Source organism: Dermacentor albipictus, unplaced genomic scaffold (genome assembly GCF_038994185.2).
Source record: "Dermacentor albipictus isolate Rhodes 1998 colony unplaced genomic scaffold, USDA_Dalb.pri_finalv2 scaffold_12, whole genome shotgun sequence".
Classification (NCBI taxonomy): Eukaryota; Metazoa; Arthropoda; class Arachnida; order Ixodida; family Ixodidae; genus Dermacentor; species Dermacentor albipictus.
Genome location: NW_027225566.1, coordinates 14,813,603 through 14,885,691, shown reverse-complemented (window position 1 = coordinate 14,885,691; position 72,089 = coordinate 14,813,603). Strand labels below are relative to the sequence as shown.

Genomic DNA, 72,089 nt, shown 5'->3' with positions numbered 1-72,089 from the left:
AGTGTTCAGGGGTCTCGAGAGTAAAGTGAAATTGGCTGAATATTTCTTTTGAGCAATGGGTGATTGAACGCACTGCTAAAAATATTTCTGGCCCCTGACTAGCAGAAAGTGAAGCGCAAATGTAACATGAAAAGCGGAGGGCTGGCAGATTATCACGTAACAAGCGTGTGCCTCATAAAGATAGCATTTTCCAATGAATATTGGCTGCCTACGTCGTTAATCGATTTCACTTAGCCAACAAGACCCCACGCATAGTCAGACTACTGTGATGCCGTTAGGCAGCGGTAAGTGTGAGCTGCCAGGCGAAAACATTAATAACGAAATTAAGCACAACTTTTAGAACATGATATTTCAAAATAGCGGCTGAGTTTCAGCTGAGAGCGCCGAGAAAGTACTCCGTTCTAACAACGTTTGCATGTACGGCGCCAAGTTATAACATTGATGCTGCGTTTAAACAGTGTTCTGAGCGGTGAAGTCACACAACAGGACATGACCTCCGAGATTTGAGCGCGCTGGCAGGTTTCCCTTCGGTCGTCGCATTCACGCGAAGAGAGCGTAATTTCAGTGGTGGGCTTGACCATAATGTTCATTTGAGGGATCGCCCGACGTTTGCGCGCAGGCGCGAGTAAGAGCGGGCGCGAGAGAGAAAATTTGGGGGCTTTTGCTCCTTGAATATATGACTCTGCCTAGGCACTAAGGAGGAGGTTTCTTAGCGCGTGTTGGATGCGTTTGTCCCTCGGCGTGCCTTGCATAAAGATTAGCGGCTACATGCATTTGAGATTTTTTGACTACTTGCTTCCGCATTCATGATCCTCAATGTACAGTTCGCTACACAAGTTGCCATATGTTTAGTGCATGCAATAAAGCTTTATGGCCAATTCCAATAGTCTGCTTATTGTCACGTAGTTGTGACAGTGAAGCAAGCAGCAAAACTGGGAATGACGAAACTAACGTTTTATTGTGCGAACTTGTGCCCTCAAAAACAGGCTAGACTCTAAGAACGGTGGCAGCGGCGAACACAGGCGGCGTTCGTCGAAAATTTGATCAGCGGGTCAATCACGTCGGCTTTTATACACCAGTCATCGAATGTTCCAGAGTAATCGTTGGTGCCCGCGTGTCTTTCAGAAAGTTCTACACAGTTCGCGTCGTGCATACATGAAATCAGATTACACAAGGTTCGGTGCACACAATTGCGGATAGAACCATCGATAACATTTGAGAAGCTTCCGATACGTGCGGGCTCGTCCCGCGCTTAGCGATAACATTTGTTAGGCAGTGAAAAGCGGTCACCCGAAAACGACAAGCAAGTACACGTGTCATTATTAGGAACGCTCAGTAGCGAGTGTTGATACATAATCGGAATAAAATCTCCGGGCAAAACATAGTTGGCAAGGTGTGGTCCATTTAGCTGGCATAGCGGGTATGCCCCCTATTCTAGCCAAGCTGTGGTCATTGACAATAAAATATTTCAAAAAGAAAACACGGTGCAAGATATACTGTTATACCAAGACAACAGGTCAAATCTCCGACAGCTGAGCACCATAGGTCTTAAAATCGGATCCGTATTTTTTTAGTCTTGTGCTTCGTTGAAGAGCTTCGCTAAATTTATGTTAGCTGGCACACCCTGCATCAACAGTAGTCGAAAAAATGTTTAAGACTAAAGACTACTCGGTGCTTCAAATAACTTGGGCCAAGTGTTAAGACAAGAAACATAGGCGCTACGCGTGTTGAATTGGCGCAGTATTGTTCCAAGCCATATGAAACATGTCGTGATAATATTTTCAACTCCGCCGAGCCGGGTAAATAACAAAGATTACGTAATGAACATTTTTATTGTTACTCAAAATAAAAAGGAACACCACGTCACATGCTCGCTTCCGCGTCGCGGTTGCACTGCTCCCAATCGTTCCGCGCAAAAACGAACATTGCATTTCGCCGAGTGTGCTCCCGCTGAGTCCGCTTATCGGTATCATTAACCGCCTCGAGGGAAGCGCATCGCTGGCGTACATCACACAACCGACGCCTTCGTCACTTTCCTGTCGCCTTTTAAAGCCAGAATACATGGAGCGAAATTTCACGACGAAGTTCGGGCGGCAGAAAATCTGCCGCGGCGCGACGCCATATGTTCGTCGGGCTGCGCTACATGGAGCGAAGATAGGCCGGCCGGCGCCGGCGAGTCGCTGCGTTGTTATCAGTGTGGCTAGACGAGGCAAATGCGCTGTCGTGAAACACATGACAAAAAAAAATCTTTAACGACAATTATTATCGCTTTTGAATTACGGAACACTCTAACAACGCGTAAAATTTTGTTTAGAAATGATTTCTAGTCTTTTTTATGTGTTTGGGACATTCATGTGCCGATGCAGTTTAATGAAAGCGGCGATGCTATGCGTTGTGGCAACACTGGGCGGGTTAACAACTTTCGCCTCCTCGAACACCGCGGCTCTGTTCTGTGGCTCAATGCGCGCGCGACCGAAGCAAGCAGACCTCCAATTTTTTTTTATTTCGTGCGGCATCCGCAATTAGCTGAAAATCACTAATATTGGGCACGGTGGACCACACGGAAAACTGCTCTGCTTATCCATGTTCTGCTGCTTGGCTTCGCCGATAAAAACGACACGTGCTACAAACACACCCGCTTGCCGGTATCAGGTGATACAACTATCACCGATCCCCCTGACCATGACAAAGCAGGGCTCAGCCGTCCCCCTGCCGGCCACTTCGGTTGGGGAGTGACGTCATCCTCAACAACTGGTATAGGAGCAGATCCCCAGTGCTTCGAATTCACTGGGCACGGCGGACCACACGGCAAACTGGCTCTAAGCATGCCTGCCCTTCTGCTTATCCAGGTAGGTTGCTACTCCTCATGCAGAAGCAATAACCGTATGTTGCTGCGCCTGCCGTGCCCACAGCGTTTGATGTGTATTGCATATGAATGCTTAACTGTGTGCCAACTGCTCTTGTGCGGTGATGTAGAAAGCAACCCTGGCCCCCCTGTTCAGGAAATGTTCAAAAAATCGTGGAATTCCAAACCATCATACAGCAGGAAATTTCGGAACTGAAAGCTTTCCAAAGTAAGCTAGATATATCTCTCAGCTCCTTAGCAACTAGACTAGATCGCATAGAAGATCTGTTTGGTGACTTCAAGGCCGGTATTGAACCACTTGCTCCAATCGAACAGCATGTGAATTCGATAAAGCAGTCATTTTCCAAGCAACATCAAAAGCTCACTGCCCTGGAGGCTCGCAGTCGTCGCTGGAATTTGATTATACATGGCATAATGGAAGATACCTCTGAAACTGAAGACGAACATAAAAATAAGGTGACTTCTGAGGTCTTTGAAAAGCACATTGATGTCTCAACGTCATCCATTGCCCGTATTCATAGAATAGGAAAAGCAAATAACAACTCAAACCGACCTGTATTTGCATTCTTCCAAGATTTTAATGAAAAAAAGGCCCTGTATGCAAAAGTTAATAAACTTAATGGTTCGGATTTTTTCATACAAGATGATTATTCTAAGGAGACACTAAGAAAACGAAAATTGCTCTGGGAATCTTGCAAAACCGAAAGGAAGGATGGAAAGAAGGCTTATCTCGCTCTTGACAAGCTCAAAATCGGCAACTGCATGTACGCTTAGAATGATTCAACTGAACAACGGATTAGCCTTTCTCCTCTCTCTGCTAGTAACTCTGATTGAAAGACCACGTTAGATAACCCAGCTCTTCGTGACCATGTTATCTTAAACATAAATGCCCAAAGAAGAGTGAGCGAGGCAAATGCCTTTGAGATCGCTTTGTTTACTCACAGCCCTGATATAGTTGTTATAACCGAGACTTGGCTTCACTGTGATATCACTAATGATTGCATCTTTCCTCCACCATACACTGTATTTAGTCTTTAGAGGGGGTCACGAGGAGGTGACGTAGCCATTTTATTAAAACCGAATGTTTCCGCTATAATTCTAAATTCACCAGAAAACCATGAAAGCCTTGCCCTGCAAATCACGTATCTTGGCTACATTTTCATCTTATGTGCACTGTATAAGCCCCCTAATTCAGACCTGGACTATCTGCATAAGCTACAGGATTTTTTGTTTAACTACAAAAATAAAAATTTGATACTTGCAGGGGATTTCTATCTGCCAGCCATAAACTGGTTTAACGAAAACCTTGGATGTTCTGAAAATGCTGACGCTATCTTTGATATAATGTTGTCCTACAACCTTCAGCAAACAGTCACCGAACCAATTAGAATACATGGTTCTACTGAGTCAATCTTAGATTTAGTATTCATAAAACGCTCTATTTGTGATTACTCAGTATCTGCTCATGACAGGATATCTGATCACAAGTTAGTAGTCGTATCTTTACCTGTAGTCCACGGACGTATAGAAAGAGCAAAGCATAAGAACGTTAAACATTATTCAAAAGCACTGGATTAATCCACCCTTGATTACTTGGAATTGGCTTATGAAAGTTTTGAGGGAACCAGTGTCACACAGTTATAGAGCACGTTCAAGGAACACTGTAAATATTGTATCAATAACTTCATACCCGATAAGAAGAAGCGCTTAAAGAATAAGGCAAATCCCTGGATCAATGGGCACAGTATTCACCTAAAACGAAGGCTTAAACGGCTGAAAAAATCTAACAAACGGCAGTTCTAGTCAGTTAGCTATTTGAGCAGAAGAGCTTTCTTCTAGCATTAAATCAGCAAAAAAACATTACTTTACAGAGAGTCTTCCACAATTTATACGAAATGATCCCCATAAATTTCGGGATCACCTTCGATTTCCCGCAAGCAAATAAATCAAATGACTGTGCATAACAACGTGATTACGTATCTTGAAACAATTGCTACACATTTCAATGCCTACTTTCATTCTGTATTTTCTGAAGAAAGTGCCAATGATCATGCGTTTGACCATCCACCTGAAGGATCAATCATTTATCCTACGACGGCGTTGTTGAATCCCTACTCCGGTTATATACCAAACGTTCGCGTACCAAACGTTCAGATGACATACCAAACGCCTTCTTACGCCATTATGCTGAATCATTCGCTCATTTCTCAACAAAAATTTTGTTTATACTCTGTGGGGATGCACGACCCTCGCGCCTCCCATGATGTTTTTCCCGCATAGCGCGTCTCCTGTAATCCCGCTTCGCCGCGTGGCTTGCGTGACGTCCGCGCGGTCGATGTGGTTCAACCGCAGTCCGAGAGATGGCGCTAGTGTTGCGCTACTGCGGGGTTACTTGGGTGCGGGAGAGACAAGGCGCTCTCTCTTTGGGTTCGAGACAGCAAGCGGGACGGACGTGCCGTGCCGCACGTGCAGCGACCCTCTTTCCCGGCGGGTCGGCAAACAGTGCGGACATATCGCGCGCGCGGCGACCGATGCTTCTGCGAGACCGCCCCGCGTGGCCGCCTTCGAACGCGCCACGATTCGCGTGACCATACACGCGAACAACCAGGCGTTGGGATCCAGCATGGGGCGAACATATTCGCTCACTTCCGGTCCCGGTGAGTCGAACTTCTAGATTTGTGGCGCGCCCATCGGCATGTTTTGTGGATAGCAATTCGGCTAGCAGGCACTGATCGATGAAAGGTGCAATAAATGCCCTTGTGATTGTTTGCACTACTGTGTGTTGTCGTTCCTTTGTCCCAAGAGCACACGGAGGAGAACCCCACACCTCGTCGTCTTTTTCATTGCCCCGCGACTGGCTAACAGCCAGAGTTGTGCCTGTGCATAAAAAAGGGGACCGCGCGTGTTTAAGCAATCACCGTCCGATTTCTTTGACGTGTACCTGCTGCCAACTTATCGAACACATTATCGCTAACCACATACTTGAAATATTAAACTCTAAAGGAGGCTTGTCTCCATTTCAATGCGGCTTGAGGAAAGGTTTTTCAACTGTCACCCAGTTGGTTACTCCTATCCATAACTTTAGTTCCGTATTAGATAAATCTCGACAGCTGGACATAATTTTTTTAGACTTCAGCAAAGCGTTTGATAACGTTCCCCATAATAAACTTCTTGAAAAACTGAAATTACCAGGCGTGCCCTTGACCTTAGTAAACTGGATTGCTTCCTACCTACAAAATCGAACACAGTTTGTGGATATTGGTGGCATCTCTTCCACGTTACTTCCAGTGACATCTAGCGTGCCCCAAGAAAGTGTACAAGGTCCACTGGTATTTTTGGTTTATATAAACGACATTGTGTGTTCCATTGATAGAAATGCTAAAATTGCTTTATTTGCCGGTGACCGCATGCTGTACACCCCAATATGTTCTGTGGCTCACCAAATATTACTGAATGATGCTTTCCGCAAAAATGTGGTCTGGTGTGACAGATCAGGAATGGTCTTTAATTATGATAAGACTGTGCTTTTGCGCATGACAAGAAAAAAACGTTATATCCACTTTAGTTACTCTGCTTACGGCACTACTATCTCGGAAGTCGAAAAATACACATATTTAGGCGTTTAAATAAATTCACAGCCTAACTGGAGCGACCATGTTGATTACGTCTGTTCATCTGCATTTAAAAAACTTGGATTTTTGAAACACAAGCTCAAAGGAGCACCCAGTCACTGTAAGCTATTAGCCTATAACACTATTATTCGGCCCAAACTTGTGTATGCGGCTATAGTGTAGGACCCGTAAACCAAAAAAGATATAACAAAAATAAAAACGTGCAAAGAAGGGCTGTGCGCTTCATTTACAATAAATTGAAGAGAACTGATTCCCCATCTGCTTTAATTGCCTCCAACGAAATTAAACCTCTTCATATAAAACGGAAAATTGCTCGATTAACGTTTCTTCATTCACTCATCCAGGGAAAGTTTGGAATTTCTTCTTCACCTTAGGTTACACCTTCAACTACACGAAAAACCCGTCACCAACATACCCATGCCCTAACAAGATGTTTTGTGAAAAAAACTTGTTTAAATACTCGTTCTTTCCAAGCACAATAAACAATTGGAATGCACTGCCTGAACAGATTGCCTCAAGTGACAGTTTTTAAAGAAATCTTAGCAATGAATTTTGATGTGCGATTGATGTGCAATATATTTCCTTTGTCTTGTTTCGCTCATTTGTGTCATGTGTCAAACCTTTTGTCCATGTTATAACTTTACGGCGTTTGTAAATATGCCGTGTTATGTGCCCTTCCTGCTTGGACCACATGGGGTCTGCAGTGTTATGTAAATAAAGAAAATAAAAAAAGTAATATACAGAAAGTTAGAAACTATTTAATCGGACGTTTTGCAAAGCGGTTTCCAAATTTCTAATTGGAATGTTTTGCCTAAGTTGGTTGCTTCAGATGTTGGTTCATTATTGTTGACGAATTACCTAATTAAGCATATATATATATATATATATATATATATATATATATATATATATATATATATATATACTATTATACTCAGAATATATATATATATATTCTGATGAAGGCCGGACCCCGGCCGAAACGTCAATAAACCGCTTCATACGCGCGTCTACTTCACTGTGCATATTTACCCGGACCCAGAACTGCTTTTTTTCTGGTATATATATATATATATATATATGTATATATATATATATATATATATATATATATACATTTAAAATGAAGAAAGAGAGCACGACGTACGTTAAATTAGCACAGTATGTTTCACTGACGTTTAGGCTAGTGGACCAGCCTTTGTCAGAGCAGAATGCACATGTCTTTGGGCTTCCTTATAAACCAGCGATACATATGATAAAGTGTTGCGCAATAATAACATAAATATAGCGATACCACTGGCGATAACAATACCACACGCGTGGTGCACAGTGCAGAAATGAATCGTTCGTTTACTCAATATTACAATGTAAACCACTTGAAGTCAGCAACACATAAAAAATGATAAAATAAAAAGAAACATGGAGATAATATGGCACCGCGCGACAGTAGATTCAGGGTGCAGGCCAAACGCACTGCTCAGTAGTCGTCATCGCGAGCAGGCTGAATGATCAGGGCTTTTATTGGCATGTGTACGTTGGTATACAATGTCGTCTGGAGACTATGACATTATGTGACAACGAATTGACGCAACAGCGAAAAAAAGGAAAGAATAATAGAGGGTTCTTGAAAGAAAGCTGCGTCTCATGGTATACGTAAGGCGTCACGGCTAATATGAAAGATGCTTAGTAGGCATGCCGGTTAGTGTGCCTGTCAAAAGCGTGGCAGTTTGGGCGAGTTGGTATGTCATGACTTCTGTGGACAGTAACGCACCTCAGAAAGAGCGAAGGGGAAGCTGGAAGGGGCAGTGAAAAGGAATGGAGAACGGAATGAGTGCTCTCTTCTCCGTTCCCTTTCATTACCCCTTCCACCTTCCTTTTTGCTCTTCTGGAGCTGCGCTGCGAGTTAAAAAAGTATTGTGCCTGTGCTTTCGTTAATGCCAGATGACACGGCGCTAAAATTTTAGATTAGGTAAGACTCGTGGACTTCGCGATCGTAATGAGAATGGAAGCCTGCTTCAATAATAGTGGCCCTGAGTTTTCGAAAGACTGCTGTAGTAAGGGAATATGTGTTGATAATGGTAGTTTAGGAAGCGTATTAGCATGCCATCTGCGGTTATTAAAGCGTATTCGAATCGAGATTTATCTTTGACCCATATACTGTTTTCTGCAGATTCTGCAGTCAAGCATGCATACAACATTCCAGGTATCCCAAATAAAATTTTTAATTGCGTTGGAGAGCCTATATGAGGTACCTTATCCATATTTAAACTGCTATGCGACAGTGGGATACTCAATGTGCGAGCCCCCTTCTTCTTGTTGGAAAGAAAGTGACGTAATTATTGTTCCTTAATTCATGCTGGAAGCTGAACTCAGAAGGGGCCCTGCCACACCTCATCTAGTACAGTGCATCGCAGCAGACACATGTAGCATAGATCACCATTTCAGGAATCCGCAGCAAGAGAGCGGAGTCATCGGTAATCAAAAATTACCCATTCATCTTTTCCGGGTGCGACCGAGCCTTCCACACAGTGTGTGCTGGAGACTACAGAGGCAGTGACCTATCCCGCAGTGTTCCACCAAGTAGATACGTCACCGAAACGCGGTGTTTCTATTCATGGGTGAGAATTTCTTGCACATTTATTCTTAGACGAGAAATCTAAATAACACTGCTACATACGGCAAAAGCCAGACGCACGGTAGCGCGGGCGTTCAAGCACTAGCGCGCGTTTCGCTTCGCGAGACTGCGAGGTACAGCCGCGCAAAAGTGGCACGAGAGGATGACGCTCTAACTAAACAATAAAAGAACAAAAAGAAAACTACACTCTATTAGAATGCAGTGTAAGCTTCCTATATTTGACAGTGGACATCGATGGTGCTTGCATAATTTTATTTTCGCATTTATAGGCTCCTTCAGAAAGAACTACACAGTCTGTGCGCTGGAAGGAGCCTCACAAAATGGGGAATTTTACAATTTCAAGGAGTATGGCAGTGCCACGAATAACAATCCTCCAGGCGTCGTCAATGTTTCCGCTGGCACTACAAGGGCCGATGAGCTCTAAGCGCATATGCTGTAAGTACACATGCCCTTAGCGATGGCTACAAGCTAGCTGATTACCCTACGGTTGTGCCATTCCAATCTTCTACCCAACACAATTTCTTTCAAATAGTCGTTTTTGGGGTGCAAACCCACAGTGACACACTTATCCTTTGAATGCCCACACCCTCCGGGTAACACCAAATTAACCCCCCCCCCCACACCCCCTTAGCTTCAAATTCCTCCTTTCATGCTACGTGAATCACCTCAGATCCACAGAAGCAGCGACGACTTATCCAACAGGCACGTGGAATAGCGTGAGCCAATGGGGCAGGGAACTAGTGGTTTCACCCTAAGAGGAAGATGCCCCACGGAGAGAAACATAAATGTTTCTCCCTGTACGGGAATGTCGTTACATCTGCAATAAATTCTCCTAACTGAAGAACGCCGAAAAAGACATTTATATCAATTTTATGTTAAGCTCGTAAACGCATTGATCTTGCTCGAGCAGACAAATTCTGGCCAATCACTGGATCGATTTCGTTTTCTGCCGCTACCACTGTTAACTGCTCGGAACCATAACCTAGAATCAGAAAACATTATCGCCATGATGTCGCAAAAAAACATGTTCTTCCTCGAACCTACCAGGAACACACAGTCGTGTCAACGACATTAACACCTGGTAAACTCGTCGAAATCCTTAAGTTTGTAATCATGAAACAGCGTTTAATGCTATAGCTTACTTGAATAAGGTTTCAAAGGCTACAAGCGAATATAATAAAGTCACATTTATACACGCCCACATGCCAGGAAAAAAGAATGTCAAAACACTGCAAAAGGCTAAGAAAAAATATTTAAGAACAGCGCACTCGTCGGCCGCCTACTGAGGTGAATTTGAGGGGCTTTTCTTTGCAAATAACTTCCACAGCGCGTTCCTGGCTGGTCTGATCTCGTTGCCTTTCGGGGTGCACATCGAACATGTATTCAGGCAAAATGAAAACGAAAAAGCAATGCCTGCGTTATGTGTCGCGGTTGCTTTTTTACTTGAAGAAAGTGTAATTTCTAAAATTGCAATGATCAAATTGTTATTTCCCTTCTGCTTATAGGACATAATTAAGCGCGCAATTCATCGCCAAACACAAACTGTGGATAGGTGCTACAAAACCTCAGGTCAACCACGACAACAAGAATCGCCGAACAAGATGAGTGGTTCTGAGTTTCGAAGAAGCGGGTTTCATCATCTATACTTGAGGTGGATAAAGCTAGCTCCCGAGAACTAACTACATTCAAGTTTCTTTAGAAGACAGATCAAACATTGACTGCGTTGTCTCATTAAAATGCGAATGCTGCAGAGTCTACCCGTCACAACAATATGGATGGCGACGCCGATGATAAAAATCCTGTACAAAAATAAGCTTTAATATCTGAGACTTACTGTAGAAACAACATGTAAGAACCGAAGAAGGCATGTACAAGGCTTCATCAACATCTCGGCAGTAGCAAAAGTAAGAGACAACGTATGCTCTTATTTCTGCTTTCCTTCTCTGACAATTTTAGGTGGCAAGGATGAAGATGGAAAGAAAAAAAAAACGAGAAGCACGAACGCAAAATAAGTGCAACGCCGGCGGGACTTGAACCCGCAATCTTCGGTTTAGATTACCGATGCCTTGTCCATTGGGCTACGGCGGCTCTCACGCTAGGAGCGCAGGTATTAGTTGGCCAATTTTGGGTCGAGCGCACGCCGCCGGTCGGCGCGACCGCGTGAACGCGCTCGTGCCGCTGCTGCCTCCTTCGTCGTCGTCGTCTTCTTCCAACGCGCTCGTGCCGCTGCTGCCTCCTTCGTCGTCATCGTCTTCTTCCGCAGCTGGTTCCGATGCCACTCGCCATGGCAGCGTTCCCATACTGCCCCTCGGTCTGCGAAGGCGCTGACCGCGCTGGCCCACTGTCAGTTGTTGAGCTGCTTTCGGTGTCAAATTCCTTGCCTCAGTAAATCGCGAATCGTAAACACGTATGCAGTTGCGCTGAAAGTTCGCACTAGAGAATATCGTAATCGTCGTAAAAAATTACATCTAAGTCGTTAGCCTCTAGTTGGTCTGCATTTTGCGTGTCCGCGTTCGTCACCAAAAATGTTGGCCGATCCCGTCGGCGGTGCAGTGCCAGGAGCAGTGCTTCGTGCCCCCTTAGGGCAGAATCTTTAATTAGTCAGTTAAGTGAAACGAACCGTGCATGCATTCTTTGGAATCAAGCACACAACATACCGAACAGCGCACGTTTCAAGAAAGAACAAGCACAAAACAATCATCCCAACCACTTAATTATTTATGAGGCGCTCATGACAACAATACGAAGTACGTAGCGCTCCCCGCATACGTTTCCCGGTAAAGATTACTGTTTCGCAAGCTGCCACGCAGACGGCAGCTTTCGACGTGTGCAGGGACGTCCCCAGCCTTTCGTATAAAAGAACCAGCCTACCAACTGATTTCAATGTTGTTGCAGCACTACTGAAGGCGCCAGCGTGCTGGAAAAAAAAAATCATTACTCCCGTTACCACCATCCCCTAAAACAAGAGTTTATACTGTCTATAGTAATCTACAGACTTCTTATAGACGACTTTGCCTTTGTATAGAGTTGTTCTTTTGTTGATGCAAACTCTACAGTTTGTCAATAGGCCAGGGTCGATAAGGTTTCTATTTCTTTTTGCTTGCCCCCATTTTATTAATTTGTTCAGACAATTATATTTATGGATACCGGTATCTTTTACAAGATCTTAACAGGGTGAGAACATACAAGTAGATTCATACAAATATACAGTTCAAGCAATCATGCCGATGCTTGAATTCAACACCCAAAAAGGACAGATTGCATTAAAAAAGAAGCATAGAAACTATGTGCGATGGAGCCAAGATTGATTGTGCGCCTGAAAACTGCATCAAGAATTTAGTCGACTTCATCAGGAAGTTCATTCCAATCAACTGTTGTTCTTGTCAGATAAGAGCGTTTGAAGCAGTTGCTATGCGGTGTTAACGGTTTCCTTGGGTGTTTATGAGGAGTATCATAACCAGTTAAGGGTGTTAAGTTGTGCGAGGTATCAGTATAATAGTGGCCATTCATTAGCTGAAAAAAAGAATTTTAATCGGGAAGCACGAATTTGTTCTCTAATCGAAGAGAAGCCACAGTGATTAAGAAGATCTGTTATAGAAATTTGAGCCCTTCACACCCTCCGCATAACCCCCCCCCCCTAAATCGGTAAATAAATCGGTAAACTTTTTTATTTAATTGTTATTTTTCTACGTTTATTTTTCTGTGGGGGTCCCAAATGATCGATGCATATTCTAAAGTAGAACGAACTATTGTATTTGATGCCAGGAGGCGGACAGCTGGTGACAAGTATTTTAACGTGCATGTTCTGAGGATGAGCAATTCGCGAAGACAATTAGTCATTACCGTTTCAGTGTGTTTTGAGCTGGAAGGATTGCGAAATATTTGTATGGCCGATGTATTTATAGTGAGATACTTCAGAGTTATAAGTGTTCCGGGCAAAAGATGGGAAGAGAATCGCCTTTTCCTTTAGTGTTATTCTCATACAGGCGGTGTTTTCATAGTTAACCGACATTTGCCATTGATGCCGCTAGCCAACTATTTTCCAAAGTTGCTATTTAGCACGATTTGTTCTTCAGATGAGGCAATTTCAGCATATAGTATACAGTCATCCGCGTAAAGCTTAATTTTGACAGATACATTACTGCCAGTGTCATGTATATAAAGGAAGAATAACAGAGGACCCAGCACGAATCTTTGGGGAACACCACAAGCAGCAAGCAATGTGTCGCAGTTATCCTAACTCATTGGGAGCTGTTGGTTAGGTATGCTTCTATCTATTTCAATAGCTTATTATTTGTGAGTAACAAACTTAATTCGCAATTTTTATTAGCTCTTGGTTACTTTGTCGAATGCTTTACTGAAATTCATGAATATAGCTTCACTTTGTTTTGTATTATTTATTGTGTTGCAAAATCGTGAACCGATTCTAGGCCGCCGCAACATCTTTGAGGCCATGTTCAGCCAATACGGCCACTTTTAAGCCTAAACGCCGAGAATATGAGTATGGCTTTCGGAAACGGTGCCAACTCATCACGAATAAATTGCTGTCGAAGCTTCTGGACACACATTTAAACCAACTACAAGCCTTAGTTTGAAAGTTACGCGACACATTGGACCACCATGACTTGAAATGTTCGAGGTGGACGGCCGCCACTTCGGGCGGTGCCGCCATCTTTATTATTCTGGCGCGGTCGTCTGCTCACTCCGTCCGTCGTCTAGATGCGCTTCACAGCCGGACGGGTGGCGGAATTAGCGTCCGCAGAACGGATTGTCGCGGAGTTGTCCGTCATGTGGATCCACCATAAAAGACATCCATTATTAGCCGCGTACGCTTCTTAATAGCCGTACGCTTCTTCACTCCCGTAAGATCGTTGGTGGAGGTACTGCGTAATCACTTGCGCAAGACGGAGCTCCACAGAGAATCTAACCTGGCCGCCATGTCATCCGAAAGAGAGACTTCAACCACGGCCCCGTCGTCGCCTCTGACAGTCATCCCGGCCCAGTCTCGCGACACTGGCATGTTTTTCTCGATTGACAACGTTGACGTCGACGACTGGTTGCAGAATTACGAACGAGTGAGTACAAACAACAGGTGGGATAACATGCTTATGCTGGCTAATATATTCTACCTAAAGAAAACAGCACAAGTCTGGTTCGACACACATGAAGAAGAGATTACACGTTGGGGATAGTGCAAACAGAAGCTAAGAAATTTGTTCGGCCAGCCCGTCGGCCGCCAACCTGCTGCTAAAAAGGACCTTTGGGCCCGTCCACAGACATCCACTGAATCTTACGCAGTGTACTTCTAGGACATCCTGGCTCTTTACCGCAAGGTGGATAATAATATAGCAGAGGAAGACAAAGTTAACCACGTTTTAAAAGGCATCGCCGACGATGCGTTTAAGCTACTTGTTTACAAGAATATAACAACGGTCAATGAGATAATTAACGAATGTTGCCGTTTTGAAGAAGCGAAGAGCTACCGCATAGTTGAAAAGTTTACGGGTCTACCAACTACCATCGCTTCATCGACACGCGAAGACATTTGTCTTCCTAGTGCGCCCACCTCCTCCATGAACGTCGTACGTATCGTCAGGCGAGAAATCGAAGCAGGGTCTCCTACTACCCCAGTGACGCAGTGCTTTGACGATTCTCGGCCAGTAGTGTCTCTCATTCACTCGGTCATTCACCAAAAGCTTGCCAACGTGAGTCTTCCGTCCATCTGCTTCGACAACCATCCTGACTTTGCTTCGTCTGCTGCCTCTGCCGCTGTTAACCGTAGCTAATATGGTCCATATCTGAGCCATCGCAACACTTCCGAACGGCGTGCACATGACGATAGACTCATCTGCTTTTACTGTGGATGTGTGGGCCATATATTTCGCCACTGCCAAATTTCCTGACCAGCCCACTCTCGACCAAGCGTTCCTGCTTACCACCGCTCTACACTAAATCCTCGCCCATCTGCACTCTCCACCGAGGTTCAAGACGCACCGGGAAACGCTTGTGCCACTAGGACTAGCCGCTCGCCATTACCACACAGTCGCCGCTCTTGTTCGCCCCAGCTGCGTCGCTCCCCGTCCACAGCTTGCCGTCGCCGCTCTCCGACGCGAAACCAACTGAGGCTGTTTAAGGAGGTCACGCTGCTCTAGCACCCCGGCCTGAAATTCCTCTGTTGACCCTACCTGCTCATCGGAACCTTCTGGACGTGGACGTGCATGGTTTTCCCGTTACTCCACCCATCGACACGGGAGCGCAAATTTCCATCATGAGTGCGGAGCTTCGAACACGCTTAGAAAGTACTTGGTCCTGCTCCGACTCGACTGCTCCGCACCGCCTACGAAGGAACTCCGGCTGCGCTTGGCTGCTTTTTGTTTAGTGTGATCCTCGATGTGATCCTCGCACTCGACTTTTTGACTGCCCATTCTTCCCTGATTGACTGTTCAGCCGGGGTTGTACTACTTGACCTACCCCTTCCCGTTGACCTTCCTGCTGAAGCTCCTATTCAGATTTGTTCTGAGCATTTTATTCGCCTCCCGTCTCTAGCAGCTAGCAGTAACCTGCATCACTGTTTTATCCTGCCCAATTCTACCTGACAGAGACTATGTCCTTACTCCCGTGACATCAGTCCTGCTTTCCCACAATGGCTCCGCGTTTCGCTTCGCGAGACTGCGAGGTACAGCCGTGCAAAAGTGGCACGAGAGGATGACGCTCTAACTAAACAATAAAAGAACACAAAGAAAACTACACTCTATTAGAATGCAGTGTAAGCTTCCCATATTTGACAGTGGACTTCGATGGTGCTTGCATAATTTTATTTTCGCATTTATATGCTCCTTCAGAAAGAACTACACAGTCTGTGCGCCGGAAGGAGCCTCACAAAATGGGGAATTTTACAATTTCAAGGAGTATGGCAGTGCCACGAATAACAATCCTCCAGGCGTCGTCAATGTTTCCGCTGGCACTGCAAGGGCCGATGAGCTCTAAGCGCATATGCTGTAAGCACACATGCCCTTAGCGATGGCTACAAGCTAGCTGATTACCCTACGGTTGTGCCAGTCCAATCTTCTACCCAACACAATTTCTTTCAAATAGTCGTTTTTGGGGTGCAAACCCACAGTGAAACACTTATCCTTTGAATGCCCACACCCTCCGGGTAACACCAAATTAACCCCCCCCCCCCCCCCCCGTAGCTTCAAATTCCTCCTTTCATGCTACGTGAATCACCTCAGATCCACCGAAGCAGCGACGACTTATCCAACAGGCACGTGGAATAGCGCGAGCCAATGGGGCAGGGAACTAGTGGTTTCACCCTAAGAGGAAGATGCCCCACGGTGAGAGACATAAATGTTTCTCCCTGTACCGGAATGTCGTTGCATCTGCAATAAATTCTGCTAACTCAAGTACGCCGAAAAAGACATTTATATCAATTTTATGTTAAGCTCGTAAACGCATTGATCTTGCTCGAGCAGACAATTTCTGGCCAATCACTGGATCGATTTCGTTTTCTGCCGCTACCACTGTTAACTGCTCGGAACCATAACCTAGAATCAGAAAACATTGTCGCCATGATGTCACAAAAAAACATGTTCTTCCTCGAACCTACCAGGAACACACAGTCGTGTCAACGACATTAACACCTGGTAAACTCGTCGACATCCTTAAGTTTGTAATCATGAAACAGCGTTTAATGCTATAGCTTACTTGAATAAGGTTTCAAAGGCTACAAGCGAATATAATAAAGTCACATTTATACACGCCGACATGCCAGGGAAAAAGAATGTCAAAAAACTGCAAAAGGCTAAGAAAAAATATTTAAGAACAGCGCATTCGTCGGCTGCCTACTGAGGTGAATTTGAGGGGCTTTTCTTTGCAAATAACGTCCACAGCGCGTTCCTGGCTGGTCTGATCTCGTTGCCTTTCGGGGTGCACATCGAACATGTATTCATGCAAAATGAAAACGAAAAAGCAATGCCTGCGTTATGTGTCGCGGTTGCTTTTTTACTTGCAGAAAGTGTAATTTCTAAAATTGCAATGATCAAATTGTTATTTCCCTTCTGCTTATAGACCATAATTAAGCGCGCAATTCATCGCCAAACACAAACTGTGGATAGGTGCCACAAAAACTCAGGTCAACCACGACAACAAGAATCGCCGAACAAGAAGAGTGGTTCTGAGTTTCGAAGAAGCGGGTTTCATCATCTATATTTGAGGTGGATAAAGCTAGCTCCCGAGAACTAACTACATTCAAGTTTCTTTAGAAGACAGATCAAACATTGACTGCGTTGTCTCATTAAAATGCGAATGCTGCAGAGTCTACCCCTCACAACAATACGGATGGCGACGCCGATGATAAAAATCGTGTACAAAAATAAGCTTTAATATCTGAGGCTTACTGTAGAAACAACATGTAAGAACCGAAGAAGGCATGTACAAGGCTTCATCAACATCTCGGCAGTAGCAAAAGTAAGAGACGACGTATGCTCTTATTTGTGCTTTCCTTCACTGACAATTTTAGGTGGCACAGATGAAGATGTAAAGAAAAAAACGAGAAGCACGAACGCAAAATAAGTGCAACGCCGGCGGGACTTGAACCCGCAATCTTCGGTTTAGAATACCGATGCCTTGTCCATTGGGCTACGGCGGCTTTTTTTTTTTTCTTTATTCACCAAATGGCATACATAAAAACACGTTGGACTACTTGGACCAACGTGACAAGCTAAAATTTCTTGAAATTCACTAATTCATCAAGATTACCCAACCAGTCAGGCGGATCTGCCTGTACACGATATATCTCACGTATGAAAATAATGCTTTCAACAAAATTTTCTCGCGCTGGGCGCGCATTCACATCGGCGTGCGTTACCGCCATCCGTGTCTTCCAAAGACTATGGAGGCCCAGGAGCATTATCATGTCATACGGAAAGCCCTGATGGCTGTCTACCGGCAGGAAACGTATACCCTGTGCTGTTATCGGCAGTTCCTTTTTAAGAGTTCTTTGCAAGACATCCCAATAAAAAATTGCATCCCAGCACTCAATGAAAGCGTGCTCAATGGTCTCCGGCTTGTTACATAGCGCACAGTTGGTCGTCCATGGTACAGATATTCCTTTGTCGGCTATCCATGTTTTGACCGGAAGGGTAGATGTATGCAATTTAAAGAAGAACGACTTTACGCTTGCTCTCACTGGCATCTTTTTAACTCTTTTTAAAACATCTTGTCCTGGGCCTCCATAGTATTTCATTCGGTACAATGGCACTGGCATCATAACGTCAACTAAATCCTTGTAAAGTTTCTTTCTTGTTACTGTGCTCAGGTACTGAAGGGAAAACCGAGCTTTTAATATTCGAAGGGAGTCGACTACCTCTCGCAAGTAGCCTTTAAGCCGGTAGTGTACAGGCTGTGCACTAGACACAATAAATTCAGGCAAAACGCTTTTCAAACGGATCTGGATCATCGTACGCAAGAATGAATCACTTTGATCTCGTAAGAAGACAAAACGAGAAACAATCTGTCGTAAGAACAAGTGCGACAATCCAAGACCACCATGTCGAACAGGACGAAACAAGTTGGTACGGCTGACCCTTTCCCAAGTGGAACCCCAGATAAAAACAGCAAAGACTCTGTGTATTTTCTGTACATTCACACGGGTCATCGACAAAAATTGGAGGACATACCACACTTTGGCAATTAAAAACAAATTACAAACAGTTGCCCTTGCAAACATTGACAAATCACGACCCTGCCATCCTCCGGTTTTCTCTTTTACGCGTGACGTCTCATCCTCCCAGTACTGCGCGGCACTCTCGTAGTGCTCAAGCGGCACCCCCAAATATTTCGGAGGAGACACGGTCCATTGTAACTCCGCAAAGACAGACGGTGTGTTGTCCCAACTTCCATGCCAAAATCCGATGCTCTTGTTCCAATTGATCTCGCATCCGGTTTGCCTGCAATATCTTTTAGCACCGCTTATCGCCTCTAGTACACTTTGGCGATCTGTACAAAAGATTGCGACGTCGTCAGCATATGCAAGCACTTTAACATGGGACGATTCAAGCTTATAACCATTGATTTTTTCGTTACTTATTAGAGATAAACAGAAAGGCTCTAAATAAATTGCAAAGAGCAGCGGTGACAATGGACAACCTTGCCTCACTGATGATCTGAGTTTAATGTTCTCAGTTAGTGTCTTATTCAGCACGATGTTTACTATGCAGTCATTGTATATCATTTTTAGACCATCGAGTATAACTGTGCCTATGTTAACGTGTTCAAGGATACAAAAAAGAGCTTCATGCGACACACGGTCAAATGCCTTTGCTAAGTCCAGCTGCAACATAGCGACCCGTCCGCCAAAAATGTCACAGCACTCAAGAATACTACGGGCTACATGCACATTTGTAGAGATAGAGCGACCTTTTATGCCACATGTCTGGTGTGGTCCGACTAGAAATGTGATGACACTCTGCAGTCGTTTTGCTAGCACTTTCGTATAAACTTTGTAGTCGGTGTTCGTGAGCGTTATCGGACGGTACGCGCCCACAGATAGCAGCGTAGCATGGTCGTCGGTTTTAGGAATCAGCACCACGTGAGCAGCACGGAAAGAGAGCGGCATTTCTCTCGTTTCGTACGCCTCCGTGATGACTGCGTGTAAAATGGGCGCTAGTTCATCGGCATAAGCTTTGTAGAATGCGGCACCGAGGCCGTCTGGCCCAGGTGTCTTCCCCAGCGGTAGTTCAGTTATCGCCTGTTTTATTTCGTCTACGCTAATGGGTTTCTCCAAAAGGACTCGAGTATCACCATCTAACCGTGGCATTAAATCAAGAGTATCCTGTGTCAGCGGAATGCTCCCACTTCTTTGTACTTCTTCTTCTCTCACGCTTCTTCTCTTCTCTCACGCTAGGAGCGCAGGTATTAGTTGGCCAATTTTGCTCCGAGCGCACGCCGCCCCTCGGCGCGACCGCGTGAACGCGCTCGTGCCGCTGCTGCCTCCTTCGTCGTCGTCGTCTTCTTCCGCAGCTGGTTCCGATGCGGCTCGTCTTGCCATCGTTTCCATGCTGCCCCTCGGTCTGCGAAGGCGCTGACGCGCTGGCCCACTGTCAGTTGTTGAGGTGCTTTCGGTCTCAAATTCCTTGCCTCAGTTTATCGCGAATCGAAAACACGTATGCAGTTGCGCTGAAAGTTCGCACTAGAGAATATCGTAATCGTCGTACAAAATTACATCTAAGTCGTTAGCCTCTGGTTGGTCTGCATTTTGCGTGTCCGCGTCCGTCACTAAAAATGTTGGCCGATCCCGGCGGTGGTGCAGTGCCAGGAGCAGTGCTTCGTGCCCCCTTAGGGCAGAATTGAGTGGGCACGGAGGAGCAGCCAAAATGCGCTCGCCGCTCAATGTCTCCTTCTTCTATGTGCAGATTTTCTTCTTTGGCGGATTGCTAGGCTCGGTACCACAAGCTGCTGATTACCAGATATCGTCAGCACGAGTGCTTCCATCTTCGACATCAGCCGAGCAGTGTGGGTTCTGCTGTCGTCATCGCCATGAGACCTGCCACGCCTCCCTCTTCAACACGTCACACGCAACGTCACAACGGTGCCACTACTTAAAGGACTGGCACGGCCTAGCCGCCTTCAGTGGGCACGGAGGAGCAGCCAAAATGCGCTCGCCGCTCAATGTCTCCTTCTTCTATGTGCAGATTTTCTTCTTTGGCGGATTGCTAGGCTCGGTACCACAAGCTGCTGATTACCAGATATCGTCAGCACGAGTGCTTCCATCTTCGACATCAGCCGAGCAGTGTGGGTTCTGCTGTCGTCATCGCCATGAGACCTGCCACGCCTCCCTCTTCAACACGTCACACGCAACGTCACAACGGTGCCACTACTTAAAGGACTGGCACGGCCTAGCCGCCTTCAGTGGGCACGGAGGAGCAGCCAAAATGCGCTCGCCGCTCAATGTCTCCTTCTTCTATGTGCAGGTTAGTGGCAGTCCGTCACTGCATTGCAAGCGTTCAAATAACGTCTTTTTGCTGCTCCTGCCGTGCCCGAGTGTGTTATATACCACTTTTTGTGATTGTGTGCACGTTTCTAAACTGCTCGTTCTCTGCGGGGATGTAGAGATGAATCCTGGGCCTGATGATGTAACTAGCCCAGTCCTTGCTGCCATTGCTGCTTTATCCGCTTTAGCTGAGTCCCGTCATGAAGACGTGATGCGTTCCTTTTCGGAACTTAAAGCAACCCAAGAAGCCCTCACTCACAAAGTGTCGGACCTGTCAACCAGATTGCTAACCCTTGAAACAGTTGTGGAAACACTTCAATCTTCCACGCCTCCCACGGACATATCCAAAATAGTTACTACTGCCATTAGTACCGAAAACTCTGAATTAAAATCAAGGCTTGACGACTTAGAGGATCGATCCCGGAGGGACAACCTTTTGTTCTATGGGGTTGTTGATAACGCTTCGGAAACATGGGCACAAACTGAAATCCTCGTGCGCGATCTTATTAAAAACCATCTAAAATTAGAAATATCTGATGAAGCGATTGCTAGGGCACATCGTCTTGGCTCTTTTGTGGTCGGCAAGACTCGCCCCATAATTATCAAGTTTTCATCATTCAAAACAAGAGAAAAGATCCTGTCACTGAAAGGCCTACTAAAGGCCACAAAAATATCGGTGGGAGAAGATTTCTGCAGGGCTACACGCCAATCTCGAAAGAAACTAATTGAATTCGGAAAAGCTAGCGGGCAATCGTTTTCTTTGCGGACAAATAAATTAGTCATGAACAAGAAAACCTATGTGTATTCTTCTGTCACCGATACTATCTGCGAACTCCATTCTTCCGATTTCGCCACTGAAGTAAATAACGATGCCACAGGTCCTATAAATCCTTCCTCTCAGTCTGCATAGCTATCTTCGAGTCGACCTTGTCAAAATAGCGTGTCTGTTCTTTTCACTAATGTGCGTAGCGTTTCCAATAAGCGAACAGCTTTATCTTCAACTATCGATTCTTGCTCCGCTGACGTCATTGTCCTTACTGAAACTTGGCTTTCCGCGAAAATAAAGAACAGTGAAATATTCGACTGCGAAAGTGCTTATAACATCTATAGGTGTGACCGCGATATCCGGTCAGGAGGGGGCGTTTTGATTGCCATCAAAGACAACCTAAATTCATCTGTTATTGACATTACATCACCCCTAGAATTAGTCTGTGTGCGCGTGAGCATTTCAGACCGTCCCTTTATATTCTGTGCATGTTATAGACCACCAACTTCGTCCTCTACATTTTCTGCAGATTTCCATGATGTCCTTAACAAACTGATTGTTCGGTTTCCCAACTCTCCGTTATTCATTTTGGGGGACTTTAATTTTCCAGATATAATATGGGAGACTGACTGTGTTAATTTTAAACGTACTTCAACCGAGTCCATTGCATTCTTAAATTTGTGCTTTGACTTCAACTTAACACAGCTGGTCCACAAACCAACCCGAGTCACTCCAACATCTTCTAACACACTTGACCTAGTGCTGTCTACTACCCCCGACCTAGTTTCCTCCTTAACTTATCTTCCTGGGATAAGTGATCATTCATTGCTGCAGTTTGATTTAAAAACACGCATTTCTTACACAAAGAAGGTCAAGACAATTCGCGATTATTCCAAAGCTGATATTCCCGCAATTACGCAAGAAATGGAGCATTTTATGGATGCAGTGATGCCCGATTTCGACCAACGAACACTTGAAGAAAGCTGGTCCCTTTATAAATGCAAACTGTTATTCCTAATTCGAAAATATGTTCCGCAACGAAAAGTACACTGTAATCCCCAGTCACCTTGGTTTACGGCCGCCTTGCGCCGTCTTCGGAACAAGAAAAAACGGTTATTTCGTTCCGCAAAAAACTCTAACAACCCGATTCGTTGGTCCGAATATCACCGCATCAACAATGAATATTGTAGCGCCATTTCCCAAGCTAAGCAAACCTTTTTCAGCATTACATTACCATCATACTTACATGTCAACCCACGTAAATTCTGGAATGTTGTTCGTGGTAATACACCAGCCGCAATACAATTGTCCCAGTCTAATACCCCTGTTCAAAGTGATCAGTGTTGCACAATTTTTAACAATATCTTTGCTTCCTTTTTTCATGACGCTGCACCTATGCTTTTGCCACCTTCTACGACAGTTTATGATACCCCAATGGATTCAATTCTTATAGACTGGGTGGGCATTAGAAAACTAATCGGTAATTTGAAGATATCTTCTTCGGCGGGTTCAGATGAAATTAATTCAAAAATACTAAAGTGTACTGAACTGTATTCATCAATTATTCTTTCTAGGATATTCCAACAATCATTACACTGCTCATCACTACCAAGCGACTGGAAGGTGGGGAAGGTGGTTCCTGTTCACAAATCAGGTAACACACATTGTCCCGAAAACTACCGTCCCATATCACTAACCAGCATTCCCTGTAAGATTCTGGAGCACATAATATATTCCCACATAGTTGATTTTCTTGAGACGAACTCTTTTTTTAACAACAGTCAGCATGGCTTTAGGAAATCCTTCTCCTGCGAAACGCAACTAGCTTGCTTTACTAACGACCTCTTTTCTAACATCGACTTAGGATTTGACACCGATTGCATCTTTATCGATTTTGCTAAAGCCTTCGATACCGTATCCCATAACCTACTAATCTATAAACTTAGCCTTCTTAACATTGACCCGCTAGTACTGGACTGGATTAAAAACTTTCTTGCTGATAGAACACAATACGTAATCGCTAACAATTCGTCGTCTGCGCCCCTCGCGGTAACGTCAGGCGTGCCGCAAGGGTCGGTTCTCGGTCCTCTACTTTTTCTAATCTATATTAATGATCTTGCTTCCTGTGTGAAATTTTCAACTATTAGACTTTTTGCTGATGACTGCGTTATATATAATAAAATTACTAACCTCAATGATTATCGTAAACTGCAAGACGACATTAATAACGTTCTGTTATGGTGTAACAAGTGGTCTATGAAGCTTAACCTAAGCAAATGTAAATGCATGCGGGTATCACAGCGTACTAATACTACTAATCTGCATACATATTTCTTGAATAATAGCCCTCTCTCAGTTGTCTCGTCGTACAAATACCTTGGACTAAACATCACCAGCAACCTTTCCTGGCACATGCATGTCGACATTATATGTAGCAATGCCAATCGCATGTTGGGCTATTTGCGCCGAAACTTCTCATCCGCACCATCGTCACTGAAACTAACTCTGTACAAAACATTAGTTCGCTCCAAACTAGAATACGCATGCGCCATTTGGGACCCAGCTAACATTACACTCATAAACAGCATAGAAGCCATTCAAAATCGTGCAGCACGTTTCATCTTATCAAACTACTCCCGACATGCTAGCGTTACCTCAATGAAGATAACACTTAACTTGCCAGAACTTTCTTTCCGTCGTAGATGCTTCCGCCTTTCGCTATTCCATAAAATATACCACCACAACCCTTTGTTGAAAGAACAGCTCATCACCCAACCGTCATACATATCATCTCGCTCTGACCATAGTTTCAAAGTTGGTGTGCCGTCTTCACGTACTAAACTTTGCAGTAGTGCATTCATCCCTAGCACAAGCAAAGATTGGAACCACCTTCCCGCCACCGTTGCAGCCATCCTGGATACCGACACCTTCAAAACCAGCATTCATGAAACGCCACATTGAACCTGTCTTTGTATATTGCACAAATGTTTTGTTATGTTCACCCACTCCTTTCTGTAATGCCTTCGGGCCCTGAAAGTATCATAAATAAATAAATAAATAAATCTTTAATTAGTCAGCTAAGTGAAACGAACCGTGCATGCATTCTTTGGAATCAAGCACATAACATACCGAACAGCGCACGTTTCAAGAAAGAACAAGTACAGAACAATCATCCCAACCACTTAATTAATTATGAGGCTCTAATGACAACAATACGAAGTACGTAGCGCTCCCCGCATACGTTTCCCGGTAAAGATTACTGTTTCGCAAGCTGCTACGCAGACGGCAGCTTTCGACGTGTTGAGAGACGTCCCCAGCCTTTCGGATAAAAGAACCAGCCTACCAACTGATTTCAATGTTCGTGTAGCACTACTATGGGCACCAGCGTGCTGTAAAAAAACCATTACTCCCATTGCTACCATCCCTTAAGAAATGCGTTTAGGTTGTCTATACAAGTCTACAGACTTCTTATAGACGACTTTGCCTTTCTATACATTGTTCTTTCGTTGATACAAAGCGTAACTTCTGTCTGCGGACGAGAGTCGATAAGGTTTCAACTTCTTTCTGCCTGCTCGGATTCTATTTAATTATTTATTCATATAATTTAATTTAGAGATTCTGCAATCTTTTAGAATATCTCAACAGGGTGGGAACGTACAAGTACATTCATACAAACATACAGTTCAAGCAATCATACCGATGCTTGAATTAAACAATAAAAAAGAACAGACTGCCTGGAAAAAAGCAGCAAATAAACTACGTGCGATTGAGCCAAGAATGCAGGTGCGCCTGAAAACGGGATGAAGAATTTGGTGTAACGACTTCATCGGGAAGTTTACTCCAATCAACTATTGTTCTTCTAAAATAAGAGCATTTGGAGCAATTATTATGCCGTGTTTACGGGTTTACTACTAGGGAGTCTTTATGACGTCTAGCATAAGCAGTTAAGTTTGTTAAGATGTGCGGGGTATCAATACAATGGTTGCCAGTCATTAAATGAAAAAACAATTTTATTCGGGAAAACAAGCTTTTGTTCCGTAATCGAAGAGAAGCCACAATGTTTAGCGATCTCTGTCATAGAAATTCGACCGTAAGAATTGTAGATAAATCGGAAGGCTTCTTTTCAATTTTTTCTAATTTTTATATTTATATTTTGTAGCAGTCCCAAATGATCATTGCTTATTATAAAGTAGGACGAACTGTTGTATTATATACCAGGAGGCGGACAGCTGGTGGCGAGTGTGTTAACCACCTTCTGAGGGGGAACAATAAGCGAAGACAATTATCCATTACAGTGTCAGTATGTTTTCAAAAGGAAAGATTGTGAGATATGTGTATGGCCGAGATATTTACACTGAGAAAAACTTAGAAATATAAGTGTTCCGAGCAAAATAGTGGAAGAAAAAGAGCTTTTCCTTTAGTGCTATTATCATACAGACGGTGTTTTCATAGTTAACAGACATTTGCCATTGATGGCACCTTCCAACTATTTTTCCGAAGTCGTATTTAGCCTAATTTGATCTTCGGGTGAATCAATTTCGCCATATAGTATACAGTCATCCGCGTAAAGTTCTATTTGACAGATAGATTACTGCCAGTGCGATTGATATCGAGCAAGAATAATAGAGGACCCAGCACGGATCCCTGAATGCCGCAAGAACAGATAATGTTAAGGAGGAAGCCTGGTGTTTCCTTACGAATTGCGAATGGTTCGTTAGGTATGCTTGTATCCATATTATTAGCTTATTATTTGTGAATATAAAAATTGATTTGGATAGAAATTAGCTGTGAGCTGCTTTTCCGAATGCTTCACTGAAATCCATGAATATAGCGTTGGTTTGTTTTGTATTGTTTACTGTGTTGGCAAAATAGTGAATTGTTTCTAGTAATTGAATGCTTGTGAAAGAGCCCTGCCGAAAGCTGTGTTGAGTGTACGACAATACGCAAGGCTCATCAAGGAAACCAATTACATGTTTATAGACTATGTGTTCGAAAATTTTGCATGTTGTCAGAGAAATCGATCGATAGTTTTATATGCAATTCTTCTTTCTGGATTTATGCAAGGGTTTGATTATTGCTGTTTTGCAGTCATACGGATGCATGCCATCCTGAAGTGATTTGCTAAACGAAACTCCAAGTATTTCGAACACCACAAGGCATTTGGTATACCACCTGGACCAGGGGATTTTTTTCTCATCAATTTTTATCATTAGTTGAGATATACCATGCTCAGAAATAAAAATATAAGGAATAGAAGGCAAATCCATGTAAAAAGAAGGCTAATAACCTTCATTCTTTGTGAATAGACGACTGAAATGATTCTTACCGCCTATCATAGTCATATCGGAAAGGGAAGAAGAATGAGTCATTGCCCTCCAGAATCTCCGTGGAAACGTTTTCATAAAACTAGGAAGCTGTACAATAAAGTAATTCCGCTTGTCATTTATGATCATTCCTTTTAAATTATGTCACGCTTCCTCAATGACCCTTTCTTAATTTGTTCAAGTTGAAGAGAGAAAACCTAAAATAAAACATTCTACTTCCGACGTAGCGCCTGTAGAACTGTGCTGCCGGTACACCAAGTTCTGCGGAAACATCTTTATCACTTCAGGAGGAGAAGGGCAGCTAGAGATCGTAAGTCTCGTTTTTATTTATTATTAGAAATAAAGCTTCACTTTGTTTTTGATAAGCGGCAGACCAATAATGTTATGTGCGGTTGGAACGAAGAAAAAAACGCGAGCAACAAGTGTGGCGACGCGTCAGGAACCACCACTGACTGATGCTATATGCTCCATTCTTGTTATGCGTGTTTTGAGGGGAACGAAAATGCTCGTTGTATAATAACAAGGATGGCATAGAAGTCTCAATTCTGGAGCATAATGCTGACCGCTATAGCATACGTACGTTTTTCAGCTTTTCTTTTGTCTCGCAAGTGTTCAGGGGTCTCGAGAGTAAAGTGAAATTGGCTGAATATTTCTTTTGATCAATGTGTGATTGAACGCACTGATAAAAATATTTCTGGCCCTGACTAGCAGAAAGTGAAGCGCAAATGTAACATGAAAAGCGGACGGCTGGCAGATTATCACGTAACAAGCGTGTGCCTCATAAAGATAGCATTTTCCAATGAATATTGGCTGCCTACGTCGTTAATCGATTTCACTTAGCCAACAAGACCCCACGCATAGTCAGACTACTGTGATGCCGTTAGGCAGCGGTAAGTGTGAGCTGCCAGGCGAAAACATTAATAACGAAATTAAGCACAACTTTTAGAACATGATATTTCAAAATAGCGGCTGAGTTTCAGCTGAGAGCGCCGAGAAAGTACTCCGTTCTAACAACGTTTGCATGTACGGCGTCAAGTTATAACATTGACGCTGCGTTTAAACAGTGTTCTGAGCGGTGAAGTCACACAACAGGACATGACCTCCGAGATTTGAGCGCGCTAGCAGGTTTCCCTTCGGTCGTCGCATTCACGCGAAGAGAGCGTAATTTCAGTGGTGGGCTTGACCATAATGTTCATTTGAGGGATCGCCCGACGTTTCTGCGCAGGCGCGAGTAAAAGCGGGTGCGAGAGAGAAAATTTGGGGGCTTTTGCTACTTGAATATATGACTCTGCCTAGGCACTAAGGAGGAGGTTTCTTAGCGCGTGTTGGATGCGTTTGTCCCTCGGCGTGCCTTGCATAAAGTTTAGCGGCTACATGCATTTGAGATTTTTTGACCACTTGCTTCCGCATTCATGATCCTCAATGTACAGCTCGCTACACAAGTTGCCATATGTTTAGTGCATGCAATAAAGCTTTATGGCCATTTCCAATAGACTGCTTATTGTCACGTAGTTGTGACAGTGAAGCAAGCAGCAAAACTGGGAATGACGAAACTAACGTTTTATTGTGCGAACTTGTGCCCTCAAAAACAGGCTTGACTCTAAGAACGGTGGCAGCGGCGAACACAGGCGGCGTTCGTCGAAAATTTGTTCAGCGGGTCAATCACGTCGGCTTTTATACACCAGTCAGCGAATGTTCCAGAGTAATCGTTGGTGCCCGCGTGTCTTTCAGAAAGTTCTACACAGTTCGCGTCGTGCATAGATGAAATCAGACTACACAAGGTTCGTTGCACACAATTGCGGATAGAACCATCGATAACATTTGAGAAACTTCCGATACGTGCGGGCTCGTCCCGCGCTTAGCGATAACTTTGGTGAGGCAGTGAAAAGCGGTCACCCGAAAACGACAAGCAAGTACACGTGTCATTATTAGGAACGCTCAGTAGCGAGTGTTGATACATAATCGGAATAAAATCTCCGGCCAAAACATAGTTGGCAAGGTGTGGTCTATTTATCTGGCATAGCGGGTGCCCCCTATTCTAGCCAAGTTGTGGTCATTGAGAATAAAATATTTAAAAAAGAAAACACGGTGCAAGATATACTGTTATACCAAGACAACAGGTCAGATCTCCGACAGCTGAGCACCATAGGTCTTAAAATCGGATCCGTATTTTTTTTAGTCTTGTTCTTCGTTGAAGAGCTTCGCTAAATTTATGTTAGCTGGGACACCCTGCATCAACAGTAGTCGAAAAAATGTTTAAGACTAAAGACTACTCGGTGCTTCAAATAACCTGGACCAAGTGTTAAGACAAGAAACATAGGCGCTACGCGTGTTGAATTGGCGCAGTATTGTTCCGAGCCATATGAAACATGTCGTGATAATATTTTCAACTCCGCCGAGCCGGGTAAATAACAAAGATTACGTAATGAACCTTTTTATTGTTACTCAAAATAAAAAGGAACACCACGTCACATGCTCGCTTCCGCGTCGCGGTTGTACTGCTCCCAATCGTTCCGCGCACAAACGAACATTGCATTTCGCCGAGTGTGCTCCCGCTGAGTCCGCTTATCGCTATCATGAACCGCCTCGAGGGAAGCGCATCGCTGGCGTACATCACACAACCGACGCCTTCGTCACTTTCCTGTCGCCTTTTAAGCGGCAGAAACGACCTGCAGAAGGCCACGTTCATTTGTGGGCTGAGACTTTGGGAGCGCTGCAATCACAGTGCGCAAGTGGGTCTGTCACGCCGTAATTTTAACGCGACGGCGTTAAGGAGCTCGTGTCGCGGAAAAGCCCGTGTCGTCGGTGTTAGCGTTGGCGGCTTTGGCCGTGAACGAAAAATTAAAAAAACCGGGACAAAAGCGCCTCTATTGAATGCGGTGTTGCCTTAGAAACGTGCCGTAGAAAGTTATACTGCGGTGTATATCGGTATTTATGAGCATGTAAATGACAGAAGCCGCAGTTACACCAGTAGTGAAGTTCGTTTACGCTACATTTCTTCTGTGCTCGGCGCACACGCAGAGCCATCTTGCGGCAAACACAGAAGACCCCCTCCTCGCAATGTACGGCGTTGCTCCGACAAGCGGCGCGCCACTCGCCCCATGATAACGTCCGCCTTCATGGCGCGTCGCGGCCAGGCTGTCCGTGCTGATCACGGCGTTTGGGCGCTTCGATAACGCTATCGCGTTCCACTCTTGAAGGCGAAGCTTAAGCGTCCTCCAATTTTTTTTATTTCGTGCGGCATGCGCAGTTAGCTGAAAATCACTAATATTGGGCACGGTGGACCACACGGAAAACTGCCTCTAAGCATGCCTCCACTTCTGCTTATCCATGTTCTGCTGCTTGGCTTCGCCGATGAAAACGACACGTGCTACAAACACACCCGCTTGCCAGTATCAGGTGATACAACTATCACCGATCCCCCTGACCATGATAAAGCAAGGCTCAGCCGTCACCCTGCCGGCCACTTCGGTTCGGGAGTGACGTCATCCTCAACAACTTGTATAGGAGCAGATCCCCAGTGCTTCGAATTCACTGGGCACGGCGGACCACACGGAAAACTGGCTCTAAGCATGCCTGCCCTTCTGCTTATCCAGGTAAGTTGCTACTCCTCATGCAGAAGCAATAACCGTATGTTGCTGGGCCTGCCGTGCCCACAGAGTTTGATGTGTATTGCATATGAATGCTTAATTGTGTGCAAACTGCTCTTGTGCGGTGATGTAGAAAGCAACGCTGGCCCCCCTGTTCAGGAAATGCTCGATAAAATCGTGGAATTCCAAACCATCATACAGCAGGAAATTTGGGAACTGAAAGCTTTCCAAAGTAAGCTAGATATATCTCTCAGCTCCTTAGCAACTAGACTAGATCGCATAGAAGATCTGTTTGGTGACTTCAAGGCCGGTATTGAACTACTTGCTCCAATCGAACAGCATGTGAATTCGATAAAGCAGTCATTTTCCAAGCAACATCAAAAGCTCACTGACCTGGAGGATCACAGTCGTCGCTGGAATTTGATTATACATGGCATAATGGAAGATACCTCTGAAACTGAAGAGGAACATAAAAATAAGGTGACTTCTGAGGTCTTTGAAAAGCACATTGGTGTCTCGACGTCATCCATTGCCCGTATTCATGGAATAGGAAAAGCAAATAACAACTCAAACCGACCTGTAATCGCCTTCTTCCAAGATTTTAATGAAAAAAAGGCCCTGTATGCAAAAGTTAGTAAACTTAATGGTTCGGATTTTTCCATACAAGATGATTATTCTAAGGAGACACTAAGAAAGCGAAAATTGCTTTGGGAATCTTGCAAAAACGAAAGGAAGGATGGAAAGAAGGCTTATCTCGCTCTTGACAAGCTCAAAATCGGCAACAGCATGTATGCTTGGAATGATTCAACTGAACAACGGATTAGCCTTTCTCCTCTCTCTTCTAGTAACTCTGATTGAAAGACCACCTTAGATAACCCAGCACTTCGTGACCATGTTATCTTAAACATAAATGCCCAAAGCATAGTGAGCAAGGCAAATGCCTTTGAGATCGCTCTGTTTTCACAGCCCTGATATAGTTGTTATAACTGAGACTTGGCTTCACTGTGATATCACTAGTGATTGCATCTTTCCTCCACCATACACTGTATTTAGTCGTTAGAGGGGGTCACGAGGAGGTGACGTAGCCATTTTATTAAAACCGAATGTTTCCGCTATAATTCTAAATTCACCAGAAAACCATGAAAGCCTTGCCCTGCAAATCACGTATCTTGGCTACATTTTCATCTTATGTGCACTGTATAAGCCCCCTTATTCAGACCTGGACTATCTGCATAAGCTACAGGATTTTTTGTTCAACTACAAAAATAAAAATTTGTTACTTGCAGGGGATTTCTATCTGTCAGCCATAAACTGGTTTAACGAAAACCTTGGATGTTCTGAAAATGCTGACGCTATCTATTATATAATGTTGTCCTACAACCTTCAGCAAACAGTCACCGACCCAAATAGAATACATGGTTCTACTGAGTCAATCTTAGATTTAGTATTCATAAAACGCTCTATTTGTGATTACTCAGTATCTGCTCATGACAGGATATCTGATCACAAGTTAGTAGTCGTATCTTTACCTGTAGTCCACGGACGTATAGAAAGAGCAAAGCATAAGAACGTTAAACATTATTCAAAAGCACTGGATTAATCCACCCTTGGTTACTTGGAATTGGCTTATGAAAGCTTTGACGGAACCAGTGTCACACAGTTATAGAGCACGTTCAAGGAACTCTGTAAATATTGTATCAATAACTTCATACCCGATAAGAAGAAGCGCTTAAACAATAAGGCAAATCCCTGGATCAATGGGCACATTATTCACCTAAAACGAAGGCTTAAACGGCTGAAAAAATCTAACAAACGGCAGTTCTATTCAGTTAGCTATTTGAGCAGGAGAGCTTTCTTCAAGCATTAAATCAGCAAAAAAACCTTACTTTACAGAGAGTCTTCCACAATTTATACGAAATGATCCCCATAAATTTCGGGATCACCTTCGAATTTCCCACAAGCAAATAAATCAAATGACTGTGCATAACGACGTGATTACGTGTCTTCAATCAATTGCTACACATTTCAATGCCTACTTTCATTCTGTATTTTCTGAAGAAAGTGCCAATACCCGCCGTGGTTGCTCAGTGGCTATGGTGTTGGGCTGCTGAGCACGAGGTCGCGGGATCGAATCCCGGCCACGGCGGCCGCATTTCGATGGGGGCGAAATGCGAAAACACCCGTGTGCTTAGATTTAGGTGCACGTTAAAGAACCCCAGGTGGTCAAAATTTCCGGAGTCCTCCACTACGGCGTGCCTCATAATCAGAAAGTGGTTTTGGCACGTAAAACCCCAAATATTATTAATATTATTAAGAAAGTGCCAATGATCATGTGTTTGACCTACCACCAGAAGGATCAATCACTTTAGCCTACGACGGGGTTGTTGAATCCCTACTGGTTCTACCCTGCGTGGTTCAGATGACATACCAAAGGCCTTCTTACGCCGTTATGCTGAATCATTAGCTCATTTCTTAACAAAAATTTTGTTTATATACTGTGTGGGATGCGCAACCCTCGCGCCTCCCCTGATGTTTTTCCCGCATAGCGCGTCTCCTGTAATCCCGCTTCGCCGCGTGGCCTGCGTGACGTCCGCGCGGTCGATGTGGTTGAACCGCAGTCCGAGAGATGGCGCTAGTGTTGCGCTGCTGCGGGGTTACTTGGGTGCGGCAGAGACAAGGCGCTCTCTCTTTGGGTTCGAGACAGCAAGCGGGACGGACGTGCCGTGCCGCACGTGCAGTGACCCTCTTTCCCGGCGGGTCGGCAAACAGCGCGGACATTCCGCGCGCGCGGCGACCGATGCTTCTGCGAGACCGCCCCGCGTGGCCGCCTTCGAACGCGCCACGATTCGCGTGACCATACACGCGAACGACCAGGCGTTGGGATCCAGCATGGGGCGAACATATTCGCTCGCTTCCGGTCGCGGTGGGTCGAACTTCTAGATTTGTCGCGCGCCCATCGGCATGTTTTGTGGATAGCAACTCGGCTAGCAGGCATTGATCGATGAAAGGTGCAATAAATGTCCTTGTGATTGTTTGCACTACTGTGTGTTGTCGTTCCTTTGTCCCAAGAGCACACGGAGGAGAACCCCACACCTCACCGTCTTTTTCATTGCCCCGCGACTGGCTAACAGCCACAGTTGTGCCTGTGCATAAAAAAGGGGACCGCGCGTGTTTAAGCAATCACCGTCCGATTTCTTTGACGTGTACCTGCTGCCAACTTATCGAACACATTATCGCTAACCACATACTTGAAATATTAAACTCTAAAGGAGGCTTGTCTCCATTTCAATGCGGCTTGAGGAAAGGTTTTTCAACTGTCACCTAGTTGGTTACTCCTATCCATAACTTTAGTTCCGTATTAGATAAATCTCGACAGCTGGACATAATTTTTTTAGACCTCAGCAAAGCGTTTGATAACGTTCCCCATAATAAACTTCTTGAAAAACTGAAATTAACAGGCGTGCCCTTGACCTTAGTAAACTGGATTGCTTCCTACCTACAAAATCGAACACAGTTTGTGGATATTGGTGGCATCTCTTCCACGTTACTTCCAGTGACATCTAGCGTGCCCCAAGAAAGTGTACAAGGTCCACTGTTATTTTTGGTTTATATAAACGACATTGTGTGTTCCATTGATAGAAATGCTAAAATTGCTTTATTTGCCGGTGACCGCATGCTGTACACCCCAATAAGTTCTGTGTCTCACCAAATATTACTGAATGATGCTTTCCGCAAAATTGTGGTCTGGTGTGACAGATCAGGAATGGTCTTCAATTCTGATAAGACTGTGCTTTTGCGCATGACAAGAAAAAACGTTATATCCACTTTAGTTACTCTGCTTACGGCACTACTATCTCGGAAGTCGAAAAATACACATATTTAGGCGTTTAAATAAATTCACAGCCTAACTGGAGCGACCATGTTGATTACGTCTGTTCATCTGCATTTAAAAACTTGGATTTTTTAAACGCAAGCTCAAAGGAGCACCCAGTCACGCTAAGCTATTAGCCTATAACACTATTATTCGGCCCAAACTTGAGTATGCGGCTATAGTGTAGAACCCGTACACCAAAAAAGATATAACAAAAATAAAAACGTGCAAAGAAGGGCTGTGCGCTTCATTTACAATAAATTCAAGAGAACTGATTCCCCATCTGCTTTAATTGCCTCCAACGAAATTAAACCTCTTCATATAAGACGGAAAATTGCTCCATTAACGTTTCTTCATTCACTCATCCAGGGAAAGTTTGAAATTTCTTCTTCACCTTAGGTTACACCTTCAACTACACAAAAAACCCGTCACCAACATACCCATGCCCTAACAAGATATTTTGTGAAAAAAACTTGTTTAAATACTCATTCTTTCCAAGCACAATAAACCATTGGAATGCACTGCCTGAACAGATTGCCTCAAGTGACAGTTTTTAAAGAAATCTTAGCAATGAATTTTGATGTGCGATTTATGTGCAATGTATTTCCTTTGACTTGTTTCGCACATTTGTGTCATGTGTGAAACCTTTTGTCTATGTAATAACTTTATGGCGTTTGTAAATATGCCGTGTTATGTGCGCTTCCTGCTTGGACCACATGGGGTCTGCAGTATTATGTAAATAAAAAAATTAAAAAATATTATACAGAAAGTTAGAAACTATTTAATCGGACGATTTGCAAAGCGGTTTCCAAATTTCTAATTGGAATGTTTTGCCTAAGTTGGTTGCTTCAGATGTTGGTTCATTATTGTTGACGAATTACCTAATTAAGCATATATATAATTAGGCATATATATATATATATATATATATATATATATATATATATATATATATATATATATATATATATGTGTGTGTGTATGTATATGTATATATATGTATACATTTAAAATGAAGAAAGAGAGCACGACGTACGTTAAATTAGCACAGTATGTTTCACTGACGTTTAGGCTAGTGGACCAGCCTTTGTCAAAGCGGAATGTACATGTCTTTGGGCTTCCTTATAAACCAGCGATACATATGATAAAGTGTTGCGCAATAATAACATAAATATAGCGATACCACTGGCGATAACAATACCACACGCGTGGTGCACAGTGCAGAAATGAATCGTTCGTTTACTCAATATTACAATGTAAACCACTTGAAGTCAGCAACACATAAAAAATGATAAAATAAAAAGAAACATGGAGATAATATGGCACCGCGCGACAGTAGATTCAGGGTGCAGGCCAAACGCACTGCTCAGTAGTCGTCATCGCGAGCAGGATGCATGATCAGGGCTTTTATTGGCATGTGTACGTTGGTATACAGTGTCGTCTGGAGACTATGACATTATGTAACAACGAATCGACGCAGCAGAGAAAAAAAAGGAAAGAATAATAGAGGGTTCTTGAAAGAAAGCTGCGTCTCATGGTATACGTAAGGCGTCACGGCTAATATGAAAGATGCTTAGTAGGCATGCTGGTTAGTGTACCTGTCAAAAGCGTGGCAGTTTGGGCGAGTTGGTATGTCATGACTTCTGTGGACTGTAACGCACCTCAGAAAGAGCGAAGGGGAAGGTGGAACGGGCAATGAAAAGGAATGGAGAACGGAATGAGTGCTCTCTTCTCCGTTCCCTTTCATTACCCCTTCCACCTTCCTTTTTGCTCTTCTTGAGCTGCGCTACGAGTTAAAAAAGTATTGTGCCTGTGCTTTCGTTGATGCCAGATGACACGGCGCTAAAATTTTAGATTAGGTAAGACTCGTGGACTTCGCGATCGTGATGGGAATGAAAGCCTGCTTCAATAATAGTGGCCCTGAGTTTTCGAAAGACTGCTGTGGTAACGGAATATGTGTTGATAATGGTAGTTTAGGAAGCGTATTAGGAAGCATGCCATCTGCGGTTATTAAAGCGTATTCGAATCGAGATTTCTCTTTGACCCATATACTGTTTTCTGCAGATTCTGCAGTCAAGCATGCATACAACATTCGAGGTATCCCAAATAAAAGTTTTAGTTGCATTGGAGAGCCTTTATGAGGTACCTTATCCATATTTAAACTTCTATGCGACAGTGGGATACTCAATGTGCGAGCCCCCTTCTTCTTGTTGGAAAGAAAGTGACGTAATTATTGTTCCTTAATTCATGCTGGAAGCTGTACTCAGAAGGGGCCCTGCCACACCTCATCTAGTACAGTGCATCGCAGCAGACACATGTAGCATAGATCACCATTTCAGGAATCCGCAGCAAGAGAGCGGAGTCATCGGTAATCAAAGATTACCCATTCATCTTTTCCGGAGTGCGACCGAGCCTTCCACACAGTGTGTGCTGGACACTACAGAGGCAGTGACCTATCCCGCAGTGTTCATCCAAGTAGATACGTCACCGAAACGCGGTGTTTCTATTCATGGGTAAGAATTTCTTGGACATTTATTCTTAGACGAGAAATCTAAATAGCACTGCTACATACGGCAAAAGCGAGACGCACGGTAGCGCGGGTGTTCAAGCACTAGCGCGCGTATCGCTTCGCGAGACTCCGAGGTACAGCCGTACAAAAGTGGCACGAGAGGATGACGCTCCAACTAAACAATAAAAGAACACAAAGAAAACTACACTCTATTAGAATGCAGTGTAAGCTTCCTATATTTGACAGTGGACTTCGATGGTGCTTGCATAATTTTATTTTCGTATTTATAGGATCCTTCAGAAAGAACTACACAGTCTGTGCGCCGGAAGGAGCCTCACAAAATGGGGAATTTTACAATTTCAAGGAGTATGGCAGTGCCACGAATAACAATCCTCCAGGCGTCGTCAATGTTTCCGCTGGCACTGCAAGGGCCGATGAGCTCTAAGCGCATATGCTGTAAGCACACATGCCTTTAGCGATGGCTACAAGCTAGCTGATTACCCTACGGTTGTGCCATTCCAATCTTCTACCCAACACAATTTCTTTCAAATAGTCGTTTTTGGGGTGCAAACCCACAGTGAAACACTTATCCTTTGAATGCCCACACCCTCCGGGTAACACCAAATTAATCCCCCACCCCCACCCCCGTAGCTTAAAATTCCTCCTTTCATGCTACGTGAATCACCTCAGATCCACAGAAGCAGCGATGACTTATCCAACAGACACGTGGAATAGCGTGAGCCAATGGGGCAGGGAACTAGTGGTTTCACCCTAAGAGGAAGATGCCCCACGGAGAGAAACATAAATGTTTCTCCCTGTACGGGAATGTCGTTACATCTGCAATAAATTCTGCTAACTGAAGTACGCCGAAAAAGACATTTATATCAATTTTATGTTAAGCTCGTAAACGCATTGATGTTGCTCGAGCAGACAAATTCTGGCCAATCACTGGATTGATTTTGTTTTCTGCCGCTACCACTGTTAACTGCTCGGAACCATAACCTAGAATCAGAAAACATTATCGCCATGATGTCGCAAAAAAACATGTTCTTCCTCGAACCTACCAGGAACACACAGTCGTGTCAACGACATCAACACCTGGTAAACTCATCGACATCCTTAAGTTTGTAATCATGAAACAGCGTTTAATGCTATACCTTACTTGAATAAGGTTTCAAAGGCTACAAGCGAATATAATAAAGTCACATTTATACACGCCGACATGCCAGGAAAAAAGAATGTCAAAAAACTGCAAAAGGCTAAGAAAAAATATTTAAGAACAGCGCATTCGTCGGCCGCCTACTGAGGTGAATTTGAGGGGCTTTTCTTTGCAAATAACTTCCACAGCGCGTTCCTGGCTTGTCTGATCTCGTTGCCTTTCTGGGTGCACATCGAACATGTATTCAGGCAAAATGAAAACGAAAAAGCAATGCCTGCGTTATGTGTCGCGGTTGCTTTTTTACTTGCAGAAAGTGTAATTTCTAAAATTGCAATGATCAAATTGTTATTTCCCTTCTGCTTATAGACCATAATTAAGCGCGCAATTCATCGCCAAACACAAACTGTGGATAGGTGCCACAAAAACTCAGGTCAACCACGACAACAAGAATCGCCGAACAAGAAGAGTGGTTCTGAGTTTCGAAGAAGCGGGTTTCATCATCTATATTTGAGGTGGATAAAGCTAGCTCCCGAGAACTAACTACATTCAAGTTTCTTTAGAAGACAGATCAAACATTGACTGCGTTGTCTCATTAAAATGCGAATGCTGCAGAGTCTACCCGTCACAACAATACCGATGGCGACGCCGATGATAAAAATCCTGTACAAAAATAAGCTTTAATATCTGAGGCTTACTGTAGAAACAACATGTAAGAACCGAAGAAGGCATGTACAAGGCTTCATCAACATCTCGGCAGTAGCAAAAGTAAGAGACAACGTATGCTCTTATTTGTGCTTTCCTTCTCTGACAATTTTAGGTGGCAAGGATGAAGATGTAAAGAAAAAAAACGAGAAGCACGAACGCAAAATAAGTGCAACGCCGGCGGGACTTGAACCCGCAATCTTCGGTTTAGAATACCGATGCCTTGTCCATTGGGCTACTTTTTTTTTCTTTATTGGATGGAATTATCGGTACTGTCAGACCAGCGCAGTTACATTACATATGCACATACAAGAGAAACAAATTCACAGATAGTATACAGTCCAATGTCAGTTCAAAATTCTGGCAAACAAACACAAGCGTCCAGACGTGAAATCCATTCAGGGACGGGATCATATGTAGCCACCACACTTCGGACTTGAGCAGTCTCTTCACGGAAGATAGACCTTGTCGAGCGAGGTGGCTCGGCATGTCTGTCGATCATTCGACTTCTCCATAATGAATAAAGTCCTAATAACATAAACAAATCATATGGTGTATTACTGTCTGTATTTTTGAAAGGAAGGAACCGGATACCATAACATGTGAGAGGAAAGTCTTTTTTGATAGTTCTTTGTAAAATGTCCCAAAAAAGAAATGCGTCACGACAAAGTATAAAGCAATGTTCTATTGTCTCGTGTTGATTGCAAAGCCTACAATTTGTATTCCAGGGTACACACAGTCCTTTTTCCTGAAGCCACGTTTTAACTGGCAGTGTGGAAGTGTGCAGCTTGAAGAAAAACGTTTTCGCTGCTGGCGCAATGCACATTCTACGGACACGGCAAAGAACATCTTGACCAAATAGAGACAGATACGGCTTTCGGTACAGAGGTGCAGGGAAAAGGTTATCTATAAGTGCTACATTTAGCGACGTGCGATTAACGGTAAACAAATATTCAAGGTTGAATCTGGTTTTTAAAAATGAAATAGTGTCGACAAGTTCCTTTAAGAAGCCCCATGACGGTAGTTCTTGAGCAACGTTTGTCGTGACAAAAAGAAAAGGGAGGTGTGACGCAAGACGTGCTCGATTAACTGCGAGAAGGAATGGATGACGGACATTTTTAAGGTAAAATAAGCGCAGGACCAATTGTCGCACAAATAAATGGACAAGACCCAGGCCTCCCTTTTCAGGCGGGAGAAAAAGGTTGTCCCTTCTCATGGCTTCCAATGATGAATGCCAAATAAAACATGCAAATATTCTATGGAATGCCTGGACATGGACACGTGAGCAGTGCAAGACCTGCAGAACATAAAGAAGCCTAGTAGCGAGAAATGTATTGCATGCCTTAGCTCTCGCAAAAATGGAGAGATCACGTCCTTGCCAGGTTGTCACCTTTCGACGGATAGTGGTTATCGTGGACGTCCAATGAGGTCCACTCTTACGGAAGTTATCGAGAGGTACTCCAAGATATCGCAACGGAGACTGATTCCAATGAATATTCGCGAATACAGAGGGAGTGAGCGCCCACATGCCTAGCCAAAAGCCTCTACTTTTGTCAAAATTTACAGTAGCTCCTGCAGTCTCACAGAAACGCAGGGTCGCGTTTATTGCCTTGGTAATGCTTGGCTTATCGACGCAAAAGAAGGCAATGTCGTCTGCATAAGCTAGCACTTTAATTTCCTCATCGGCATACATGTATCCTTTAATGCTAGAGTCGCAAAGCACGCTTAAGCAAAGCGGTTCTAAGTATATGGCGAAGAGTAAAGGTGAGAGCGGACAACCTTGACGAACGGATGACTGTACTTGTATTATATCTGAGAGGGTACGGTTCACAATTAACTTTGTGGTGCAATGTTTATAACAAAGTGTTACACCATTGTATAATACATCCCCTAATTGAAGATGTCGCAGTAGTTGGAACAAAAATTCGTGTTGAACCTTATCAAAGGCTTTGGCGAGGTGAATCTGGAGAAGAGCTACTTGATCCGTACTACCCTCTATGCATTCAAGGACTGAACGTGCGATATGAACATTTGTCTGTATAGAGCGGCCTCGAATTCCGCATGTTTGATGGTTACCTACTAATTTAGTAATGACTGTCTGCAATCTATTTGTCAGTATTTTTGCAAATATTTTGTAATCCACGTTACATAACGATATCGGCCTATATCCGTTTACTGTCTTTATTGTTTCATCATCAGTGCTTTTTGGTATTAAGGTTGTGTGACCCTGATAGAAGGATGGAGGAAGCTCCCCATATTGATAGGCTTCTTCGAAAAGCTGCTCTAGAAAAGGACACAGGAATTTCTGAAATTTTATATAAAATTCAGCACTAAGGCCATCAGGACCAGGCGTCTTGTTCTTCTGCAGCGTTTCGACGGCAAAATTAATTTCTTCTCGAGTTATTGGCCCATCAACGCTGAGTCGATCACCTTCTTCTAAGTGTGGCATAAGGGAAATAAACTGATCAGCGGTTTGTTCGTATCCATTTTGAGGCTTAACTGCAGCGAAAAGATCTTTATAGTGAGCTTCAAATAGGCTTATTATTTGGGACGTGTCTGTGTATATAGACCCGCCAGACTCAATTTCTAATATTTGCTTGGAAAGCGCGTATCGCTTCTCATCACCGAGAGCCCTTTTTGTGGGCTGTTCCTCTGTGAAGCGAGTTGTGCGTGAACGCACCATTGCTCCTTTGTACACTTCCGTCTCATATTTCTGTATTTGTGCGCGAACTGTGTTTATTTCATCGCTATACAACCCTGGTTCCTGGCTTTCGAAAGCGTGCAGCTTGTGAAGCAGATCATGAAGGTAATGCTTTTCATCTTTTTTTCTTTGAGACAGCTCACATGAAATGGCAATCGCCTCACTTTTTACTCTATTTTTGAACATTTCCCATTGAGCGAACAGAGAAAGCTGTCGACATTGTGTTATTTCTAGCCATAATTCTTTCGCTTTGTTTACAAAACTTTCCTTTCGCAAAAGTTGTGTATCAAGTTTCCACAGTTCCCAGCTTGGAGCAAATCTGAGAAATTTTCGGGGACCCCATGAAACAGCTACTAAACAGTGGTCTGTAAAAAATACAGGCTTCACGGCGTAGTTGTGAATGTTAGACCAGAGATTTGTCGAAACATACACACGATCAAGTCGAGCATGGGAGACGCCTTGAAAGTGCGTGAACCGCACCCAAGATGGTGTGTAGGCGCCCACGTCTATTAGATTGTGATCTTCTGTTAACTGATGCAGGAAAGTAGCACTTGCATCATAACGATTAGTTAGGTATGAGTGGTCTCTGGAATGACAAACACAGTTGAAGTCTCCCAACAGTACCAAATCTCTGTCAGTATCTAGGAGCGGAGCAAGTGAGAGGAAGAAAGCCTTCCTGTCGCTCACTTTTGAGGGAGCATAAACGCAAATAAATCGCCAATTACGGGAATGAAAAGAGACGTCACAGCATATAAGGCGGCCTTCCCCATCAACATGCAGCGACAATGAAGAATGATTTAACTGCTTGCTGACTAACAAAAAGCATCCAGCGGAAGCACCACATGCTTGGCTAGTACACACCTCGTAATAAGATTGAAAAGTTTGCAGCACAAGGTTGACATCACCGGCAGACGATATCTTTGTCTCTTGCACTGCACCAACATCAACTTCATGCTGCCTAAGCACCTGTAGTAACTGCTGCTGACGCCTTATATGCCTCAGCCCACGTACGTTGAGTGTCGCTACACATAAGGGGAGGGTGAAGGCGGTAGCCATTTTGCTCACCTAAAGCTTTTGTGTTTCATCGCCCTTGGCCACAGGTAAATCTGTGGTCTTGCTCCCTTTGGGCTTCTTTGTGGCACTCTCCTTACTACGCTGATAAAACCGGCGCGGCACATTATCACTAGGAGAGGGAGTTCGCTGAGCACTAGCAGACACTTTCTCGGGCGCCTGTAGTGCACTTTCTGTTGCTTCGTCGGTGCATGGTGCCGGACGTTTCCTTGCCTGACTTATGTCCATCGCCTCTTCCTCTTCTGCCTTGTCATCAGGGGGCTTTTCTTTTAGGCTTGCTAGGCCAGGTGGGCAAACTGAGTCATCCTCGCCGGTAGCTTCGCTAGTATTACTGGAGCTGCTTTTACCGGTTGGCGTTGGCTTCAAGGACTCCTGGTCCTCGTCCCTAATGCCACCTGTAGTCTCTCCGGTGGCATCTACTACCTCTGTAGAATCCATGAGATGGTCCAGTTGTGGCTCGTCTGCGCTAGATTGCCCAGAACGAAGCTTATTGGCGTAGGTGGACACGCAGGCGTCCGCTGAGTGACCAAATCGGTGGCACTGTAGGCATCTCGGTGTTCTGCATTGTCGTCGAACGTGTCCCACGCGCTTGCAACGAAGGCACAGCGGAGGCCTACCGGGGATAAGTACGAGGCACTGGTGTCCATAAATGGACATAATGTGCGGTATTGAGGTTACGGTGATAGTATCCTTGAGCACCAAGGAAACCTCCCGGTTTGTTGTCACCCACTGTTCCATGCCAGTGCATCTCCAAACTTCTCTCTCCACCGACTTCACCTGACCATAGGCCTGGAACGCCTCTTCAACGCGTCGTGGTTCAAGGTGAGGTGGAAGCCATAGTAATTTAAGCTTGATGTTTTTAGTCTCCGGATCTATCACCATGCACTTCAGCCCTTTGACACGTAGCTCACCACAGGCGACGAGAGTCTGTTTTGCCGCACTACTAGCGCAAGTAACCATCCATACATGGCTCATTTGATACTGTCCGACACCAACAATATCTGAAGTATTCACTACCTCAAGCAGAGCGTCGCGGAAGTCGGGAGCACGGTATGGTCTGCCACTCAAGTCCGCATGAAGGAAAATAGAATTCAAAACATCGTTACCGGTTGGAAGACGCGGGAGGACAACTTTGTAGCTTGCATCTTCGTTCAAAAACGGGGTCGACGAACCTCGGCCTGGGGCCGATACGCTGTTTCCAGCAGAGAGCATTTTGGAGCACAGCCGTTCCGCACGGCTTCTTCTTCTTCCTCTTCCTCTTTCCTTTCCATTGGGCTACGGCGGCTCTCACGCTAGGAACGCAGGTATTAGTTGGCCAATTTTGGGCCGAGCGCACGCCACCCCTCGGCGCGACCGCGTGAACGCGCTCGTGCCGCTGCTGCCTCCTTCGTCGTCGTCGTCTTCTTCCGCAGCTGGTTCCAATGCCACTCGCCATGGCAGCGTTCCCATACTGCCCCTCGGTCTGCGAAGGCGCTGACGGCGCTGGCCCACTGTCAGTTTTTGAGGTGCTTTCGGTCTCAAATTCCTTGCCTCAGTATATCGCGAATCGAAAACACGTATGCAGTTGCGCTGAAAGTTCGCACTAGAGAATATCGTAATCGTCGTACAAAATTACATCTAAGTCGTTAGCCTCTAGTTGGTCTGCATTTTGCGTGTCCGCGTCCGTCACCAAAAATGTTGGCCGATCCCGGCGGTGGTGCAGTGCCAGGAGCAGTGCTTCGTGCCCCCTTAGGGCAGAATCTTTAATTAGTCAGCTAAGTGAAACAAACCGTGCATGCATTCTTTGGAATCAAGCACACAACATACCGAACAGCGCACGTTTCAAGAAAGAACAAGCACAAAACAATCATCCCAACCACTTAATTATTTATGAGGCGCTAATGACAACAATACCAAGTACGTAGCGCTCCCCGCATACGTTTCCCGGTAAAGATTACTGTTTCGCAAGCTGCCACGCAGACGGCAGCTTTCGACGTGTGGAGGGACGTCCCCAGCCTTTCGTATAAAAGAACCAGCCTACCAACTGATTTCAATGTTGTTGCAGCACTACTGAAGGCGCCGGCGTGCTGGAAAAAAAATCATTACTCCCGTTACCACCATCCCTTAAAACAAGAGTTTATGCTGTCTATAGTAATCTACAGACTTCTTATAGACGACTTTGCCTTTGTATAGAGTTGTTCTTTTGTTCATGCAAACTCTAGTTTGTCAATAGGCCAGGGTCGATAAGGTTTCTATTTCTTTTTGCTTGCCCCCTTTTTATTATTTGTTCAGACAATTATATTTATAGATACCGGTATCTTTTACAAGATTTTAACAGGGTGAGAACATACAAGTAGATTCATACAAATATTGACACGTGTACTTATCATTATCGGGCAACCACGTTTCGCCGCTTAACAACTGTAATCCAGATGTCACGTGGTAGTGACGGTGAAGAAAGAAGCAATACGGTGGAATACAAAACTGGCTTTTATTGGGCGAACCTGTGCCCACAAAAACAGGCTACACTTATAGCACAACGATAGCGGCGAACACGGTCGGCGATCATCGGAAAACTGATCAGCGGGTCAAGCGCGTCGGCTTTTATAGATCAGTCGTCCAATGTTCCAGATTAACTGATGGGACCCGCGTGTCTTCCACAAAGTTCTACACCATTCGTGTCACGCGATGAAATCTGATAACACAAGGTTCGGCGACAACAGACACGCCGATAGAAGCGATGACCTACGCCGCCGTCACACGCCGTACTGCAGAATGGCTTGGCTGAGCTCTGCTGTAAAAGCCGTTCCTCTGTCGGTGATGAGGACTTCTGGGGCACCATGTCGCAGCAGGATGTTCTCGACGAAAAATTTCGCCACTTCGGCTGCGCTGCCTTTTGGTAGAGCTTTAGTTTCAGCAAAGCGGGTGAGATAGTCCGTCGCCACGACGATCCACTTATTCCCGGATGTTGATATCGGAAACGGCCCCAACAAATCCATCCCAATCTGCTGGAATGGTCGGCGAGGAGGTTCGATCGGCTGTAGTAATCCTGCTGGCTTTGTCGGTGGTGTCTTGCGTCGTTGACAGTCTCCGCATGTCTTGACGTAACGGGCGACGTCGGCGGTCAGACGCGGCCAGTAATACCTTTCCTGTATCCTCGACAGCGTCCGGGAGAATCCGAGGTGCCCAGCGGTTGGATCGTCGTGTAGGGCGTGCAGTATTTCTGGACGCAGCGCTGACGGTACAACAAGAAGGTAGCTGGCGCGGACTGGTGAGAAGTTCTTCTTCACGAGCAGGTTGTTTTGTAGCGTGAATGACGACAACCCGCGCTTAAATGCCCTAGGGACAACGTCGGTGTTCCCTTCCAAATACTCGACGAGACCTTTTAGCTCCGGGTCTGCTCGTTGCTGTTTAGTGAAGTCTTCCGCGCTTATTATCCCAAGGAAGGCGTCGTCGTCCTCGTCGTCTTGCGGCGGGGGATCGATGGGGGCGCGCGACAAACAGTCGGCGTCGGAGTGTTTTCTTCCGGACTTGTATATTACCGTGACATCATATTCTTGTAGTCTGAGGCTCCACCGCGCCAGCCGTCCTGAAGGGTCCTTTAAGTTAGCTAGCCAACACAATGCATGATGGTCACTGACGACTTTGAATGGCCTGCCATAGAGGTAAGGGCGGAATTTAGCTATAGCCCAAATGATGGCGAGGCATTCCTTTTCAGTCGTAGAATAGTTGCTTTCCGCTTTTGACAGCGACCGGCTAGCATACGATATCACCCTTTCAAGTCCTTCTTTCCTCTGGACTAGGACGGCACCGAGGCCTAGGCTACTGGCGTCAGTGTGGATTTCGGTATCGGCGTCCTCGTCGAAGTGTGCAAGTACCGGCGGCGACTGCATGCGTCGTTTGAGTTCTTGAAATGCCTTGGCCTGCGGCGTTTCCCACTTGAACGCGACATCACATTTGGTTAGATGTGTTAGCGGCTCCGCGATGCGTGAGAAGTCCTTGACAAAGCGCCTATAGTAGGCACACATGCCAAGGAATCTGCGCACTGCCTTCTTGTCGGTTGGCTGCGGGAACATTGCGATGGCAGCTGTCTTCTGTGGGTCGGGGCGTACTCCTGATTTGCTGATCACGTGGCCTAGGAACAAAAGCTCATCGTAAGCGAAGCGGCACTTTTCCGGCTTCAGAGTGAGCCCTGATGACTTGATCACTTCTAACACTGTCGCAAGCCGCCTAAGGTGATCGTCGAAATTTCCGGCGAAGACAACGACGTCATCCAGGTAAACAAGGCACGTCTGCCACTTCAGTCCGGCTAACACCGTGTCCATGACGCGCTGAAACGTTGCAGGCGCCGAGCACAGTCCGAATGGCATGACCTTGAACTCGTAGAGGCCGTCTGGCGTGATGAAGGCAGTCTTTTCGCGATCTCTCTCGTCGACTTCTATTTGCCAGTAGCCAGACTTGAGGTCCATCGATGAGAAGTATTTAGCGTTGCAGAGCCGATCCAATGCGTCGTCTATCCGTGGAAGGGGCTACACATCCTTCTTCGTGATCTTGTTCAGTCAACGATAGTCGACGCAGAAGCGTAGGGTTCCGTCCTTTTTCTTTACCAGGACTACAGGAGAGGCCCACGGGCTTTTCGACGCCTGGATGATGTCGTCGCGCAGCATTTCGTCTACTTGTTGCCTAATAGCTTCACGTTCTCGCGTCGAAACTCGGTAAGGGCTCTGGCGGAGTGGTCGAGCGCTCTCTTCGGTTATTATGCGATGCTTTGCAACTGGTGTTTGTCGAATCCTCGATGACGTCGAAAAGCAGTCTTTGTATCGTCGGAGAAGACTTCTGATCTCTTGCTGCTTACTCATAGGAAGACTTGGATTCACGTCGAAGTCTGGTTCGGGGACAATGCTCATCGGGGTAGATGCCGCTGAATCCGAGAGGACAAAGGCATTGCTGGTTTCCACAATTTCCTCGATGTATGCGATTGTCGTGCCCTTGTTGATGTGCTTGAACTCTTGGCTGAAGTTGCTGAGCATAACTTCCACCTGCCCTCCGTGGAGTCGAGCGCTCCCTCTTGCGCCGCAAATTTCACGGTCGAGCAGTAGATGTTGGTCGCCCTCGATGACGCCTTCTATGTCAGCGGGTGTTTCAGTGCCGACGGAAATAATAATGCTGGCGCGCGGCGGGATGCTCACTTGATCTTCGAGCACACTCAAGGCGTGGTGACTACGACAGCTCTCCGGCGGTATCGCTTGATCTTGTGACAGCGTTATCGACTTCGACTTCAGGTCGATGACTGCGTCATGTTGACTCAGGAAGTCCGTGCCGAGAATGACGTCTCGTGAACACTGTTGGAGGACAACGAAGGTGGCAGGGTAAGTCCGGTCATGAACGGTAATTCTTGCCGTGCAGATCCCAGTCGGCGTAATCAGGTGTCCTCCAGCGGTGCGTATTTGAGGGCCTTCCCATGCAGTCTTAACTTTCCTCAACTGGGCGGCGATGGATCCACTCATGACGGAGTAATCGAATCCTGTGTCTACTAAGGCGGTGACTGCGTGGCCGTCGAGTAGCACGTCGAGGTCGGTGGTTCTTTGTCTGGCGTTACAGTTAGGTCTCGGCGTCGGATCACGGCTGCGTCGTGTTGAACTGAAACTGGAACGTCGCGTCGTCAAGTCGTCTTTCGTCGGTGTAGTCTTGGTTTGCTGACTTCGTCGGGACTGCGGCGTGTCTTCATTAGGTCGTCGAGATAGTTTCTTCGTCGTTTTCGTCGGCGGCGGAGGATCTTCGTCAGTTCGACGAACAGCAACCGCACCTCCATCGGTTGCTGCTTTTAGTTTTCCGGATATGGGCTTGCTGACAGGCCCCGGGCTGGGCCAGTGTATGGTCGGCGCTGCGGCGACAGGTAGCGGCCTGGTGACGGCGAACGGGACGGCCGTCGAGGGCTCCACTGAGTAGCGGCGAGGTAATCGGCGATGTCACGTGGGCGCTCGCCAAGCTGTGGACGCAGCGCATTCACGGAGAACCCTCGCAGTCCCATCTCCCGGTAGGGACATCGTCGGTACACATGACCCGCTTCTCCGCAGTGGCAGCAGAGCGCGCGGTGGTCAGGAGCGCGCCAAATGTCCGTCTTCCTCGCGTAGGTGCGCTGGGCGACGGGTGGCCGTGCTGGCGGTGGCGGCGGCGGACGACGGAACTGCGGCGTGACAGGGCCCTGGCGCGGTCGCGGAGGGGGTCCTTGACGGCGTGCGACGGCGGCGTAGGTCATCGCTTCTGGCTGGGGTTGCGGTAACTGAGGTTGCACCTCCGGAACTCCAAGCGACCGCTGAACCTCATCTTTGACGATGTCAGCGATCGAGGCCACTTGAGGCTGCGACGACGGCAGGACCTTGCGCAGTTCTTCGCGCACAATGGCCCTGATGGTCTCCTGAAGGTCGTCCGAACCTAGTCCTTGGATGGCATACTGCGGCGTGTGCCCCTGGCGGTTGTATTGCCGGGTGCGTCTCTCCAGAGTTTTCTCTATCGTCGATGCCTCTGCAGAAAACTCAGCCACAGTCTTCGGTGGGTTACGAATAAGTCCGGCGAAAAGGACTTGCTTGACGCCGCACATCAGGAAGCGAACTTTTTTCTCCTCCGACATTTCCGGGTCGGCGTGCCGGAAAAGACGGGCCATCTCCTCCGTGAAGATTGCGATCGTCTCGTTTGGCAGCTGCACTCTGGTTTCTAGTAGAACTTGGGCTCGCTCTTTTCGCACGACGCTTATAAACGTGTGCAAGAAGCCGCTTCGGAAAAGGTCCCACGTCGTTAAGGTGGCTTCCCGATTCTCGAACCACGTCCTGGCGGCGTCTTCCAATGCGAAATAGACATGCCGCAGCTTGTCGTCGCTGTCCCAACTGTTAAACTTAGCGACCCTCTCATACGTTTCGAGCCAGGTTTCCGGATCCTCGAATGTTGATCCGTGGAACGTCGGAGGTTCCCTGGGCTGCTGCAGCACGATGGGGGACGCTGGGGCTGCCATTGGGGTTGCCTTGTCCACAATCTTCTTGGTCTTCTCAGGTAGAAGTCCGTGCTCCTGGGGCAGCTGTTGAAGACGGCGGCTTGCTCGATGCTCCGGGACTACGTTGGTGTTCTCTTTGTGCGCCGGGCTTGGATCACGGCTTGTCGGGGGCGTCCGGTACATGAACGAAAAACACCTCCACCAGATGTCACGTGGTAGTGACGGTGAAGAAAGAAGCAATACGGTGAAATACAAAACTGGCTTTTATTGGGCGAACCTGTGTCCACAAAAAGAGGCTACACTTATAGCGCAACGATAGCGGCGAACACGGTCGGCGATCATCGGAAAACTGATCAGCGGGTCAAGCGCGTCGGCTTTTATAGATCAGTCGTCGAATGTTCCAGATTAACTGATGGGACCCGCGTGTCTTCCACAAAGTTCTACACCATTCGTGTCACGCGATGAAATCTGATAACACAAGGTTCGGCGACAACAGACACGCCGATAGAAGCGTCGATAACTTTCCAGAAACGTCGGATACATGCAGGCGCGTCCCTCGCTCTGCGATTACAGTTGTTCAGCGGCGAAACGTGGTTGCCCGATAAAGATAAGTACACGTGTCAATATACAGTTCAAGCAATCATGCCGATGCTTGAATTCAACACTCATAAAGGACAGATTGCATTAAAAAAGAAGCATGGAAACTATGTGCGATGGAGCCAAGATTGATTGTGCGCCTGAAAACTGCATTAAGAATTTAGTCGACTTCATCAGGAAGTTCATTCCAATCAACTGTTGTTCTTGTCAGATAAGAGCGTTTGAAGCAGTTGCTATGCGGTGTTAACGGTTTCCTTGGGTGTTTATGAGGAGTATCATAACCAGTTAAGGGTGTTAAGTTGTGCGAGGTATCAGTATAATAGTGGCCATTCATTAGCTGAAAAAAAGAATTTTAATCGGGAAGCACGATTTTGTTCTCTAATCGAAGAGAAGCCACAGTGATTAAGAAGATCTGTTATAGAAATTTGAGCCCTTCACACCCTCCGCATAACCCCCCCCCCTAAATCGGTAAATTAATCGGTAAACTTTTTTTAATAATTGTTAATTTTCTACGTTTATTTTTCTGTGGGGATCCCAAATGATCGATGCATATTCTAAAGTAGAACGAACTATTGTATTTGATGTCAGGAGGCGGACAGCTGGTGCCAAGTATTTTAACCACGTTCTGAGGATGAGCAATTCGCGAAGACAATTAGTCATTACCGTTTCAGTGTGTTTTGAGCTGGAAGGATTGCGAAATATTTGTATGGCCGATGTATTTATAGTGAGATACTTCAGAGTTATAAGTGTTCCGGGCAAAAGATGGGAAGAGAATGGGCTTTTCCTTTAGTGTTATTCTCATACAGGCGGTGTTTTCATAGTTAACAGACATTTGCCATTGATGCCGCTAGCCAACTATTTTCCAAAGTTGCTATTTAGCACGATTTGTTCTTCAGATGAGGCAATTTCAGCATATAGTATACAGTCATCCGCGTAAAGCTTAATTTTGACAGATACATTACTGCCAGTGTCAGGTATATAAAGGAAGAATAACAGAGGACCCAGCACGAATCTTTGGGGAACGCCACAAGCAGCAAGCAATGTGTCGCAGTTATCCTAACTTATTGGGAGCTGTTGGTTAGGTATGCTTCTATCTATTTCAATAGCTTATTATTTGTGAGTAACAAACTTAATTTGCAATTTTTGTTAGCTCTTGGTTACTTTGTCGAATGCTTTACTGAAATTCATGAATATAGCTTCACTTTGTTTTGTATTATTTATTGTGTTGCAAAATCGTGAACCGATTCTAGGCCGCCGCAACATCTTTGAGGCCATGTTCAGCCAATACGGCCACTTTTAAGCCTAAACGCCGAGAATGTGAGTATGGCTTTCGGAAACGGTGCCAACTCATCACGAATAAATTGCTGTCGAAGCTTCTGGACACACATTTAAACCAAATACAAGCCTTAGTTTGAAAGTTACGCGACACATTGGACCACGATGACTTGAAATGTTCGAGGTGGACGGCCGCCACTTCGGGCGGTGCCGCCATCTTTATTATTCTGGCGCGGTCGTCTCCTCACTCCGTCCGTCGTCTAGATGCGCTTCACAGCCGGACGGGTGGCGGAATTAGCGTCCGCGGAACGGATTGTCGCGGAGTTGTCCGTCATGTGGATCCACCATAAAAGACATCCATTATTAGCCGCGTACGCTTCTTAATAGCCGTACGCTTCTTCATTCCCGTAAGATCGTTGGTGGAGGTACTGCGTAATCACTTGCGCAATACGGAGCTCCACAGAGAATCTAACCTGGCCGCCATGTCATCCGAAGGAGAGACTTCAACCACGGCCCCGTCGTCGCCTCTGACAGTCATCCTGGCCCAGTCTCGCGACACTGGCATGTTTTTCTCGATTGACAACGTTGACGTCGACGACTGGTTGCAGAATTACGAACGAGTGAGTACAAACAACAGGTGGGATAACATGCTTATGCTGGCTAATATATTCTACCTAAAGAAAACAGCACAAGTCTGGTTCGAGGCACACGAAGAAGAGATTACACGTTGGGAATAGTGCAAACAGAAGCTAAGAAATTTGTTCGGCCAGCCCGTCGGCCGCCAACCTGCTGCTAAAAAGGACCTTTGGACCCGTCCACAGACATCCACTGAATCTTACGCAGTGCGCTTCTAGGACATCCTGGCTCTTTACCGCAAGGTGGATAATAATATAGCAGAGGAAGACAAAGTTAACCACGTTTTAAAAGGCATCGCCGACGATGCGTTTAGTCTGCTTGTTTACAAGAATATAACAATGGTCAATGAGATAATTAACGAATGTTGCCGTTTTGAAGAAGCGAAGAGCAACCGCATAGTTGAAAAGTTTACGGGTCTACAAACTACCATCGCTTCATCGACACGCGAAGACATTTGTCTTCCTAGTGCGCCCACCTCCTCCATGAACGTCGTACGTATCGTCAGGCGAGAAATCGAAGCAGGGTCTCCTACTACCCCAGTGACGCAGTGCTTTGACGATTCTCGGCCAGTAGTGTCTCTCATTCACTCGGTCATTCACCAAAAGCTTCCCAACGGGAGTCTTCCGTCCATCTGCTTCGACAACCATCCTGACTTTGCTTCGTCTGCTGCCTCTGCCCCTGTTAACCGTAGCTAATATGGTCCATATCTGACCCATCGCAACCCTTCCGAACGGCGCGCACATGACGATAGGCTCATCCGCTTTTACTGTGGATGTGTGGGCCATATATTTCGCCACTGCCAAATTTCCTGACCAGCCCACTCTCGACCAAGCGTTCCTGCTTACCACCGCTCTACACTAAATCCTCGCCCATCTGCACTCTCCACCGAGGTTCAAGACGCACCGGGAAACGCTTCTGCCACTAGGACTAGCCGCTCGCCATTACCACACAGTCGCCGCTCTCATTCGCCCCAGCTGCGTCGCTCCCCGTCCACAGCTTACCGTCGCCGCTCTCCGACGCGAAACCAACTGAGGCTGTTTATGGAGGTCACGCTGCTCTAGCACCCCGGCCTGAAATTCCTCTGTTGACCCTACCTGCTCATCGGAACCTTCTGGACGTGGACGTGTATGGTTTTCCCGTTACTGCACCCATCGACACGGGAGCGCAAATTTCCATCATGAGTGCGGAGCTTCGAACACGCTTAGAAAGTACTTGGTCCTGCTCCGACTCGACTGCTCCGCACCGCCGACGAAGGAACTCCGGCTGCGCTTGGCTGCGTTTTGTTTAGTGTGATCCTCGATGTGATCCTCGCACTCGACTTTTTGACTGCCCATTCTTCCCTGATTGACTGTTCAGCCGGTGTTGTACAACTTGACCTACCCCTTCCCGTTGACCTTCCTGCTGAAGCTCCTATTCAGATTTGTTATGAGCATTTTATTCGCCTCCCGTCTCTAGCAGCTAGCAGTAACCTGCATCACTGTTTTATCCTGCCCAATTCTACCTGACAGAGACTATGTCCTTACTCCCGCGACATCAGTCCTGCTTTCCCACAATGGCTTCTTCCCACACACCATGGTTTCTGTAGCGAACAATCGGACATGCCTTCCCGTCCTAAATATCTGGCAGTGCTCACAAGTACTTCCTTGAGGCATGTCTCTTGCCACGTTGTCAGCGTCACACGAATGCCACATTTCCGCTCTATCTATTTGCGCGTATTCGACCATAGCTAAATCTGCACCTTCTCCATGTGCCCAGCCGGACGACATTGCAAAGATGATTGCACTGGACCTCCCAACCCAACAAGCCACCGAGCTGCGTGTCCTCCTCGAGTCGTACTCCGACATTTTCAACGTGAAAGATCGCCCTTTGGGTCGCAGTACGGTCGTGAAGCATCGTATAAATACCGGCAATGCAGCACCTGTTCGCCGCTCGACATTGACTGTCGTCCTCTAAGAACGATCACCAAGAAAGTTCTATATCCACTTCGCCGCATTGACGATGCTCTGGATTGTTCCCACGGCGACACTTATTTTTCGTGGATATACTTCGCTCTGGATGTAGGAAAATAGCCGTGGGTGAAACGGACCGTGAAAAGACCACATTCCTCACACCACCCAACCTATATCAGTTCAGGGTAATGCCTTTTGGCTTGTGCAATGCCCCGGCGACCTTTGAACGGATGATGGACATGCTCTGGCGTGGCTTGAAATGGTCTATCTCTTTGCGCTACTTGGATGACGTCATCGTATTCTCTTCAAATGTTGCGACAATCTTGAAAGACTTTCATCGGTTCTTTCTGTTTTACGCACCGCTGGCTTGCAGCCCAACTCGTCCAAGTGCCACTAATGTCAGAGCCAACTAACCATGTTCGGAGACCTCGTCGATTAGTCAGGCATTTGCCCCGACCCCGCTAAAGTTCATGCTGTGCAGAATTTCCCCGTACCAAGTTGAGTCCAAGCTGTTTAAAGCTTTCTTGGCGTTTGCTATTACTTCCGCTTGTTTGTGGAAAATTTCGCCCATGTTGCCCGTCCCCTGACTGACCTCCTGAAGAAAGGCGTTCCTTTCTGCTGGGGCTCTGAACAAGTGTCTGCTTTCTCGTAGCTCATAACGCTGCTGACCACACCTCCTGCGCTCGCCAATTTTGACGCCTCCACTCCGACACAAATTGGCACTGACGCCAGTGGCTCCGGCTTCGGCGCAATGTCAGCTCAATGCCAATGTGGGCACAGCCGCGCTATCGCCTTCACCAGCCGCCTCCTCTCTCCAGGCGAGCGCAATTACTCGATTACCACCCGCCGTGGTTGCTCGGTGGCAATGGTGTTCGGCTGCTGAGCACGAGGTTGCGGGATCGAATCCCGGCCACGGCGGCCACATTTCCATGGGGGCGAAACGCGAAAACACCCATGTATTAGATTTAGGTGTACGTTAAAGAATCCCAGGTGGTCGAAGCTTGCCGAGTCCTCCACCACGGCGCGCCTCACAATGAGAAAGTGGTTTTGCACGTAAAACCCCCTTAATTTAATTCATTACTCGATTACCGAGATCGAGTGTGTCACTCTCATTTGGGCGGTGGGCAAGTTCCGACCCTAAATATATGGTGGATCATTTACGTTTACAACCGATCACCACGCCCTTTGTTGGCTTTCTTCCCTCAAGGAACCCACCAGACCTCTCGGTCGCTGCGCTCTACGGCTGCAAGAATACACATACAATGTGGTCTACAAGTAGGGTCGTCTACATGAGGACGCCGACTGCCGGTCTCGTCATCCCGTCGATGCACCGGACGGTTTCAGTGGATGTTGCTCCAATCTGCGTTTCGCGCTCTCCGGCTTCAAAGACATTGGTGCTGAACAACCACGCGATGAATGGTTACGGCACATTATCCAACGGATGCTCTCTGATCTGCCGGACCCATGCCTTCACATGTTCGTTCTACAAAATCGCATCCTGCGTCGCCACAACATGCCCCAACACCATTTTCGACTTGCGCGCGGCCGTGAAGCAAGAGTTGACAGCGATGACTACACCCATGACGTATCTTGCTCCGGTAGGGCGCCCCCCACCTACCTACGGGGATGTTGCTTTGCTAACCACCGCTACCGTGACCTCCGTGCCTACGGAGGTTACCTATGACCATTTGACTTCGATGGGAACCAGAGCCCTGCAGTTGCTGCGCCATCCTACCCTCAGTGGGGTCCATCTCGTTCGGTTTGTTTTTACTGTGTTATACGCGGCCATATATCTCGCTTCTGCCACCATCGCCAGCAGAATAAAAGACGAGGCTATGCTGAGCACGAGAGAGACCGCACTCGCCTACTATCCCGGATCGTACTCGCTCCCTCAGCAGCGTTCTCCGTCTCCTCCAGCTGCTCCTAATCTGCCTCATTGTTCCCGTTCGGCCAGACGTCGCTCTCCTTCGCCTTACCGGCGCTCTACATCACCACTTCGCCTCACTTCCCACCTTGCCGACCAGCACTTGGAAAACTAACTGTTGCAGTTTTTGGAGGGAAAACTGCTTCCTATTGGTCTTCAAGAATTCCTGCTGTTCGCCTAGCCAACATTCTTTATGTAACTGTTGGAGGTGTTCCCGCGTCAGCTCTCATCGATTCGGATGTCGTCGTTTCTGGTCTTCGTAGTAATCTGTGAGAAAATGTTCCAAAAGCCAGGGGAACTCATGCTTCAAAGTGTTGTTTACACTGGCTTTACTCAACAAAGTATAACAAAAACATAGACGTTTCGCCACCTATGCGGGTGGCATCGTCAGTACACAATGGCAACAAATGAGAAATACATCCTATTTATCAAATGAGAAATACATCCTATTTATCAAATGAGAAATACATCCTATTTATCGATAAATAGGATGTATTTCTCATTTGTTGCCATTGTGTACTGACGATGCCACCCGCATAGGTGGCGAAACGTCTATGTTTTTGTTATACTTTGTTGAGTAAAGCCAGTGTAAACAACACTTTGAAGTAGTAATCTGTGTTCACGGCTCCGGAATGTAAAAACGCCTTATCTTGGAACTGTTTTGCGTGGTACTAATAATGCATTCATTCACCCCGATGGAGAGTGTATACTGCTCGTATTCTCATCGATGGCATTCGCCACCATTGAGTTTATCATCCTTCCAAGGGGTATTCATGAACTTATACTGGGTTGGGGCTTCCTACGTTGTGCTTCAGCCGTCATTTTATGTAGAGAGGAAGTTGTCCATACCACGGATACAGCGCTTGCACCTGTTACTGACTCTTCACCTTCATGTGTGATCTTGGTAGACTACGTCCTGCGTTCTCATCACGAAGACGTTGCAGCCGTACCGTCCAGTCAGATTGCTGATGGAGACGCTCTAATCGCCTCTTCTTCCCGCTGTATTTATCGCGGAATTCTCATTGCCGCCTGTCTCATCCAGTTTTCACGTCGACGCGCCCGTCTGTCTGCTTGCAACATGACCCAAGATCCTATGATGCTGCCCAAAGGGATGAATGTGGCAACCCTCGCCGAAACTCAACCTATCTCTGAAGTCACGCTTTTCCCTTCTTCATCACGAGCACCAACCTGAGGTTTAGATGATGCTTTTGCTCCCCCAGCCGTTCTTCGTTGTGACCTAACAGCCGCGCAGTCCGAAGCCTTGCTCGTGGTCTTGGCGAAGCACAAAGCCCGTTTAGATAGCTGTTCCCCTGTGTTGAGCCAAACTTCTGCCGCTACACACCGCATCGAAACCGATGGTTCCTCTATAATACGACGACGCCCCTATCGTGTATCGCCGTCTGAACGAAAGGCCATTGAACAACAAGTTGCTGACATGCTTGCGCGGAAGATAATACGATCTTCATCTAGCCCCTGGGCTTCTCCCGTGGTTCTGGTAATGAAGAAAGATGGCTCCGTTCGCTTTTGCGTCGATTATCGAGCGCTCAGTAAGATATCATGCAAGGACGTATATCCAATACCTAGAATTAACGACGCTTTGGACACACTACAAGTGGCGGTGTATTTCTCCGGCCTTGATATTCGGTCAGAATATTGGCAAATTCCGATGGACTCCGACAACCCCTTCTGCCGGTTTACTACAACTTCTCCCTAGCCCGGACGCACATGTTCAATTTATTGGCATTGATTTATATGGCCACTTGCCTTTGACGCCCTCCGGTCACTGTTGGATTGTCACTTCGATAGACCATTTAACAAGATATGCCGAGACTGCCCCTCTGCGATCTGGTACCGCTTCTGAGGTCGCTGACTTTTTCTTGCGCTCCATCGTCTTGCGCCATGGGGCCCCTCGCGTTCTTGTGAGTGACCGTGGCAAGGCGTTTATTTCCCAAGTTCTAGAGGAAGTTCTTCGGACCACTGATACCGTCCACCTATCATCCGCAAACCAATGGCCTTACTGAGCGCTTCCACCGTATCCTGTCTGACATGATTTCCATGTACATCCCTCCTGACAACACTGACTGAAATAAAATTCTTCCTTTTGCGACATTCGCATATAATACTGCTATTCAACGGACTACCGGCTACAGCCGTTTCTTCCTTGTGTATGGACGATCTCCTTCCACCATATTCGACAGAGAATTATTTTGAGCACCTTCTTCGCCTAACGCGTCCCTTCCAGAAGATTTTACTGCCCGACTTGCACATTGCTGTTAAATCGCCCAGCGAAGCACAGGAGCTACCCAAGCTGAGCGCAAACGTCGCTGCGACAACAAAGGCCGCGACCTCCATATTCCCCCTGGAGACCAAGCCCTGCTTTGGACTCCAGTCCGCGCTTCAGTCCTCTGTGAGAAGTTACTTCAACGCTACATTGGCCCATACACCGTTGTGCAGCAAATATCTACAGTGAACTATCTCGTCCGCCCACTACACTCTGTCACTGATCGGCCTTGCCGGAATGCCGAAATTATTCACGTCTCGCGGATGAAGCCCTTCACTCCCCGTTTAGACAATCTCTAATCTGCGGCCAGGCTAGCACCTTCCATTTGGGGGGGAAGATATTGTAAGCACTATTAACGTGCTTCGTCGTTTTCATTTGTGTATAGCCATCTTATCTTTCGTGTTCTTCAACTGCTTCGCTCAATAGCTGGGGCGTCTCCTTTTTTGGCATAAGAAGCGCTTGACAGTTTGGTCGGTTGCAGTCTTTATTACGTATATATATATATATGTATATATATATATATATATATTTATTTACGCAAACATATAAGTGTAGTGCTTGGCTGTTTAGAATATAACTCATGCGAGCAATTCTCTACCACACCAAGCATGCTTTCAGTTCACAGTGCTTGTGATTTTTTTTTTCTTGGTGGTTATTTTTCATTGCGTTACAGCCTTCGGCGTGGTGCAGTTCTGAGATACAAATCACCAGTACCCCTGCATATGCTCCCTGCAACGAGGGAACACTAGTCATGAGCGCATCTCCTCGCTGGCTTGTTCGTGTGCTTGCACCGTGCCGCAACAGCACGAAGTCTGTAGTTGCATATTTTCGTAAGCGTCTGATTTCACTTAGCAATGTTCCCCTGCTCAGCAGATTGAGAGGCGAGCGATGAGGCTGTAATGTCGTCAGCAGCTGATTTACCTGGTGTCTCAAGCACAGTAGACGTTGTTCTTGGGCGTATTTCCATAATTGTTTTTTTCAGGAAGCACTGTTATATGTAAAGGTGGTATAAAAGTCACAAACAGGGATAAGGCGCCTCAGAAAGGCTGGACAACTTTTCGATAGGAGGATTTGTTATAGCGGAAGGCCGTTGAAGAAGATAGGTCGTACTGTTCCAAGGTTGGAGAGTCTTTCTGGGTTACTTTATCGATGTTTAAACTTTTATACAACTGTGTGATACTCCATCTGCCAGCCCCCTTCGTGTCGTTGGAAATAAAAGTGGCGCAATTATTGTTCCTCGAAGCTACACTCACAAGGGGCCCTGCCATACCTTATCTCGTAATGTGCATTGTGGTAGACATGTGGTAGCCTGGATCACCATTTCACGAATCCGCAGCGTGCGACTGGAGTTATCGGTAGTAAAATATTACTTATTCATTTCTTCCAGAGTGCGACCAAGCTTTCCACACAGTGTGCCCTCGAGTCTGTGGAGGCAGTGACGTTTCCCGCAGTGCTCCGGCAAGAATATACGTCACTGAAAGCGGTGTTTCTATGCAGGGATCAGAATTTCTTGGACATTTACTCTTAGATGACAAACATAACTATCACTGGTACACACGACGCAAACGAGACACACGCTGACTCAGATGTGCATGCAAAAGAACCGGTGTGCCTTCGCGGGACTGTGAGGTGCAGGCAGGCAAATGTCGCACGGCAGGATGATGATTCAGCTAAGCAAGAAAAAAAAAAACACACGACAAGCACAGCTTAATACAAAGCAGTGTAACCTTCCTATATTTGGCAATCCACTTCAATGAAGCTTGCATAATTTTATTTTCCCGTTGATAGGCTTCTACAGAAAGAGCTAAACAGACTGTGCGCAATGCAATTTCACAATGTGACGGAGTATGGCACTGGCTACAAAAACAATCCTCCAGGCATCGCCAATGCTTCCGCTGGCACTGGCAAGCGCCGATGAGCTAAAGCGCATATCCTACCTCTTTGCCCTTTCCAATCTACTACACTTGGCAATCTTTTTCTTTAGTCGCTTTTGTGGCGCAAACCCACAGCGTATCTCTTATCCTGTGAATGTCCACACCCTCCGCATAAATCCTACCCCCACCCCACCCCTCGCACCTTCATATTCCTCCTTTTAGGCAGCGTTGACCACGTCGGAGGCGCAGAAGCAGCGACGAATTATCCAGCAGGCACGTGGAGCGGCGTGAGCCAATGGGGCCCTGAGCTAGGCACTTCACCCTAGTAGTAAGATGCCTCGAGCTAACAGAAATAATTGTTTTTCGGTGTACAGGAATGTTGTTATTTTTGTGACAAATTCTGCTAATAGAAGTACGCAGAAAAACACATTTATAGCAGTTATAGCCCAGGGTCAAAGGAAGGAAGAAAATCAACTTTATTCAGGTCAGAAAAGGTGATCGCCATGACGTCGAAAAAACATGCTTTTCTTCGAACCTACCAGGAAGACACTGTCAAGGACATGAACAGCTGGTGAATTCGTCGGCATCCATGATGTCTTAATCACAAATCAGCATTTGATGCCAAACCGTACTTTAAAAACGTTTCAAAGGCTTTAGGCGAATATATTGTTTCATGACCCGCTTAAACACGCCGACATGCCTGGTTAAAGGAATGTAAAAATACTACAAAAGGCTAACAAAAAAGTATTTACGAACAGCGCATTCGTCTGCAGCCTAAGTATATATTGCGGTGAATTTGAGGGGTATTTTTCGCAAATACCTTCCACAGCGATTTCCCGACAGGCCTCATCTCGTTTCTTTTCGGGGTGCACAACGAACATGTATTCAGACAAAAAGAAAACGAAAATTATATGCCTGCGTAATGTTTCGCAATTGACTTTTCCCTTTCAGAAAAATGTAATTTGTAAAGTTGCAATGTTCAAATTATTATTTCCCTAGTTTATACACCCAAATTAACACGCGAATAATCGTCAATCGTCAACTTTGGATATGCGCCAGAAATACTCAGGTACACGATAACAACAAGAATAAAAGGATGACTGGTTCTGAGCTTCGAACAAGCGGGAATCCTCGTCTATATTTGAGGTGAACAAAACTAGCTCCCCTAAGGCGAACTACATTGAAGTTTCTTTACAAGACAGATCAATCATTGACTGCATTGTCTCATAAAAATACTAATGCTGCAGAGTTTGCCACTCTCAACAATATGCATGGCGACGCATATGACAAAAATTGTGTACAAAAATGAGCTTTAAAATCTGATACTTCCTGCACAAACAACATCTTATAAGAACCGAAGAAGCTATGTCCAAGGCTTTATCAACATTTCGGCTGTAGCAAAAGTAAGAGACGACGTATGCTCTCATTTGTGCTTTCCTTCACTGAACATTTTAAGTGGCGCAGATGATGATTTACGAAAAAAAAACGAGAAGCACGAACGCAAAATAAGTGCAACGCCGGCGGGACTCGACCCCGCAACCCTCGGTTTAGACTACCGATGCCTTGTCCATTGGGCTACGGCGGCTCTCACGCTCGGAACGCAGGTCTTTGTTGGCCAATCCTGGACCGAGCGTCGCCGTTCCTCGGCGCAACCGCGTGAACGCGCTCGAGCCACTGCTGCCTCCTTCGTCGTAGTCGTCTTCTTCCGCAGCTGGTTCCGATGCGGCTCGTCTTACCAGCGTTTCCATACTGCCCCTCCGTCTGCGAAGGCGCTGACGGCACTGGCCAACTGACACTTTGTGAGGTGATTTTGGTCTCAAATTCTTTATTTTTTTTATTTACAAATACTGCTGTCTCAGTTTCTGAGACATAGCAGGAGTGAGTACAGAGTAACAATAAAAAAAATACAATTTCAAGTACTTTTAACAAAATTCACCAGAATACTAGAAAACATTACCAGAATACATAATTACGCAATTCTTTTTCAAAATCCTCAGTACCGAGTCTGCGCAGAGACCCATCAAGTTTATTCCATAAATCCACCGTCCGTGGAAAGAAGGAAAACTTAAAAGAATCAATATTCGACCTGAAGGGCACAATGTTCAGGGGATCAGATCGTCGAGTACAGCGTGCAGAAGCTGCAACAAAAGAAATCGGCGCCACAACACTCAAGCCGCTGTGAACTATCTTATGAAGAAGGATAACGCGATCAGAATTACGCCGATGTTCGAGAGATTGCAACGTTAAAACGTGTGCATGCGAAGTAGGCGAGAATTGCCGGTCATAGCGACAAAAAATGAACCTGATTGCTTTTTTTTGGACAGATTCTAACATAGCTATGTCGTGCTTGAGGTGAGGTGACCAAACAACCGATGCATATTCTAGTAGGGGCCTGACCAAAGTTTTGTACGCAGTCAATTTGCATTCTCTTGTTGAGTTGCTTAACGTGCGCTGGAGATACCAAAGTTTTCGACGAGCCTTATTGCAGATCATTTCAACATGCTTGCGCCATTTTAAATTTGACGCTAGAGTTACACCGAGGTACTTAAACTCCGTAACATGTATTGGACCGACCCCGTCATTAGTATAAGTAAAATAAAGGGGTTGTTTATTGTTTGAAAAGGTCATTGCCACAGTCTTCTTTAAGTTGATAGACATTTGCCAGGTTTCACTCCAGTTACAAAACAATGAAAAAACGTTATTTAGCGCAACCTGATCATGAGCATCAGAGATGGTGTTGTAGATTACGCAGTCGTCTGCATGCATTCTAAGTTTAACTTGAGTATCGCCAATGATTTCTGCTACGTCATTTATGAAAATAATGATGTTTAATAATAATAATGCATTCAAGAGACTGTCGTTTGACTCCCCGTCTTCTTCATTTGGGCAGTACACGATCTAATTGTTTCTTCTACCTCTGTTTTCTAGTTCATCTCCTTTACATTCCATACTGGAGACGTTGTATTGCAAATCGGTTGCTGTTTTCTTGACGTTAGTTATATCAGTTTCCAATAAACTTAAAGTACTTGGTTGAGTTTCGAAGCTGCGCATGCACTCTTTTAAATCAGCGATATCTCTTTCAATTGCACTCTGTTTAGACAGTACATCATTGATAGAGGCACACATGTTACCTTCGCCAGATAAAAGTTAGGACAACACTACCTTTTCCGTTGGTCGAGGGTTTTACTGAATAACCACACATGCCAGATGTCTCGGTTTTAAAGGTAACAAAGCTGTCCCCAGCACTATTTCTAGTCTATAGTCTACTACGCAAACAACCGTGTGGGTAACACAGCAGCAGCAGGAATCGATTATCGGATCGGATGCAGTACTAGTTGTCCAAGTAACGTCTAAGTCCAAGTACCTGTGCAAGCAAGAAGAAGCATTCAGGCAACATACTGAAGCTGCTGCTGCATTACCCACTGTCAGGCTGCTGGTACGACGGAGCTTTAATATTGTGGAAGCTTGGCGTCACCGATCCGATGGCGTCACCTGTCGGAGTTGCCGCGCTAGGAGCATCCCCGGGAGTTCGCAGAACCGTCAGAGAAGGAAGAACGTTCGCAGGAACTTCACGCCGATAATATGCCTGGACGATAGGGCTGAACCAGTACGAATTGACGGTAATCGCCACATGTTCGAGCGGTGCAGGGCGCGCCATGCCCCATAGACGAACGGCATGACCAGTGAAGAAATCCAGCATCTGTGCAAACAACAAGAAGCGTTCAGGCATTATGCTGAAGCTGCTGCTGCAGCATTGCCCCCTCCAATGTAGAGGGTCTGTAGAAGCAGTCGCTAAGGTGTTTGTTTCTTTTTGTCTACTTCCCCTTTAAATACAGCCTAAGACGAAGGTCGATACCGTATAGATTTTTGTCCATTCCTTGTCTATAGACTGTCAATAGACGAGAGTCGATAAGCTTTTTATTCCTTTTTGTCTAGTCCCGGTTTGTAGATTGTATATAGCCAAAGTTGATAAGCTGTTCGTTTCTATTTGTCCGCTTCTGTTCTATAGACTACCTATGAACAAATGTTGATACAGTCTTTATTTATCGTTTCCATTATTTGTCTATTGACTGTCTATAGACGAGAGTCGATAAGGCCTTCAATATTTTTCACTACTCCAAGCTTATAGATTGTCTATCGACAAACGCTGATAAGGTTTCTATTTTTGTCTACTCCCATTCTAACGGCAGTCTATCGAAAAAATTGTTATGATCCTTTTTCCTTTTGTATACCTGCGCCCCACAGATTATTTGTAGAAAAAATTCGATGCAGACCAATTTATCCTTATTGATTCTGTGGCTATCGACTGTCGATGGACATGAGTCGATAAGGTGTATATTATACACACACAGGTATATACAGGTATACACACACACGCACGCGCACACACACACACACACACACACACACACACACACACACACACATATATATATATATATATATATATATATATATATATATATATATATATATATATATATATATATATATATATATATATATATATATATATATATATTCTCATGAAGGCCGGACCCCTGCCGAAACGTCAATAAACCGCTTCATACGTGCGTCTACTTAACTGTGCATATTTACCCGGACCCAGAACTGCTTTTTTTTCTGGTATATATATATATGTATATAAATATGTATAGCACCACGTAATCAACACGACGTACGTGAAAACACGGTACACGCGCCAAGAAGTTTGATACTAAGAAACAACATGTTTCCACTTACGTGGTGTTTATTCTCTATTGCTACACCAAACCAGCCAGCGTGCTTTTCTAGCCGCCACCACACACCACATGAAGCGTGTTTCACCGAAGACTTTCGAATATCTTTAATAGTTGCCTGTTGCAGATATCACAATTCTAGTTCATGAGCTGGTCTACTCGAAGCGGTGGACAGTACTTGCGCAAAAAAATTGAGATGCGAAACCGACTAACGAATAAAATATTACTATAATTAAGTTTTTAAGTTATTGCATTATGGCACATATTGCAATTTGCACATTCTAGCAGTGGAGCTCACAAGGCGCATCCACATGGAACGAATTTTCAAGATGACACCAGTTTCGAAATATAAATTGCCGCACTTTACGGAGGCGTACCATTTAATTTGTTAAAAAAACGTCATTTCATTCACTGAAACACAGAAGTAACTGGAACGCCAATGCATTTCTCCGCAAAGTTCGGGACTTTGTATTTCGAAACTGGTGTCGTCCACAGAATTCGTTCCAAGTGGATCAGCCATGCGAAATCCACGGCTTGAATTTGTAAATTGCAATATTGGCCGTAGGATAATTAGCCATAAAGATTATTAATGGATTCTTGTTAATTAGTCGATTTAGCGTTTCAGTTTTTTGTGCAAGTAGTATCCGCCACTTCGAGTAGACCACTTCATAAACTAGAATAGAGCTTTACAAAATTTAAAGAAAATTTGAAAGTATTCGATGAAACACCCTGTATATATATATATATATATATATATATATATATATATATATATAGCCACGGGACTGCCGCTCGAGGCACGCACATTGCATGTATTCGCGAGCTTCTTTCATGCCCAGAAAAACATTTTTATGTAGCACGTTTTCAGCAACAGAAAGCTGTATCGGGAGTTTGTCACATTGCTCTATAATTTTCTCCTTGTGACTTTTCCATTAAGACTAATTACCTAATTAGGGGAACGCAAAAAATAAACTGAGTGCTTCAAATTGACAGCAAGAATTGCCTTTGTTCTCTCCAGCTACATTGCATCTGTATATTTTGAAGTTCGGCTCAATTTAAGTGAAACACCCTGCATACTTCTTTGCCATTCGAATTATTCTCCACGGTTTTCTATATGACCAGCGATGAAGGCCATGGGGTGGCACGTCACCAAAGGTCATGTTAACTTGTTCGAACAGCCCGTATGCCCATTGTGGTAAGGCGTGAGATGAAGTATAAAACAGCCGATACTGTAAAAGTCCTATTGCTATAGATTGACTATAACTTTGTCTAAAGATTCACTACAGACAAAAGTCGTTTATCGGTGGCCCAACCCGTGTACGTTGTAGGCAAGTACACATACCGGTGGATAATACGGAGCTACGTTAGATATTACTCACTGGAGTTGTATACTGCTGAGATTGCTTTAGAGCATATGTGTAGATTTTAGCATACGCATAGTGGATATCTCCGCATTTATTGATCATATGACATGAGGTATGTAGTCGCCCTCGGGAATCGCAAGACAGTGTTCACAGTTGTCGTAGCATGAGCTTTGCGGTAGTAGAATAAAGAAAACAAAACGCCGATCCAATCCTGGTAACAGATGTTATGAACGCCAACTTTGCTACAAGTGGATTGCAAACAGGCATCACGCTAACAGCACACAGACTCGTAATGTTCGTAGCTGACAACACAGACTTTCTGAGAGTGCGAAGAACCCATGTCGCACGTGTCGTGTGCGCCTTGTGTGTCTTCCGATAATCAGATACATTTAACGTTGCCCTCATTACTCTGCCGCGTCACTAAAATCGGGCGGTTTTTCGTAGGCTATCCGGCTCAATAAAGTCATCAAAGTTTCTCACCCACTTAAAATAAGTGCCAAATCCTCTGAACCCAGCCAGTGCTTCGCAGGGGGTATTCCTGTGGGCCGAGCATATGCGTATGTAATTAGTATATTGATTGATTCGACCTATGATTGGAACAGAAAACTTGCACTAACATCTGTGCAGGTATCCCATTTGGCAGTACGCTGGAAGATATGCCAGAAATGCATTGTATTACTCATCGTCGTTGGCAGTGACGCAAGCGCCTGACAGGCCTTGTAGCGGCGTTCACAAGCACTGAACTCATCCAAGTGCGCGTTTCAGTTCTGTACGATAGCCCACATCGTTTGTAATACAACGCGCCAATGCCTTTGCTTCATCCATGAAAAAAAAACTGAAAAATTGAAAAAAAGCAACCCGTTTCTCGCGCATGGCCCACAGAGAGACAGAGAGAGAGATAGTAATGAAAAGGGAAAGGGCACTCAGACTTTTCAAAGCGCGCACACCCTCGTCAGCTGAGTGGTAGCTTGAGGGGTTTTAGTGGCACTCAACGGCGGCTCGCCATCTTTCCGAGTCAATTAGAATTCTCAACGACAGCGCCAGGTACAAACGCTTGTTGCTGCGATGTGCGGTGCCTGCCTGTACCTTGGTGTCTGTGTATTAGCGTCTTCTTTGTGGCATGGCACGTGAACTACACTGAACGCTCGGGGTTTTTTTTTTTTTTCGCCAATAGCTCGTGATTAGGTGAGCGCACTTGGTAGAGAGAACCGGCTGCATGTAGTGTAGGCGACTCGGGCATAGTGTCGGTTTGTCATTTACACGGTTTGATAACGCGCCTTTGTTCTCGCTTCAACTACATGGAATTTGCTAAGGCAAGAAATCAATCACCAGTGCCGATTTTAGCGTCATAGTCGATGTGCATAACAAAGAAAATCCACCATGTTTTACCTAGATACTGAGCAGCCAGTGCGGGTAATCTCAATTAGTGAAGCTTAATCGGGCCGCCATGAACGCTGCGCCGCATGTGCAGGGAAATTGTCCTGACACGCTTTACGTATTAACCTCCACATGGTGGTAACATGAGGAATTTTGAGGCGGAGACCTGTAGCTGAATAAATGTTACCGTACTCGGATGAAAGGCCGTGTTTGCGTGACATGCATCAGCAGTGCGTGCGCTGACATTTTCGTATTGGGTAAAAGTAGCACTATTTTTAAGGCTCTTAGGAATCAATCTAAATATATGCAACCGCAAAAGCTTTCGGAGAATGGAACCTGCGATGAGCTCACTCACTCCTAGCTTCGCATCTTAGCCGAAAAAATTAGATAACAATAAATTAGACGCTCAGAGAAGCACTTTTACGCGTTTCAAACTGAAAGCATTGGGTTTCACGATAGTTGGTCGATTTCCTTTTTTTTTGCGGGCGTCTTTTGTACACAATTTAGCAGCAGGAGTTGTTTTTTGGGCTATTTGAAAAGCATTAAGTTCCTTTCGATGCTTTGGCATTTTGCAGTTCACGTGCTGTTATTCACTAGGCAGCCGGTGGCGCAGATTCGAAATTTGACTATCGTGCATGATATGACGCCCTTGATGTGCATAATAATTTTCCGGTGTTTATTACTGTTGCATTTAGTTACGCCATCTCGGACACACTCTATACTAGATGCGCTGAACAAACGAAAAAAGAGCCAGATTATCCATTTGGTAGTCTTTTTCTGATAGCTAACCGGGGTGTCTAACCACTGGGAAACTCTGGAAAACTGGGAATTCTCAAGGATTTTGAATAAGCTGAAATTACTCAAGGAAAACTCAGGGAATTCGTTCTAATATCAGGTAAAATTAGCTGTAATTCTTTTGAATGTGAACGAAAGTCGCGCTATTGCTGGCGCGATTAACAGAGAGGAATCGAAACAAATAGTCTTTGAGGCTGCGCAATCGGCTGGAGGTCACCAATGTAGAGTCAACAACCGATTTTCCGGACAAACCCGATAATTCGGACGCCCTCACGGCACTACTCCGTAACCCATAGATTCAATCTTAAGAACGTCTGAAATTTCGGATGAAAATCTTTTTGCCGTCTGACTTTCCTGACTTTTTGCCTTGATCGCAGCTCCGAAACGACATTAATCAAAACCACCACCACCGTCATTTTGATTATTTCGCTGCCTCGAACCGGCGCTATCGCACGCAAATCCGCTGGTAGCCGTAGCCACCACCGCGGCAACGCTAGGCATATGAACTCGTCATTAAAGCAGCACGTTACAGCACCAGCAGCAGTTGTGACTGTTTAATTGTTCATCATGCTATAAAATGAAACATTGCACAATAGCAATGATTTGTTTTGATAATCAGTCATTAGTCATAGTTACAGCGCATTGAGCATTGACGTAGGCGGTTTGAGCAAGTAGATAAGGCTGCTTAATGAACATACAAAGAATACACAATTGTTACTTTTGCCTAACATTGTTGCAGCTACTTATTTGCATCATACAGTTGCAGCACCTTTGGAACATATGACACGAAGGTCAAGGCCGGCCTGGTGACCTTGCTTGCCAAGAGGAAGTAGTCTGTAAATCTGTAAATAGTCTCTTTCAATCATAGCGTAAGACCTGCATTAAGAAAATTAATATATGGTGCAATAAAAAGAGGTAATTCAGCATCGGTGCACTTGTTTCCTTTCTTGCAGTGCATGATTCAGCACTAGTGGAATTGCTTCAATTTGTTTTTTCTTTATACAACATATGAGAGTGCAACTCTTTCAGGAACACCATTGAGCTATTGATATTTTTACGATGAAAAAAGAGGAGAAAGTCGTCGACGGTGAAAACGACGAAGCGGCAACAGCCTCTCGGGATTCTCGGCTGCTGTTTACATACGTCTTGTGAATACATCGTGTAAATACTTATATACGCGTGACATTTTGGTGAAGGTGCGGGGTACGCGTCTTCGTCACGGTGCTTCGCAGTGGATGTCTCACCCATCCTGGGACCATGCTTCCAGTGGAAGGCACCGCGTCTGCAGCTGCAAAGCCGGCTACGCATACCAAGTACGTTGTTCTACCTCAGCCGCGAGACCCCGGCAAGTTCACCGGCCTCGATGGTGTTGACGTAGGAGAGTGGTTGAAGATGTATGAGCGCGTCAGCAAGGTGAGCAGTTGGGATCCTACCATAATGCTGGCCAATGTCGTATTCTATCTCGACGGAACACCGCGACTGTGGTTTGACACAAACGAGGAAGAAGTAGCCAGCTGGGACTTGTTCAAATAAAAGCTGTCCGAAATTTTTTGGCAAACCGACCAGTTGAGAACTAACCGCCGAGCAACAACTCGCCACGCGTTTCCCAACTGCTACCGAGTCGTATCTGTCCTACATTCAGGACGCCCTAGACCTGTCATAAAATCGACACGTCCATGCCAGAGGCGGACAACGTTGGACACATTATCAAAGGCCACGCTGACGACGCATGCAGCCTTCTGGTCTTTAGAAACTTATCGACTGTCGACGCCATTATGAAGTAAAGCCGCCGTTTCGAGCATGCGAAGAGTAGGCCGTATATACAATCAGTTTACACGGCTTCTAAATACTGCAGTGACCTCTTCCTGTACCGACCCCACCGACCAATCTGGCTCGCCACGACCAAGCGAAAACGTGACCCGAATTGTACGCCGCGAACTCGAAGCGGGGTTTCCTGTCTCACCTCAACCGACGTCTTCGAACAACACTGCTCAGTATCAGCGATCAGCGATCGCGATCAGCGATATCTCTGATCCAGTCCAAGGTTTGGCAGGAAATCACTAATATGGGTCTTCCAGCGTCTGCTCCTTGAGTCGCGCTGACAACCGCACTGTTCCTATGCCTAGGACTTATCGCAGTCCGCCTCACAGTGTCCGTTATCATTAGACTACAGGAATCCATCAGACTGCCGTACACCTGACGGCAGGCCGATCTGTTTCTGCTGCGGCCGAATCGGTAACGTGTCCCATCACTGCCGGAGCCGTTGGCCATACCCTCCTCGAAACACCTTCTGGAATTCAAGTTTGCCCCGAAGTTCCTCACCCCGTCGCTTCTACGACGCTTCCGACGCCACTACATTGATGCTCGCTCGCCGTCGCCTCAACGTCGCCCGGCACATCCGCCACAGCCGTTCGCGGTCGCCGACCTATCCAGGACCTCCCAGCAGGAAAACGAGGCAATGCGGCACCTCGAGATGGTGCTGCAATGTCGGATTCGCCGCTGTTACGCCTGCCGTTACTCGGTTCGTACGAATCGCCGACGGTAGTACGGTGACCGTGGTCGGAATGTGTACTGCGCGTGTGAGCATTTCCGGCAGCCATACTGTCGTTCTTTTCACTGTGCTTGACCAATGCCCCCTGACCTCATACTAGGCCTGGACTTCCTCTCCGCCTATTCAGCGCACATGTATTGTTCCTCAAGTAGTGTGCGTCTTGACCTGCCTCTACTGGACATTCCTCCTACACCACACGAAATTCGCCTAAGACTGACTAACTTTCCCCCACAGGTCTTGACATACATCAAAATGTCGCCTTCTATGCCACTTCCCTATGGTGGTTACATCTCCGCTCCCATAACTGCCATCGTTCTTACCGTGAACGTTACTGTCCTGCATACAATACTGAGGGTCACAGACTATTGCACGTATCCCGGTGGTGAATTTCGGGCTCGCTACGAAAATTCTGGTTAAAGATATCACCCTGGTTACAATCACTACAATCATCGCTACAATCATCGAAGCTTCCTCTGAGCCTTTCCGGTCTGCCAAATGTACTGACGACTACATTATGAAAATGATCGCCCAGAATCTAACTCTGCGGAGGCTGAACAGCTCTGCAGTCTATTGCTTCCCTACAAGGATATATTCGACCTGAACAACCGAGCCTTAGGACAGACGTCACTTGTCAAACATTGTATACATACAGACGATAATCGACCCATCCATCGGCGACCCTACCGAGTTCCAGCTTCGGAGCGCCACGTCGTCCAAACGGAAATAGACAAGGTGCAAGCGAAAGACATCACTGAGCCATCGTCAAGTCCCTGGGTGTCCCCTGTCATACTTGTCAAAAAGAAGGACGGCTAATGGAGATTCTGCGTCAATTACCGCCACCTCAACTGCATCACGAAGAAGGATGTCTACCCACTAACTCGTATCGATGACGCCCTCGACTGCCTATACGGGGCACTGTATTTTTCGTCCATCGATCTACGGTTC

General features: G+C 45.7%; 1 protein-coding gene, 1 long non-coding RNA gene and 1 other non-coding gene across 3 annotated transcripts; 1 reads left to right on the top strand and 2 right to left on the bottom strand.

The window, feature by feature from the left end:
- Positions 1-17,705: 17,705 nt before the first annotated feature.
- Positions 17,706-17,780, bottom strand: TRNAR-UCU (transfer RNA arginine (anticodon UCU)). The gene has a single exon. It is a non-coding gene; the product is annotated as a tRNA-Arg (tRNA).
- A 12,973-nt stretch (positions 17,781-30,753) lies between these two features.
- LOC139051514 (uncharacterized) lies at positions 30,754-62,031 on the top strand. Its single transcript, XR_011509409.1, has 3 exons — positions 30,754-30,808; positions 37,013-37,186; positions 61,923-62,031. It is a non-coding gene; the product is annotated as an uncharacterized lncRNA (long non-coding RNA).
- LOC139051540 (uncharacterized) lies at positions 42,810-44,027 on the bottom strand. Its single transcript, XM_070528509.1, has one exon. It carries the CDS (start codon positions 44,025-44,027, stop codon positions 42,810-42,812), a length of 1,218 nt encoding a protein of 405 aa, XP_070384610.1.
- Positions 62,032-72,089: the final 10,058 nt, after the last annotated feature.

Bases quoted from the DNA above. Each gene is read 5' to 3' on its own strand.
- LOC139051540 (XM_070528509.1), bottom strand. From the start codon at position 44,027: ATGCTCTCTGCTGGAAACAGCGTATCGGCCCCAGGCCGAGGTTCGTCG.